The 72,089-nt window shown below is 35.5% G+C and overlaps 1 protein-coding gene and 1 long non-coding RNA gene across 4 annotated transcripts; one reads left to right on the top strand and one right to left on the bottom strand.

Moving 5' to 3' along the window:
- Positions 1-47,587: 47,587 nt before the first annotated feature.
- LOC132273621 (uncharacterized) lies at positions 47,588-50,039 on the top strand. 2 transcript variants are annotated; one of them, XR_009470190.1, is made up of 3 exons: positions 47,588-47,960; positions 48,072-48,267; positions 49,706-50,039. It is a non-coding gene; the product is annotated as an uncharacterized LOC132273621 (long non-coding RNA). The 2 variants fall into 2 exon arrangements; XR_009470191.1 differs by having other exon boundaries at positions 47,601-47,960; positions 48,170-48,267.
- Positions 50,040-53,313: 3,274 nt separating this feature from the next.
- On the bottom strand, positions 53,314-70,883 carry LOC132273620 (putative DEAD-box ATP-dependent RNA helicase 29). Of its 2 annotated transcripts, none has more exons than XM_059774601.1 (12): positions 70,738-70,883; positions 70,245-70,630; positions 68,428-69,589; positions 68,235-68,292; positions 62,396-62,500; positions 61,564-61,615; positions 57,856-57,932; positions 57,563-57,615; positions 56,744-56,825; positions 56,605-56,661; positions 55,333-55,471; positions 53,314-53,821 (listed from the first exon to the last, which is right to left on the bottom strand). In XM_059774601.1, exons 2-12 carry the CDS (start codon positions 70,618-70,620, stop codon positions 53,601-53,603), a joined length of 2,382 nt encoding a protein of 793 aa, XP_059630584.1. In that variant the 5' UTR covers positions 70,621-70,630; positions 70,738-70,883; the 3' UTR covers positions 53,314-53,600. The 2 variants fall into 2 exon arrangements, with proteins under 2 accessions (XP_059630584.1, XP_059630585.1); XM_059774602.1 differs by having other exon boundaries at positions 57,856-57,929.
- Positions 70,884-72,089: the final 1,206 nt, after the last annotated feature.

The raw sequence follows: 72,089 nt of genomic DNA, 5'->3' as shown, positions 1-72,089 counted from the left end.
TTAGTTTGATATATTATGCTATTCATTAGGTTGTCTAGATAATATATACTTAATTAGTCATCCATAATTGTTGATTCAATCAATCACACATATTAGTGTTGCAACATACATTTCCCCTCATTCATTACACATTAAATATCTAGAAAGGTGATGTTTAGTGGTTTCCTCTAAATCCAAGATCCCTCTCTCTTGTTCTCTATCCTTTACTTACTTTAATTACTTTGTGTTGAATTTATTTACATTGTAATTTAATTAACCAATCAAACCACCTTTTGATCACTCGACCTACTAGTCTGACCTTGTTTCCATATCAACATTGCCCCAATCCCTTGGAACGATACCTACTCACCTTAGCTGTATTAGTAGTTAGATGTAGTAGTGGCACTTTATAAATTCAAACTTGGCCATTCTTTAACATATTGCAATTTGGAGTGTCTCGACGATAGCCACACCAAGTTTTGGCACCGTTGCCAAGGATTGAATTGGCAACGCCGTGTTTTGGAAACAATTAGGAATTAGTACTCTTTTGATCATGTCTTTACTTTATTTTATTTTGATTACTTATTGTGTTTGTTCTTGATTGGCTAGGCGCATTGAGAAAGGAAGTGAAACATAGGAGAATTAGAAATCAAGGAGCTAAGCTAAGCATAAAAGGGCAAAATTTTAAAAAAATTGCAAGGCATAGCAAAACTTGAAAACTAAATTGAAGTTGCTTAAGGACCCTTTTGTGAGCTTTTTCTAACTCAATCTCTAGTTAAATCGTCAACCCACGTGGTGGCAAGTTCTTAAATTCTTAGATAGATCGTGAGCCTGCGTGGAGGCAATTTAACTTTTCTTACATATTGTTGAAAGCATGGGAGTATGGGATCATCGTATATGGAGGATTTTTGATTGATTGTTGCAGGGGTAAAGTGTTTGATTCTATTGTTTTGTTAGTATGTTACTTGAAGTTTTGTGTGGTCCTTTCCCTACCCTTCATCTTAGGCATTCTAATGGAAAATCTAGAGGGTAATCTTGGCTATTTAGACCCACATTTCATGGGACATCACCCTCTTAACCAACATCCCCATGGAGTTCAAGCTCTAATTCCTCCAATGATTCTTCGTGATCATTATATTCTTCATGAATACCATGCACCAACTTGCATTATGCTTCCTAATTTTGGGGTCAATCAATATGAAATTAAGCCCGAAACCATTCAAATGTATCCACTTTTCTATGGCTTAGATGATGAACAATCATATAAATATCTTGATGAATTTCTTGAAATATACTCCACCGTGAAGTACATGAATGTCCCGGAAGAAGTTCTTAGACTACTCATTTTCCCCTTCACTCTTAAAAACAAGGCAAAACATTAGTTCAATAATTTGGGGGCAAATTCAATAACTTCTTGGATACAAATGCAAAATGAATTTCTAAAAAAAAATTACCCCGTAAGTTTGACCAATTCAATGAGAACCGCCATTAGAGAATTTTCTCAAGGGGAAGGAGAACTTTTACATGAGGCTTAGGAAAGATTGAATGACTTACTAAGGAAATGCCCACGCCATGGTATTCCAAAGTGGCAAGTGGTTCAATATTTCTATGAAAGCCTATCCGACATCCACAAGGACATTGTTGATACTTCATGTGGGGGTTCATATTTTGGGAAACATAAGGATGATGTTTGGTATCTTTTTGAAAAAATGAGTGAGAATTCTTTGCATCAATATCACACTTCTCGGTTGGGTCATAATTCCAATGAAAAGAAGGAAAATTTAAAAGTATGTCAAATTGAAAGTGATTGTAGTCGACGTTAAAACTCTTTCTCAAAAACTTGATAAATTTTTATTGAGTCAAAAATCGGTTATCAAATCATCTCATTTTCATCACTCCTATCATTTTTGTGAGCCTTGCATGACATGTTCTAGTGTTTTACATTCTACTTCCAATTGTCCCCATGGACATGTGCTTCATGAACGCTATGAACAAGTCAATACCGCATTTGCTTGCCCTTATTCAAATGTTTATGTCCCGAGGTGGGATGAAAACTCAAGTTCTTTTCAAGCTAAAAATTTTCAAAATCGATATGTTCCTCCTTATAAAAGAAATAAAGGTTCTCAAAAATTTGTTTCTTCTCCTTCCTATCATCAAAGAATGAACCAATTTTCACATCCTCAAGTCTATGAATTTCAAAATGGTTTTCATCACTCTCATGCACTTCCTAGTGATTCTATATTTGAGATAAGATTTTGGTGGCCTTGGGTAGTTTGGAAATGAACACCAATTTGTTGCATTCTCATTCTCAATCGATATCGAAGCTTGAATCCCAAATCGGGATGATAGCTAATGTATTGAATACGAGAGAGATTGGTAAGCTACCTAGCCAACCCGAAAGGAACCCAAAAGCCCAATATTTTGTGGAAGCAAATTCTACATCGGGGTGTCTTTCCCAAGAACAAGTGCAAGCCATTACTACCTTGAGAAGTGGTAGGCAAGTTGACAATAGGGTTGAACAACTAAGTGAAGATAGTGAACCACTGCAATCAAAAGTTGACACTCGTCTCGATTCCAATCCTACTCCTACTTCCTTGGAGGAAAATGTTTTAAATAGAAATTTTCAATCTTCTTTATCATCCCCTCAAATTGCAAGGTCTTATGAGCCAAAAGCTCCATTTCCTTATGCTTTAAAAGAAACTTCGCCTTTTGGGAGGCCAGAAGGAAAAATCCATGACATGATGGAGTGTTTAGCATGTAAACATAAATCTACCTCTCTTGGATGCAACTACGCAAATTCCGCCTTATGCAAAAATTTTAAAAGATCTTTGCACACAAAAAAGGAAGAGCAAGGGACAAGGTCTTAAAAAAGTGTTTCTTATGGAGAAAGTGAGCTCTATCATTCAACATAACACTCCACCTAAGTTCAAATATCCCGGTGCTCCAACCATCTCATGTGCGATTGAAAACCATGAAGTTCGTAGAGCTTTTCTTGAATTAGAAGCGAGTGTTAATTTGATTCCTTACTCTGTGTACATCCAACTAGGATTGAATGAATTGAAGCCAACCTTGGTGGTGCTCTAATTAGCCGACAGATCCATCAAAACTCCTAGGGGCATGGTTGAGGAAATTCTCATTAAGGTTGACAAGTTCTATTTCCCGGTTGATTTTGTGGTTCTTAATACCGAACCGGTTGCTAATCCTACCAACCACATTCCAATCATCTTAGGAAGCTCATTCCTTGCCACCGCAAATGCTACCATTAATTGTAGATCCAGGGTTATGGACCTTTCTTTTGGTAACATGATGGTTAAGCTTTATGTTTTCGATGCAAGTCGACATCCCATAGATGAAGACGAGTGTTGTCTCATAGATGTCTTGGATGAGGTTATTGAGGATTCCATTCCTTCCATCATAATGAAAAAACCAACCGAGGATAATCTTTCATCCCTCCTTTCCAAGGACCCTCTTGCATCTTGTCTCCTTGAAATGTATGGTAATTGTGGGTTTGATAATGAAGGATCAATGAGTGAAGTAAATGATTTAATGGAATTCGTTGCAAGTTTAGATTTTTCACCTTGGAAAGCTCTAAAAGAACCTCTTCCTCCACTCTTTTATACTCTACCTATCCCATCTTTACTATCTCCACCCACTCTTGAAAGTAAACTCTTCCTTCCAATCTTAAGTATGCCTTCTTGGGCCCAAAAGAGATTATTCCGGTCATCATTTCTTTAAACCGTGAAGAGGACCAAGAGAATGATATTTTAAATGTGCTTAAAAAAAATAAGGAAGCTATTGGATGGAGTATGGCGGATCTAAAAGGAATTAATCCTTCTATTTATATGGATCGCATACTTATGGAAGAGGATGCAAAACCTTTTAGGGATGCTCAAAGGAGATTGAATCCAAACATAAAAGAGGTGGTCAAAAAGGAAGTTGTTAAACTTTTGGATGCTGGTATAATTTATCCAATCTCTGATAGCAAATGGGTGAGTCCAACTCAAGTAGTTTCTAAGAAATCGGGGATTACGGTGGTTGAAAATTCAAAAGATGAGGCAATTTCTAAGCGTACCGCCAAGTCATGGCGTGTATGCATTGATTACCGCAAATTAAATGTCGTCACTAGAAAAGATCACTTTCTTTTGCCATTCATTGATCAAATTCTAGAGAGATTGGCCGGGCAACAATATTATTGCTTTCTTGATGGCCATTCGGGTTACAATCAAGTAGCCCTGGACCCTTTAGACCAAGAGAAAACCACTTTTACTTGTCCTTTTGGCACATTTGCTTATCGACGGATGCCTTTTAGTTTGTGCAATGCTCCCACAACATTCCAAAGGTGTATGATGTCAATTTTCTTGGATATGGTGGAAGAATATCTAGAGGTCTTTATGGATGATTTTTTCTATCTTCGGGTCTTCATTTGATATATATGCCTAAAAAATCTAAATTTGGTGCTTAAAAGATGTCGTGAAACAAACCTTGTTCGTAGTTGGGAAAAGAGCCATTTCATGGTTCAAAAAGGTATTGTTTTGGGTCATGTCATCTCAAAAAGGGGAAATGAGGTAGATAAGGCGAGAGTTGAGCTCATTTTTGAATTGCCGCCACCTTCTACGGTGAGAGAGGTTCGCTTATTTCTAGGTCATGCCAGCTTCTATCGCCGTTTCATCAAAAACTTTAGCAAAATTGCTAGACCCTTATGCAATCGTCTTGCCAAGGAAACACTATTCGTCTTTGATTAAGCATGCCATGATGTTTTTCATAAACTGCGTAGTTTATTATCATCTGCTCCTATTATGCAACCTCCCAATTGGTCATTACCATTTGAAATCATGTGTGATGCCTCTGATTATGCCATGGGAGCAGTGTTAGGACAAAGGGTAGGCAAACTTCCATGCGCTGTATACTATGCAAGTAAGACCTTCTTGGGAGCTCAATTGAATTACTCCACTACCGAGAAAGAATTACTTGCCGTGGTATATGCTCTTGATAAATTCCAGTCTTATCTCTTAGAGTCAAAAGTCATTGTCTATTCTGATCATGCCGCTTTGAGGCATCTTTTGACTAGGAAGGAAACAAAGCCTCGTTTGATAAGATAGATTTTGCTTCTTCAGGAATTTGATTTTGAAATCAAAGATAAGAAAGGCATCGAAAATGTGGTTGCCGATTATCTTTCAAGGTTAATAGTAGAATCTTCCCCAAGTCCACCAATTCATGATTCATTTTCGATGAACAGCTCTTCCAAATTTTCAATGGAAAAATGCCTTGGTTTGCCAATATTGTAAATTATCTCGCAATTGGCAAACTTCCCACTAATTGGTCGAGGCAAGAAAAAAACTGATTCTTTGCCAACATCCAGAAATATTATTGGGAAGATCCCATTTTGTTTCGATATTGTCCGGATCAAATTGTGAGTAGATGTATTCTAGAGAGTGAGGTTCCTAGTGTCCTCGCATTTTGTCATACCCTTGCATGTGGCGGGCATTTTAGTGCAAAGAAGACTGTCTTAAAGGTTCTGTAAAGTGGGCTATTTTGGTCTACCATTCATAGAGATGCATATAATTTTTGCAAGGAGTGTGAAAGATGTCAAAAAATGGGATCAATGTCAAGAAAAGATATGATGCCCTTGACAAATATTCTTGTTGTAGAGGTTTTTGATATTTGGGGCATTAATTTTATAGGTCCATTTCCTATGTCTTATGGCATTCAATATATTCTGCTTGCTATTGATTATGCTTCCAAGTGGGTGGAAGGTTGTGCTACCAAAACAAATGACCATTCCGTGGTTATTCAATTTATTAAATCTAACATCTTCACTCGTTTTGGTATTCCAAGAGCCATGATTAGTAATGGAGGAAAGCATTTTTGTAATCAATTCTTGAAGCACTTATTTCTTAAGTACTTCGTTACTCATAAAGTTGCCACCCCATACCATCCTCAAACAAGTGGGCAAGTAGAAGTGTCAAATTGGGAAATAAAGCAAATTCTTGAGAAAACAGACAACCCGGAAAGATTGGTCACGCAAATTGAATGATGCTTTGTGGGCTTATCGAACGGCATATAATACTCCCATTGGCATGCCTCCTTATAGACTTGTATATGGAAAGCCTTGCCATCTCCCGATTGAGCTAGAACACAAAGCCATGTGGGTGGTTAAAAAGCTCAATCTTGACCTTGACAAAGCCAAAGAGAATCGGATGCTACAATTGAATAAATTGGAAGAGTTAAGACATAATGCATATGATAATGCAAAACTTTACAAAGAAAGAACTAAAGCTTTTCATGACAAACATTTTGTGAAGAAATCTTTTGAACCTGTCAGAAAGCTTAGCTCTTCAACCCTAGGCTAAAACTCTTCCCCGGGAAGTTACGAACCAAATGGGAAGGCCCAAATGAGATCATTTCAGTTGCGCCTCATGGGGCGGTTGAAATACAAAGTTTGAAAAATGGAACTATATTTAAAGTGAATGGACAAAGGTTAAAGCCCTACATTAAAGGGCAAGTTTTTTAAAGACATATGGAGCCGCCCTTTTGGTGGATCCTATTTATAAAGAGATATAGTGATGCACTAAATGTTCTCAAGAGAAGTTTAATTTCCTGCATATTCTTGCATGTTTTCTGTTCGATCGATCTCAAAAGAGGTTCGATCGATCGAACATCATCTCTGCATCCAACCAGCTCTCTGTTTTCTTGTATATTTCAGCTCTCTGTTCCATCGTGCGAACTTCCTTCCAGATCGATCCAATTCTTTCTCGATCGATCCAGTTTCCCTTGAATCGATTGGAGTTCTATACTTAGAAAATTTTTGGATCCCTGCATATTTCATCTCTCTGTGTATCGTTCGAAGCTATCTGCAGCTTTTTAGGTTTTGGATCGATCGAATAATGATCGATCAAAGTTGGATCGATCATTCTTCGATCAATCAGGATGTTTCTTCATTTCATTTTAAATATATATATATATATATATATATATATATATATATATATATATATATATATATTTCAACACTTCAAAATAGCATTCCGTCTTGCTAGAGACGTTAAACTTAGCACCCACATGACACATTGTGTCTTTTATCTATTATATAGTCCATATTCTTTATCTTTCTTGTCTTTTGTTTCATTGTACAAACTTTCATAAAAAGAAAAATATAAAAACTTTTCATCATTGTGCCCTTATGTGTAGTCATGCATATTTTATGATTTATCTTGGGCTTGATCTCATATCTCTCTTTCATCTTGTGCTATATTGCCTTAGATTACATGCCTTGGTTATTCTTATCCCATTTGATATTTGATGTGAGTTTGCAAGTGTGGTTCTTCACGTAGGTTGTTGATTCCAAGTTTGGGGGAGACGTCTTTCGAATTGGTTCACTACCGAGCTTCATGCTTTTGCCACCACGGTATACTCTTTCCATCTTTTCCATTGTTCTTATTACACATTGAGGATAATGTGCGATTTAAGTTCGGGGGTAAGGTGACTTTGTTGCATTCTACTTAAAGTTGAGTTTTAAATGCATGATTGAGATTGGAGATCTATGTTAGCGATGATTTTGATCTTTTGAGAACTATATTATTTAAAATTTAAAAATTGCTTGACTTGAGAGTCCAATACTCCTTATATACCTTGTGGATACCATTCAGGAGTAAATTTTTTAAAAGATTGATATCTTACTTACATTTGTGGTCCATATCATCCTGATTTTGTGATTATTTTAAGATTTACTCTAGGATTCTACACTAACACAGGCGCACACTAGCATTCCTTTATGGGGTATATGTTTTGTTTACTATTGAATTGGTTATATCCCAATTAAGCTAGTAGTGCATTAAAAGCTTTCATTTTGATAAAAGTGGATAACAAACCATTTTCATTGAGTAGCCGGGATTCTAGCCTCATCAAGCACTGAATTTCTCACGCCGAAAGGTAGAGGGCCCAAACTCTAGGTTAATAATTGAACTTACTAAAAAAAAAATTTGAGGACCTCTACCAAAAGGTGAGAAGTGGAAAATGATTAGATGGAGGTTGTTTTGATTTGTAGCCTAGTGGATTTGAGCTTATAAGTCCTTAACGGTGTCTAAACACCTAATACCCTAAAACCATTCGGTTTGGGAGTCATTAACCTAACGCTCGACCTCATGGATCGCTAGAAAGCTTAATAGATCAACACATTGCACCATGCTTCCATCTTTGATCCTTAGGATAGCTAAAAAAAAAAATCGAGTGAAAAGAATAAGCGCACCTAGATCAAATAAGCTTTAATAAAAGGTCCACTCTTTGTTTTGATGATCGGTACTAGATTTGTGTGCTAGTTTGAGGGAAAGGATGTAATGTGATGAACGCTGAAAAGTGCGCATTTAAACCCCTTAAGCTTAGATATTTTAGGACCTATATCTATCTTACTTTCCCGTTTTAGACTAATTTTGTGTCATTGCCCTTTTTAGGTGCTTATCCCCAAAATAGGCTAATGCAGCCAAATAAGAGCTTAAAAGAAGCTAACTCAAGCTGGATGGAAGAAAGAAGCAAAGTGTAAGCAGATTGAAGCAAAGTGTGGAAATTTAGCAAGTTCGATCGATCTCAAGAATACTTCGATCGATCGAAAGTTCATCGATCTAGACTCTCTAAGATGGATACAAGCTCTTTTGTCCTTATCCAAAGATCTCATAAAGTTCGATCGATCGAACAATTCTCAGATCGATCGAAAAGATTCCATCTTATCCTGTTGTACCACCCTACCTACCCCTTTTGTCTTTTTCCTCAAAATATCTCAGATCTGCCCTTATCCAAAAAAGTGCCGCCATGGGAGGATCGATCCAGCCAAAGTTTGATAGATCTCAACCATGTTCGATCGATCTCAACCATGTTCGATCGATCACAAAATAGGTTCGATCGATTGAACCCTCTCAAATCCGAAAAATATATATTTCCAGCTCATTAAAAGTTGTCTCATTGTGCAATCATTGGAGAAGCCCTTATGTACAAGCCTAGACCATTGGGTGTGACATTTGAGCTACCTATATAAGGATTATGAGCCACTTTTATGAGGAGAAGAGATACACAAGACACAATACACAATATTAGAGATTGTCTTAGAGATGAAGAAAAGAGAAGAGGAGCTAGAGACACATTCTTGAGAGGTTTTCCATCTTCCTTAAGAAGAAGAGCACTTCTACAATGGAGATGGCCCTTGAGGGTTGGAGGACACCATTTATAAGTGGCTAGACATCTTCTTGGGGCTAGAGTTAGCCCTAAGCATGCTTTCTTTACCTTGATTTATGTATTTTTTAGGAGATTTGTGTTGTAATACATGTTTTGACATATTTATATACATAGATCTTGTTTATTCAACGATTTGTGTGGTTTAATTCTTCCAATTGATCATTTCATTCTATCCATATGTCTATGTATGCTAGGACAGATGTTCATGTGTTTATCCCTATCTCTTGTGTTGTTGATGCATATATATGTGTGTTGATACTATAGATCTAGAGATTGTCAAGATATATTGCTTAATAGAATGCTCTTGTGGTTTATTTGATGGTTCATACTCATTTCTTGATGGATTGTGCCTCTCCCTTAGTCTAATTAGTTTAATTTCCATGTCATTACCTTAGATGTAGTGTAGCTACCTTAGTTATTAAATGGGAGGACAATCCATGCTTGTTGTTTGATATTCCATACTTATAAATACAAGTAGTATATTTCTCTAATTATGTGATGTATTTGGATTGTGAGCTTAAAGAAAGATTAATGACTTAGTGTGATGTATTGTACTATTCATTGTGTTGTTTAGAAAATATATACTTAATTGGTCATCCATGCTTGTTAAAACAACCACACACACTCACTATTGTTGCAACATATGTTTTTTTCCCTTATTAATTATGAATTGAGTGTATAGAAAGGTGATGCTTAGTGGTGATCTCTAAGTCCCATCTCTCTTGTTTTCTCTATCCTTTAATGTCTTATTTTATATTGATCTTGTTTAATCTTAATTGTAGTTTAATCAACCAAATAACCTACCTTTGATCACTCGACCTACTAACCCTAAGCATTGTTTCCATTAATAGTAGCCCTCCAATCCCTTGGGACGATCCCTACTCACCCTTGCTATATTTATATTTAATGGTAGAAATGGAATTTATAAATGTAAAACTTGGCTACATTGCACATTCATTATCTTTTGCACATCTTTAAGCGTTGGTGCTGCGACACACCAAGTTTTTGGCGCCGTTGCCGGGGATTTAATTGGCAACGCCGTGTTTTGGAAATAATTAGGAATTAGTACTCTTTTGATCGTGTTTTTACTTTATTTTTATATTTGGTTACTTATTGTGTTTGTTCTTATTTGGCTAGGTAAAATTAAGCAAGGAAGTTAAGCAAAGGAGAATTCAAAGCAAGGAACTAAGCTAAGCACAAAAAGGACTAAGAATATGAAAAATACAAAACATAGCAAAGCTTGGACGTTGAAAATGAATTGAAGTTACTTAAGGACCCTTTGTGAGATCTTTCTAACTCAAGCTCTAGTTAAATCGTCGGCCCGCGTGGAGGCTTGTTTTTCATTTCTTAGATAAATCGTGAGCCCGCGTGGAGGCAATTTACTTTTCTTTGCATGTTGTTTAAGCATGGGAGCATGGGATCATTGAATGTGGAGATTTGTTGATTGAATTGTTGCGGGGGCGAAGTGATTGTTACTTGCTTATTATTTACTTTGCTAGTGTATGCATGATCGTAGGTCATTGAATCCTACTCTTGTCCTTCCTAATTTGCATCTTGAATCGGTTGTTCGTAATCCTAGGGGGAAAGGTAGTTCTCATCACTCCATTTCACCAATAGAGGATTTAAATGATGACCATGTGGAGGACATTGGTCACATAGACCAACAAGGCAACCTTCACCCTAATGTGCATCATGAAAATGTTCAAGTACCATTAGGCATGCCCAGACCATTCCTTCACCCACAACAACAAGGCCAAGTTCCATTGGGAATGCCTCGGCCAATATTTGCTCCACAGCCCCCCATAGTTCAAGTTAATCAAGGTGTTCGTTTAGCACCACCAATTGTGAATCCTCCCATTGCATTAAGAGACCATTATGTGCCAAATGAATACAATGCACCCACTTGCATTCAATTACCTCCATTTAGAGCACATCACTATAAAATTAAACCACAAACTATTCAAATGCTTCCAAACTATCATGGACTTCCTAGTGAAGAACCTTATAAGCATTTGGATGAGTTTCTTGAAGTGTGTTCCATTGTGAAATACACAGACATGCCGGAGGAAGTTTTAAGACTTAAACTTTTTCCTTTCACCGTTAAAGACAAGGCAAAATATTGGTTTAACAATCTTAGGCCTTTTTCGATAACTTTTTGGGCGGAAATGCAACAAGAGTTGTTGAAAAAGTACTATCCGGTTTCTAAGACCAATGCCATGAGGACTTCAATTAGAGAATTTTTTCAAGGGGATGGGGAAATGTAATACCCCGTAATTTTAAAGAGTGTATTTAAATTAATTTTGTGTTAGGTTAATTTTCTTTTAATGTGTAGATTTAATCACCTTGTAATTATATATGTTAGATTAGTTAATTAATTTTATTTATTTGTGCATGTAATATTGATTATGTTCTATATAGTATAATGATTAGTTTTGAAATTTTTATTGGTTATGTTTTAGATTAATTATTATTATTTAATTAAAGTATTTAATTTGTATATAATAATAATATAATAATTATTATTATAAAGGTTTATTAATAATAATAATAGTTATAATAATAATAATAGTATTAAACCAATGTCATGATGAAATTAGAGATTATGATAGGATTTCATCAATGTTTATGGGTGGAATTGAAGCCATATGGTTGGGAAGGTGGTTAGTAAATGTAAAAATAAGATATTTGTAATATTTATATTATATAATTTGTATATAAATTAGCTAGCCTACCTTAGAAGGAAGGAAAGGGAGTTAAACACAAATTATAAATTCTAGTGAGCCATTGTAAGAGTGTGGAAAGGAAGAGAGAGACAGAAAGGAGCTTGGACCGGTGTAGGGAATTTACCCGACTACGCGCAACCGGCGGATTTATTTTAAATCCATAAGGCAAGTTATTATCTATTTTTCCCCTTTGAATCCATAAATTAATTGTTTAAATTATTTAGATTATGATGGAGCATTGAGAGCATGCTTAGATTTTAATAAATGATTTTTTTTAGTTTATTAAATTAATGAATTTTTAATTATTTAGGATGGTAGATAATTAGTTATTATCCTACGAAGTTAAAAATAGCTAAAATATTTCCTTAAGGTGTTAGGGATTTTTTTTAGAATTTTTAGGAATTTTTCGGGCATTTTCTGTAATTTCCGGCGAGCCTCCGGCGAGGTTTCCGGCCACCAACAGTGAAGAAGATGACCGGAGTGATCCGGTGTGATGCGGCGCATGGTAGGTTAGTGCGCGCGTGCATCCTGGCCATTAGTAGAGTTTGATTGATCCGGTGCATCGCAGTCCATGTTACCGCGGTACACCCGGATCCGTGAGCGTTGGATGGAGGGAAGGTAGGTGGATCAATCCAGTGTAGCGCGCCCACATAGAAACGGTACAACCGACCAACCAGCACACGCCGCGTCATCAGGATGCATTAGTGCGCGCGTGGCAGCGCGTGCGCGAGCGTGGGAGGTTCTAGACGCGCGTGAAGGCGCGTGTAAGCACGTGCGCGTGTGGGAATAGTGGAGGCGCGTGTGGGAAGCTCTGGGAGGCGCGTGGGGGCGCGTGAGGGACCCCTACAGCTACTGGAAAAGTCCAGAATACCCCTAGGGACTGTTTTGTAAATTCTAGAACCTTAAACTTGGATTTTTAGGTACTGTGTTGGTATTTACGGGTTTAACGGGCCACGAAATTATTATTTTAATACCCATTAATTATTCTTATGGCCAATTAATCTCTTCTAAGCATCTATTGGCTCGTTTACGGTACGGATATTAATGTGATTTATTTAATGACATTGTTAAATATAAATAGTGTTAATATCTTACTAAATTGTATCAAACATTACTGTTAAATTAAATAATGCCATGTTTTAGTCATATAAATTATCCAATATATATTATGGGATATTTATACTGTTAATCATATATCAACCATGATTATTATGCTGTGTGCATTTCAGGAAATAAATGGACTGTTTAAATTATGTCGCATTTATATTATATGGATGTGTTGCCATATAGAACCATGTGAGCTGGCTAATAAGTTTAGACTCATTTATACCTTATGCATTCGTTGCGATAGACAGATGTGTGGCTGTCGGGGTATGTGGTTTAATATTATTGGCATGTGTTGCCTAATTGACACACTCGGTATATTTATTAATATTGTTGGCATGTGTTGCCTAATTTATATGCTCAGTATATTCATCAGTACTTTGCGAGGTGTTATCACTATGTAGTTCGTTATAGTCTGTGTTGTCAGTACCGTGCACCATGTATAATAGCTGATTTCCTGGGTAGGGAAAGGCGACACTTAACCACCTAGTGTGAGTCTAACTGATCACCGTCTATTCTGGTTGAGGTCATGTTATACATGGGATAGTTCCCTTAGGATGTATACAGATATAGTACTCAACCGATTCATAATGATTAATTTATTTGATTCTCTGATTTGGGTCATAGTAGAGAGAACTTGCTTGTGGGGTTGACCCACCATTGTTGTTATTTCAGGATACGGTCAGTACCCGTTCCAAGGTTGAGGTTAGCAGTGTGGGACCACCATCCGAACTCATCTACTCTTACAATCCAGTTCAGGGTAGAAGTTTTATGTATTACTTCAGTTTCAGTTTTTATTTACTTTTGACGTTGAACTCTCAGGGTTATATTTAGGGATCCTTGACATAGGATTTCCAAGTTGTAATGAAGTACGGTATTAAATAAAGGATGGATGGATGTTGTATTATTTAGTGTTCCTTTCCTGTCTAAATTCTTTTATTATCATCATTTTGTATTCCATGCTTGTATATTGCCAATTGTTTTTGATATCCCTCGTTTTTCGTGTATAAGCCTGATCAACTTATGCGTGGAAAATGTGGGGGTGTTACAGGAAATGTTTCATGAGGCATGGGAAAGATTTAATGATTTGCTTAGAAAATGCCCTCATCATGACATACCTAAGTGGCAACTAGTCCAATATTTCTTTGAAAGGTTACCGGATAATCACAAGGGTATGGTTAATGCATCCATGGGTGATTCTTATCTTGATAAGCATGAAAATGATGTGTGGCAATTGAATGAAAGTATGAGTGATTATTCCATGCATAGGTCCTTATCTTCCAAAAATGGTAGAAACCCAGGTGGAAGGAAAAATGTCGACTTGTATCAAGTTGACAACTCCAATGACATAGCCGCCGAAATGAAATCCTTATCTCAAAGGTTTGATCAATTCTTGATCAACCAAAATTCGGCAAATCAAGTATCTTCCTCCCCTACTCATATTCATCATCGTGCATCAATGAATCTTGCATGACTTGTTCAAGTGTCTTGCATTCTACTTCCAATTGTCCCCATGGACATATGCAAAGTGAGCCCCATGAGTAAATCAATGCTACATTTATTAATCAAGGGAATAATCCCTATGGCACTCATTACAATTCAAGTTGGAGGAACCATCCAAATTTTTCTTGGAAAAGCCAAGGGGAAGGCTCAAACCCTCCCCAAGGTGGTTTTCAAGGGAAGTATGTTCCGCCACTAATGCAAGGCCAGGTTCCTAAGGTTTTAAATCATCATCATTTCAATCACATGGCAATCAATTTTCTAATTCTCATTTTCCTAATCAACCATCATATTCCCAAGGAAATTCTAGGAGTCCCGCCTTTGAAGAGAAAGTTTTGACTGCTCTATACACTCTAGAGGTGAACACTCAACTGCTTTATTCTCATTCTCAATCCATTGCTAAGCTAGAAACCCAAGTAGGGCAAATAGCTAGTACCTTAAATGCTAGAGAGAAGGGGAAAATGCCTTTAAATGCCCCACCAAAGCAACAATGTGTTGTGGAGACCCATTCCTCATCGGAAGGGCACACAATTGAGCATGTCAATGCGGTGACAACTTGAAGAAGTGGGAAGATTGTGGACAACAAAGTAGGTGTGTCCAATGAAGAGAGTGAACCAGTGAAACCAAAAGTTGACACTCATCCCGTTTCTTATCATATTCCTCCTTCATTGCATATGCATGATCATTCAAATGAGAAAGTGATCTGAACAGTGAGTCCAAAATTGATTTGAAAGATGAATTAAACAAGGCTTTGAAAAAGGATTTTAAAAATTCTTGTGTCGATGATGTTTCAAAGAAAAGTTTGAAAAAAGTTTTTGAACCAAGAGCTCTATTTCCGGATGCCTTGAAAGAATCCATTTATCTTGATAAATAAAAGACCAAGACCAATGAAATTATTGAAATGTTTAGGCAAGTGAAGATTAATCTTCCACTTTTGGATGCAATTAAGCAAATTCTGGCTTATGCCAAGTTCTTAAAAGATCTTTGCACCCAAAAGAGGAAGAACAAGAGCCAAGCACCTAGGAAAGTGGTCTTGACCGAGCAAGTGAGCTCAATCTTGCAACATAACACCCTTCCAAAGTTTAAGGACCTCGGTTCGCCTACTACTTCTTGCATCATTGGTGACCATGTCATTAATCGGGCTCTTCTAGACTTAGGGGCAAGTGTTAATCTTCTTCCATACTTGGTATATGTCAAATTAGGCTTAGGAGACTTGAAACCGATGTCGGTGGTTTTACAACTTGCCAACCGATCCATCAAAAAGCCTAGGGGTATCATTGAGGACGTCTTGATTAAAATTGATAAATTCTTCTTCCCGGTCGATTTCGTTGTCATTGACACAGAACCGGTTCCAAATCCCAAGAGCCAAATTCCCGTTATCCTTGGCCGTCCTTTCTTGGCAACCTCAAATGCCAACATCAATTGTAGGACGGGGGTAATGAAAATTTCATTTGGGTATATGAAAGTGAAGTTGAATATCTTCAATCCGACCCCAAATTCATTTGACAAGCATGAAGAAGTAAATGTTGTAGAAAAATGTCTAAACAATGAATATGAAAGAATAGAGTCTTTGCTTAAAACCAAAACTTTAAAAAGTTCATCTTCAACCTTGAATTCAAAAAATGATGTTTTAAAATCTTGCTTTGAAAGAGCATGGAAGCCCAAAGATCACATTGACAAAGGACCAACAAATTCCTTTGAACCTAATCCAACAAGTTCTTTAGGGAATCGTTTGTTGGATGGAATTCAAAGTACTTATCACCCTGATAAGGAGAGGATGCATTACAAGATGTTTGATCCGGGCTAAAAGAGACCAACATCTTGCTAGAAACGTTAAAGACTAGTAAATGCTTCGTAGGGTTTACAACCCTATTCCTCCCTCTTTTCTGTTTTATCTTTCATTTCTTGCATCGTCTAGATATGTTTTGGAATTCATACACATGGCTAAGAATTTTGATTGAGTATGCATGCACTTTCGTTCTGAAAATAGGCATTTTGTCCCTGTTCAATCGATTGAACACCCATCCCTACATCTAATCATTGCTCTGCTCCATTGATCTGAAATTTCCTGCATAAATCAGCCTTCTGTGTATCGTTCAAGAATTCCTTTGGATCGATCTGAAAGTTCCAAGATCGATCCAACTTTTTCTTGGATCGATCTTCACTCCACACTTAGAAAATTTTTTGAGATCCATGAAAAAAGGCCTCTATGTGCATCGTTCAAACTTCTCTGCAAGTTTTCACCTGTTCGATCGATCGAACCATCCTCTCGATCGATCTCAGCTTGATCGATCTCTACCCTTTGTTTACCTTAACTTTGACTTTAACTGCAAGTTTATTTTTATTTGTATTTTTATTTTTATTTTTATTTTTATTTTATTTTTGTTTTTAGTGTTTATTTTATTTTATTTTATTTTATATTCAAAAACTCCAAAAAGATTTCCATTCTATTTTTCACTTTTATTTTCAATTACTTATTTTATTTTTAAATTTTCAAAAATCCAAAAAATAATTTTCTTTTGTTTTATTTCCAAAAATTCAAAAATAATAGTTTTAATTGTAATTTTAATTTTTAATTTCCAAAAATTTAAAATATTTCAAAAAAAAAAAAAAATTCAAGATGAAATCGATCTTGACATTTTTCAGATCGATCTATGTTCGATCGATCAAAAATTTTCCCTGATCGATCGAACTGGTCAAGAAATGTTTTTAAAAACAAAACCCTAGGGTCATTAGATTAATTCAAAGATCGATCTAAAGACCTTCTCATCCCTCGCTGCTGCAAACCATCTCTCTCCCATCTCCGACGAGCCCTCCGGCGACCATCCCGACCTTGAATCTCTCTCCCTCATCTCGGATCTCGTCCATTTCGCGATTTCCACCTCTCTCTCTCTCATGTTTGGTAAGTTCCGAGTTTTTCCCCTTGATTTTGAGTTTCAATCTACCTATTTGTGATGTTACATGCTAGATCGAAGGTTGCCATGTTTGATTCCTTCCATTTTTGACGTTTTGAAGCTTTTGTATATATATGTATGTATATATATATAGTTTTGTATATATTTCATTTTTGAATCAATTTTTGAGGGTCACGGGCCAAACAAGTGACCCATATTGTGTTGTTGATGTGTGAGAGGGCCCCACAAGTTTGCTTGGGTGCCCCCGTGCCTTCCACATCACAGATCTGTGACTTGTCGAATTTCCCGTCCCAGTTCAATCGATCAAAGTTTTCTCAGATCGATCATTCAAAGATTGATCGAACTTATCTCAGATCGATCTTATAGAGATCGATCTCACATTTTTATGATCGATCGAACTTCACAGATTTGTATCCCATACTTCACACACTTTCTTTTGTGATTCCATGCTAAACCATACGTGCCCAATGCCTGTGTTTTCCACATTGGATGCATTCCATACTTATATTGTTTAGCATATTTCACTTATTGTCACTGTTTATTTAGCCCCATCATCACTTGCGTAGATTCATGTCTTGTGTTGTCTATCTTATTTGACATACATGTTTCTATATATTGTGCTTCAATTCTTAATGCCAATACTAACTTATATTACAAGTGTTTTTCTTTCTATTTTGCAGGCATGGCTAGGATCAAGACTGTTGCCCGTGGACATTATCATCACCGAGTGAGGCCCATATTAGAGGGGCCAGGTGAGCCCTCTCATGTTCAGGAGCAGCCCGAGCATCAGGCAGGACCATCTCAAGTCCCGGATCCTGAGCAGCCTGAGCAGCTAGAGGATTATACAAAGGCTGATCCAGCTCAGTCCCTATCAGACAGCAGACTACATTCTTCTACTTCTGCATCTTCATCATCTCATGATGAGGCTGAGCATACATTATCACCTTCTTCATCTCCGCCTTATGCACAGCCAGACCAGGCCTCAGACAGGCCTTTGCCAAGATACTCACACTTTACAGTGGCGCATGAGTCAGTTTTTGACATTTCTTTCTTCTCCCGGTATATCCTGACCCAGGCAGCCTACGAGGACATTGACCACAGGGGCATTTCAGCCATTCTAGCCCATATCATATACCCAGTTTACCCGAGGCTTGTTCGGATGTTCTTCCAGAACCTCCGACCTGCCCCGAGTAATCTGGCGGAGCTGCGCACTACTGTGGATGGCCATCCTATCCGCATTACAGTGGAGACTCTAGCCCGATCCTTCCGATGCCCGCATGCCTGCCCTCCTGAGCTTGAGCTCAATTATCCCATTTTGGAGAGGAGGCCTTCTTATACATTTATGGCCGAGGCACTTACAGGCCATTACAATGAGGGTGACACATTTGCTACTCGCACCTATCTACTCAATGACCTGTGGTTCTTTGATTCGGTCCTGTATCGAAATGTGTTCATGGCCGGCCAAAAGATCCAGAGGTGCGGCGATTATTTGATAGCCCTGTATGCCTTTTACACAGGGTGCTGGGTTTCTATTCCAGCCCTCTACTGGACTGTGATAATGAAGCTCTATGCCGACTATATCAGTAAGCCCAAGCCCAAGAGGGCTAAGTATCTTCCATTTGGCCATCCGATCACTCAAATCCTCCGTGATCAGCACTATCCATTTCATCCCGATGAGTGCTCAGAGACAGGAGCTTGCCATTTTGGCAAGAAGGACTGGAATAAGAGCTACAATACTCTTATTAAGAGTCTTCTAGAGGACGCAGTGATAGCAGCAAAGGAGGCAGAGGAGGAGGAGATGGTAACAGCAGCAGCAGCAGTCGCACCAGCAGTGGACGATTCAGCAGTCGATCCGGCTGCAGTCCATATGGATATAGACTTGGAGCAGTATCCTGCAGAAGGTCTACAGCATCACTCTCCAACAGGGTCACCAGTTTATTCTCCGGAGCACGCTTAGGATGTACCACAGTTTCCTGATCCAGTCATACCTGAGGCTCCAGTACAGACACCCGGCTTTGGAGAGCATCTCCAGGCTTTGGAGGATACCGTAGTCTCTATCCACGCAGACACTATCTCCATCCAAGTTGACATTTCTTCCCTATGTAATGATGTCATGACTGCGCTGCGAGACATATCCCGGGATATCCGTAGAGCGCGCCCTGCCCGTCCTACCTCCTCAGCATGATCTTTACATCTCTCTATTACCTGATTTACATATTTGTGATATTTGCTATTTTTACTACTATTGTGATATTTTTATGGCCAGTCTGTTGGCCAGACATTCTGATGTACATTATTTTTACATTATTTTTATCTTTTGCTATACATGCTATATTTTGCTATCTTCCAAATGTCATACCTTGTATTGATATATCTGTATTTGATTGACTCCATCAAGTGCATCCCAATAACTTTAGTGAGAGAGAGTGCTACCCAAATTTTCAGGACCACCCTTTTTCCTCTCTCTCTTTACTTTAATTTCTTATCCCATTTACACTTGCATGTCCACTGTGCACTGTTATTATTCCCCTTTGTTATCTAATAAGCTTTTATCCAGTGCCATCTTTTCAGGACCACAGTTAATCCCAAGTTTGGGGGGATTATACCACCCACTTTGGATACTTATGTCCCGGCCATTCTTTGCTATAGCTACACTGGTATACTCTTTCCTTTGTTCTCTTTGCACATTGAGGACATTTTGCTATTTAAGTTTGGGGGTAATGGTGTAAATTGTAGTATTTGCTTTCAATTTAAAATTTTAAGCATGACTTGTGTATTTGAGGGATTGTCTATGATTGGTCCATAATTAGCGATGATTTTGATCTTTTGAGGACTATATTGCCTAAAATTTAAAAATTGCTTAACTTGAGAGTCCAATACTCCTTGTATGCCTTGTGGATGCCATTTAGGAGTAAATTTTTGGAAAAGATTGATATCATGCTTGCACTTGTGGTCCATATCATCCTGATTTTGTGATTGTTTTGAAATTCACTCTAGGATTCTACACTAGCACAGGCTCACACTAGCATTCATTTGTGGGGTATATGCTTTGTTGATTATTAAATTGGTTATATCCCAATTGGGCTAACAGTGCATTGAAAGCTTTCATTCTTGACAAGGTGGATAACAAACCCTTTTCATTGAGTAGCTGGGATTCTAGCCTCATCAAGCACTGAATTTCTCGCGCCGAAAGGTGGAGGGCCTAAACTCTAGGTTAATAATTGAACTTGTTTAAAAAATATAAAAATAAAAATAAAAAAAAAAAAGAAAAAATTGCAAAAGTAATAAATAAATAAAAAAAAAAAAGTGAGGACTTCTCCCAAAAGGTGAGAAGTGGGAAATGAATAAATGGAGGTTGTTTTGATTTGTAGCCTAGTTGATTTGAGCTTGTAAGTCCTTAGGGGTGTTTGAACACCTAATGCCCTAAAGCCATCCGGTTTGGGAGTTATTGACCTAACGCTCGACCTTATGGATCTCTAGAAAGCTTAATAGATCAACACATTACACCATACTTCTATCTTTGATCCTTAGGATTAGGGGAAAAAAAAGAAAAAAAATCGAATGAAAAGAATAAGCGCACCTAGATGAATAAAGCTTTAATAAAAGGTCCACTCTTTGTCTTGATGATCAGTACTAGATTTGTGTGCTAGTTTGAGGGTAAAGATGTGGTCATTTCTTTAGTTGGCTTAGATAACAATACATTTGATGCCGGTACACTCAAAAAGAATTCTAGTGTTGGTTTGATTTACATGATCATCTTCTTGATGTGTGGAGGACCATACTTGCTTGTTTGATGTTGAAATTTTGGGAGATTGCTTGGCAATGGTTGAAAAAATGCATACTTGAGGTAGTTTTCTCCCAATGCTTGTTCGCAATATTGGTGCCTCTTTTGTGAGAATGAGCTTAATGTTTGTGGGTATCATTTCTGGAATCCCTTACGAGACTTCACTCGTCCACTAGGGGTAACCTAGGGGTTTAAAAGGTTTGTTGCATATGCTAAATGCAATCGTGTTCCCTACGAAAGTGACGTTATCCATTTATTGCTTTCTAGATTCATAAAAGTATAGTTATTTATTTCATTCATTTACATTGTAGTTCATTGCTATGGACTAGTAATATTTAAGTTTGGGGGTGTGATGAGCGCTGAAAAGTGCGCATTTAAACCCCTTAAGCTTAGGTTTCTAGGACCTTTATCTATCTTACATTCCCGTTTTAGACTAATTTCGTGTTATTGCCCTTTTTAGGTGCTTATCCCCAAAATAGGCTAATTCAGCCAAATAAGAGCTTAAAAGAAGCTAACTCAAGCTGGATAAAAGAAATGAGCAAAGTGGAAGCAAATTGAAGCAAAGTGTGGAAATTCAACAGGTTCAATCGATCTCAAGAATACGTCGATCGATCGAAAGTTCATCGAATGAGACTCTCCAAGATGGATCCAAGCTCTTTTGTCCTTATCCAAAGATCCCACAAAGTTTGATCAATCCAACAATTCTCAAATTGATCGAAAAGATTCCATCTTATCTTGTTGTACCACCCTACCTACCCCTCTTGTCTCTTTCCCAAAATATCTCAGATCTGTCCTTATCCAAAAAGACGCCGCCATGGGAGGATCAATCCAGCCAAAGTTTGATAGATCTCAGCCATGTTCGATTGATCACAGAACAGGTTCGATCGATCGAACCCTCTCAAATCCAAAAAAAATATATTTCCAGCTCATTAAAAGTTGTCTCATTGTGCAATCATTGGAAGAGCCCTTGTATACGAGCCTAGACCATTGGGTGTGACATTTGAGCTACCTATATAAGGATTATGAGCCACTTTTATGAGGAGAAGAGATACACAAGACACAATACACAATATTAGAGATTGTCTTAAAGAGGAAAAAAAGAGAAGAGGAGCTAAAGACACATTCTTGAGAGGTTTTCTATCTTCCTTAAGAAGAAGAGCACTTCTACCATGGAGATAGCCCTTGAGGGTTGGAGGACACCATTCATGAGTGGCTAGACATCTTCTTGGGGCTAGAGTTAGCCCTAAGCATGCTTTCTTTACCTTGATTTATGTATTTTTTAGAGGATTTGTGTTGTAATATATGTTTTGACATATTTATATACATAGATCTTGTTTATTCAATGATTTGTGTGGTTTAATTCCTCCAATTGATCATTTCATTCTATCCATATGTCTATGTATGCTAGGATAGATGTTCATGTGTTTAAATCTATCTCTTGTGTTGTTAATGTATGTCTATGTGTGTTGATGTTATAGATCTAGAGATTGTCAAGACATAGTGTTTAATAGAATGCTCTTGTGGTTTATTTTATGGTTCATTCTCATTTCTTGATGGATTGTGCCTCTTCCTTAGTCTAATTAGTTTAATTTCCATGTCATTAGCATAGATGTAGTGTAGTTACCTTAGTTATTAAATAGGAGGACAATTCATGCTTGTTGTTTAATGTTCCATACTTATGAATGCAAGTAGTATATTTCTTTAATTATGTGATGTGTTTGGATTGTGAGCTTAAAGAATGATAAATGACTTAGTTTGATGTATTGTGCTATTCATTGTGTTGTTTAGACAATATATACTTAATTGGTCATCCATACTTGTTAAAACAACCACACACACTCACTATTGTTGCAACATATGTTTTCCCCCTCATTAATTGTGAATTGAGTGTATAGAAAGGTGATGTTTAGTGGTGATCTCTAAGTCATATCTCTCTTATTTTCTCTGTCCTTTAATTACTTATTTTATATTGATCTTGTTTAATCTTAACTGTAGTTTAATCAACCAAACAACCTACCTTTGATCACTCGACCTACTAACCCTAAGCATTGTTTCCATTACTAGTCGCCTTCCAATCCCTTGGGACGATTCATACTCACCCTTGCTATAGTTTTAGTTAATGGTAGTAGTGGCATTTATAAATGTAAAACTTGGCTACATTGCACATTCACTATCTTTTGCACATCTTTAAGTGTTGGTGCGGCGACACACCATGATCATTTCTTTAGTTGGCTTAGATAGCAACATATTTGATGCCAGTCCATTTAAAAAGGATTGTAGTGTTATTTTGATTTGCATGATCATTTTCTTGATGTGTGGAGGACTATACTTGCTTGCTTGATGTTGAGATTTTGGAAGAGTGCTTGGAAATGGTTGAAAAATTGCATACTTGAGGTAATTTTCTCCCAATGCTTGTTTACAATATTGGTGCCTCTTTTGAGAGAATGAGCTTAATGTTTGTGGGTATCATTTCTGGAAACCCTCACGAGACTTCACTCGTCCACTAGGGATAACCTAGGGGTTTAAAAGCCTTGTTGCATATGCTAAATGCAATCGTGTTCCTTACGATGGCGTTATCCATTTATTGTTTTCTATATTATAATTGTATAGTTGTTTATTTCATTCATTTACTTTGTAGTTCATTGCTAGGGACTAGCAATATTTAAGTTTGGGGGTGTGATGAGCACTGAAAAGTACATATTTAAACCCCTTAAGCTCGAGTATTCTAAGACCTTTATCTATCTTATTTTTCCGTTTTAGACTAATTTCATGTTATTGCCTTTTCTAGGCGCTTAACCCCAAAATAAGTCAATTCAGCCAAATTAAAACATAAAAGAAGCAATCTCAAGCTAAATGGAAGAAAGGAGCAAAAAAGAGCAAAGTGGTGGAAAACAGCAAGTTTTGATCAATCATACCTATCTTCGATCGATCTCACAGTGATCGATCTAGCCTCACCAAGATGGATCAGACTCCTTGTCCTTATCCTCGAGAGTTTCCATCTTCGATCAATCCAACTTTCTTTTCAATCGATCGAACTTCTTTGATCTTATCCCCACCAACCACTTTTGTCTTTTTCCCAAAAATATCTCAGACTTGTCCTATTCCAAAAAGGCGCCGCCAAGGTTTGATCGATCAGGCCATACTTTGATCGATATGGTCATTCTTCGATCGATCTCATCAGAATTCGATCGATCGAATCTCCTCAAGTTCGAAATAACACAGAGTCCAGCTCATTAAAAGATGGCTCATGGTGCAATCATTGAAGGGGCCCTAGTGCACGAGACCTGACCATTGGGTATGACATTAGAGCTACCTATATAAGGATTTTGAGCCATTTTTACACCATATATCATCATACAACAATAGGAGAGGAAAGAGCTTATAAATTAGAGAGATACACACACCATTTGGGAGTTCTTCTATTCATCTAGGGTTTCCATCAAGGAGAAGAAGATCAATCCTACCATGCTACATCAATGAGTGGCTAAACATCTTCTTGGGGCTTGAGTTAGCCCTAAGCATGTCTTCTAGATCTTGATGTTTTGTATTTTAAGGAGATTTATGTTGTAATTCTTGTCTTAACATTTGATTTATATATGAATCTTGTTTCTACAATGATTTATGTTGATTAATATTTCCAATTGATCATTTCATTCTATTCATATGTCTATGTATGCTATAATAGATGTTCATGTATTTATCTCTTGGTTTTGTGACATTGATGCATGCCTATGTGTGTTAATGCTATGAATCTAGAGATTGTCAAGGCATTGTGCTTTAATGGAATACTTTTGTGGCTTGTTTGATGGTTCATACTCATTTCTTGTTGGATTGTGCCTCTACCGTAGTTTAATTAGTTTAATTTTCTTGTCCCTAGTTTAGTTGTAGTGTAGTTGCCTTATTTTCCTAGATAGGAGAACAATCCACACTTGTTGTTTGATGTTCCATGCTTATGAATGCAAGTAGTATAATTCTCTAACTTGTTAAAGTGTTTGATTATGAGCTTAAAGAAAAGAATAATGGCAGTTTGATATATTGTGATATTCATTAGGTTATCTAGACAATATATACTTAATTAGTCATCCATGATTGTTGATTCAATCAATCACACATATTAGTGTTGCAACTTACATTTCCCCTTATTCATTACACATTAAGTATCTAGAAAGGTGATGTTTAATGGTGACCTCTAAATCCCAAGATCCCTCTCTCTTGTTCTCTATCCTTTAATTACTTTAATTGTTTTATATTGAATTTATTTACATTGTAGTTTTATTAACTAATCAAACCACCTTTTGATCACTCAACCTACTAGTCTGACCATGTTTCCATATCAACATTGCCCCCAATCCTTTGGGATGATCCCTACTCACCCTAGCTATATTAGTAGTTAGAGGTAGTAGTGGCACTTTATAAATTCAAACTTGGCCACTCTTTAACATATTGCAATTTGGAGTGTTTTTACGACAGCCACACCAAAAAGCACTTTTCACATCCATTTGAAACAATTTGAATTTAAAGTGACATGCAAGAGCAAAAAAAAGTTGAATAGACTCAAGTCTAGCAATAGGTGCAAAAGTCTCATCAAAATCAATTCCTTCAACTTGAGTGTATCCTTGTGCAACCAATCTAACTTTATTCATTATCATAAGACCATGTTTATCAAGTTTATTTTTAAAGATCCATTTGGTCCCTATGATATTAACATCACTAGGTCGAGGCACTAATTCCCAAACATCATTTTTTACAAATTGAAGCAATTATTCTTGCATAGCCATAAGCCAATCAGAACTTTGAAAAGCTTCATCAACATTCTTAGGTTCAATCTGAGCCATGTGACATCAGTGTCCTATGTCATCTACAATGCATGAGTGTCCTAAATGATCACGAACTGTAATTCTAGTACCATGCTAATCCCATGGACCTATCACTTTGTCAACTGGATGACTTGATCAAACTCTAGAACTGCTAGATGTGGTAATATCTAAGGATGGTGCAGGAATTCTTGTAGGTTCATCAATGGTGACCTCTAATTCCTCATTATCATCTTCTTTAACCTCTTCACCTTCTCCATCTAAATTCTCAACTCTTTCTTCCTCATGAATTGTAGGTTCTTTCCTTTCTCCTGCAATTTCAAAATTAGTTTCTTCATCATCAAGTTGAGAAGAGGTTATCTTAGATTTTATATCATCAAATACCACATTTATAGACTCCATGACCACTTTGGTTCTAAGATTAAATCCCCTATAAGTCTGACTTGTTTGTGAATAACCCAAAAACACATCCTCATCACTTCTAGCGTCAAATTTTCCCAAGTGTTCCCTATCCTAAGGATATAACATTTACTTCCAAAGACTCTAAAGTATTTAACAGTGGGTTTTCTATTATACCACAATTCATATGAAGTCTTGTTAGTTTCAAGCCTAAGATAAACTCTATTTAGGATGTGACAAGCAGTACGTGCTGATTCAGCCCAAAAGTGACTTGTAATTTTATTCTCATGAAGCATAGTACGTGCCATACCTGCAATTATCCTTTTTTTCCTTTCCACTACACCATTCTGTTATGGTGTTTTAGGTGCTAAAAATTCATGTTTAATGTCATTCTTATCACAATATTTAATAAACTCCTTAGGTTCGAATTCACCTCCATTATCGCTCCTAATCCGATTAATTCGATATCCCTTCTCATTTTGAATAAGTTGGCAAATAGACCTGAAATTCACAAAAGTACTAGATTTTTCTCTCAAATATACAACAAAAGTAAATCTAGAAAAATCATCGACCATAACAAGCATATATCTTTTTCCTCCAATACTATCGGTGTTATGTGACCTATCAAATCCATGTGAATCAATTCTAAAGGTCGAGAAGTGACTTTATGAATAATTCTTTTATGTGACACTCTAGTTTATTTTCCTAATTGACATGGACCACATATTTCATTTTTAGGCATCTTCAATTTAGGCAAACCTCAAACAAGATCATTGTTAGACAAATTCACTAAATCATTAAAATTCACATATCCAAGTCTTTTATGCCATAAAACTACCTCATCAGTAATTGCAAAAAAGCACATTAGTGAAGGATCTGAAAATACAACATAACAATTATCAGAAGTTCTAGTTCCTTTCAAAATGCATTCACCTCTTCATTAGTTACAAAACACCCTTGTTGAGTAAAATTAACTTGAAACTCCTCATCACAGATTTGACTAATACTCAACAGATTAGCAGCTAAACCTTTAACATATAGAACATTCTTTAACTCCCCAATTCCTGGAAATTTGATTTTACCTTTACCACTTACAGTAGAAGCATTACCATCACCATCACCAAAAGTAACAGTACCAACTGAGCATTCCTTAAAAGTGGTAAACAATGTTCTATCCCCAGTCATATGCCTAGAGCAACCACTATCAAAGTACCAACCACATGGACCAAGTGCTCTAAGTGCTATGTGCATGGCAAGGCATTTAAAATTCTCTTTCTTTACCCAAACAATTTTAGATTCATTATGCAATGATTTCCCTACTGTTCTAAGCAAAGTGTCACAAGGCTCAACAGCCCTAATCCTCTTCTTCCTCAAATTTGAACTCTCTAAATTTTTCAATTTCTTTCCTAGTTCAATTTTTCTTTTCTGACACTTATACTTGATATGCCCATTTTCACCACAAAAATGACATATTGAAATAAGTTTAAGAGAATTAGAAATAACACAAGGTTTGGTTTCAACTTTCACAAAAACATCTTTAGATTTTTGAAAATACAAATCCTTTGAAGTTGATGCCAAATCTTTGTTACTCATAAAATTCTCAACCACTCCTTTCAACTTATCAATTTTTCAAGTGTCAATATCAACTTTCTGAAAAAACTGTTTTGATTTAACAAATTCACTACTCAAATTATCAATTTTCAATTCCAGGGATTTATTAAACAAATTTACATTCTTAAGTTCCTTTTCTAGAAAATCAATCTTATGAAGAAGATTCAAATTTTTATGGACAATTTCTTCCAAATTTTTATTAGAGACATAAACTTCTAACTTATAAATTTCTCTATCAAGTTCTGCAAGATTCAATTTCTCTAATAAATTTTCAAAATCCTTTTTAAACTTGGATCACTCAATTTGCATGCTTGTGACAGAATCAAAAACATGAATTAAAGGCAACACCTCAACAAAAGATGAATTTTTAGACATGATGCAAAAATCAACAGTAAATCAATAAATCCTGCTCTGATACCAAACTGTGAAAATAAAGTTACGCGGGGTATGGAAACAGATAGTTGATTTTAGTTATGATTAACACCTTTAATGACTTAGATCTAATTATTAGGTTAACTTGCTCAATTTATGATTGATTAAATTATATGATCAATTTAAGCATCCACAATCACAAATATAAATACTGTAAAGTAAAGCAAGTAAAAGTTTAAAGAGATTGCACCAAGATTTTTAGCGAGGAAACCCCAGTTGATAAAATACGTTAACTATTTACCTGGGAAAAACCTCATGGACTATTTAGTCCAAAGTAAACCGATTCACTATGTTTGAAACAAAGTGATGAGTGCTAAAAAGTGCGTATTTAAACCCCTTAAGCTTAAGCATTCTAGTACCTTTATCTATCTTACTTTACCGTTTTAGATTGATTTCGTATTATTTCCATTTTCAGGCACTTATCCCGAAAATAAGGTAACTTAGCTAAATAAGAGCTTAAATGAAACAATTCTGGGATAAATCAAAGAAAGAAGCCAAGTGGAAGCAAAAGGAAGATAAAGGTGGAAATTAACATCTTCCATCGATCGATCTTAGATCAAAGTTCGATCGATCCAACATAATCAATCTCAGCACTTCAAGATGGATCAGAGCCATGATGACATTTTCAGAGATCTCAAAAGTTTGATCGATCCAACATCATTCTTCGATCGATCGAACTGCTTTGTCCTTATCCAAATGATTGATCTTATCTAGTTGTACCACCCTACCAACCACTTTTGTCCTTTTCCCAAAAATATCTCAGATTTGTCTTTATCCAAAAAGTGCTACCAATAAAGATCGATCTAGCCTAAGTTCGATGGATCTCAGCCATGTTCGATTAATCCAAGTCCAAGGTTCGATCGATCGAACTTCCTCCAGTGCGAAAAAGTTAAATTTCTAACTCATTGAAAGTTGTCCTTTATCCAATCATTAGGGAATATGGTATACACGACCCCAGCTCATTTTGGGTGTCATTTGACCTACCTATATAAGGATAAGGATTGGTTTTTACAAAGGGAGAGAGCCAACATAATATCATATCATCTCTTGGAGAGCAAGCTTAGAGTAGGAGGAGGCTAGAGACATAATTGGAGACTCTTCATCAACCAAGGAGCAAATCTCTACCATGGAGTTAGCCCTTGAGGGTTGTAGAAGCACTACCATGAGTGGCTAGACATCCTCTTGGGGCTAGAGTTAGCCCCAAGCATGTTTTCTACATCTTGATTTTGTGTATTATTGAGGGATTAGTGTTGTAATACATGTTTTGGCACTTTTATATATATATATATATCTTGTTTATTCAATGATTTATGTGGTTCAATGCTTCCAATTGATCATTTCATTCTATCCATATGTCTATGTATACTAGAATAGATGTTCATGTGTTTGTCTCTATTTCTTGTGTTATTGATGCATGTCTATGTGTATTAATGCTATAGATCTAAAGATTGTCAAAACATTGTGCTTAAAAGAATGCTCTTGTGATTTTCTAGATGGTCCATGCTTATTTCTTGATGGATTATGCCTCTCCCTTAGCTTAATTAGTTTAATTTCATGTCATTAGCTTAATTGTAGTGAGTGGTAGCATAGTTGTTAGATAGGAGGACAATCCATGCTTGCTGTTTGATGTTCCATACTTTTGAATGCAAGTAGCATATATCTCTAACCTTAAGGTATATTTGGCTTGTGAGCTTAATGAAAGGATTAATGACTTGCTAGATATGTTGTGCTTTTCACATGCTATTTAGACAATATATACTTAATTGCTAGATATATTGTGTTTTTAACATGTTGATTAGACAATGTATGCTTAATTGGTCACCCTTGTTAATTGAATCAACCAAACACACACACACATTAATATTGCAACACACATCACCCTCATTAGTCACTTGGTAAGGGTGTAGAAAAGCATTGCTTGGTGGTGACCTCTAAACCCCAAGATTTCTCTCTCTCTTACTTACTCTTATTTGCATTCAATTATTTATTTTAATTTGCTCTCTAGTTTAATCAACCAACCAACCATTTGTTTAATCACTCGACCTACTAACCCTAATAGTGATTACACAACCAAGTACGACTCCAATCCCTTGGGATGATCCCTACTCACCCTAACTAAATTCTTAGTGAAGGTAGTAGTGGCTTCTATAAATGTAAAACTTAGCCCTCGCCTTAATGCACACTCTTTAAGCTTGTGGTAGGACTGCGACCAATCCAACCACCAAGTTTTTGGCGCCGTTGCCGGGGATTAGGCAACGTTGTATTTGTGGAATCAATTAGGAATTAGTACTCTTTTGATCGTATCTGTACTTTGTTTTTATTTTTCTTTTGATTACTAATTGTGTTTGTTTATCTTTGACAAGGAGCATTGAGCTAGGAGGCAAGCAAAGGAGCCATCAAGCAAAGGAGCTAAGCAAGCAAGGAAAAGTGCTAAAAATTTAAAAAAATTGCTAAGATAAGCCTTAAATTTGGAGTTGAAGTGCTAAAGGACCTTTGTGAGACTTTCTTACTCAATCCCTTAGTTAAATCGTCGACCTGCGTGGAAGCTAGTTTTTAAATTCTTAGATAAATCATGAGCCCGCGTGGAGGCAACTTAGTTTTCTTGCATATTGTTTAAGCATGGGAGTGTGGGAACATTGTATGTGGAGGAAGTTTGTTGATTGTTGATTTGTTGCGAAGCAGGAGTGTTTGCTTATTTTGTTGTGATTTGTGTGTCGCTTGTAGTCGGGAATAGACCTCGTCATATCATACATTCTAGGCATTCACATGAAAATCTAGAGGGTAATCTTGGCTACTTAGGCCCACGCTTCATGCAAAACTTACCTCTTAATCAACATGACCCCGGAGTTCAAGCTTCAATTCCTCTAATGGTCCTTCGTGATCATTATAATCTTCATGCATACGCTGCACCTACTTGCATTGTGTTGCTTAATTTTGAGGCTAATCAATATGAAATCAAGCCCGAGACCATTCAAATGTGTCCACTCTTTTATGGATTGGATGAAGAGGAACCATATAGGCATCTTAATGAATTTCTTGAACTATGTTCTACCGTGAGGTACATGGGTGTCCTGGAGGAAGTTCTTAAATTACTTCTCTTCCCCTTCACGCTTAAAAATAAAACAAAGCATTGGTTCAAAACTTTAGGGGTAAATTCAATAACATCTTGGGCACAAATGCAAAATGAGTTTTTAAAAAAAAATTACCCCGTAAGTTTGACCAATGTAATGTGTGCTTCAATTAGAGAATTTTCTCAAAGGGAAGGAGAGATGTTGCATGAGGCCTGGGATAGATTGAATGACTTGCTAAGAAAGTGTCCGCATCATGGTATTCCAAAATGGCAAGTTGTCCAATACTTCTATGAAAGCCTATCCGACATGCAAAAGGACATAGTTGATACCTCGTGTGGAGGTTCGTATTTTGGAAAACATGAAGATGACATTTGGCACCTTTTTGAAAAAATGAGTGAAAATTCTTTGCACAAATATTACACTTCTCGGCTTGATCGTGGTTTTAATAAAAAGGAGAAAAGTATAACAGTGTGTCAAATTGAAAGTTCAAGGGAAATTGTAGCCGAGGTTAAAACTCTTTCTAAAAAACTTGATCAATTCTTGTTGAATCAAAAACTGGCTATCAATTCATCTCCTTTTCATCATACAACTCATCTTTGTGAACCTTGCATGACATGTTCAAGTGTTTTGCACACTACTTTCAATTGTCCCCATGGACATGTTGTTAATGAACACTTTGAACAAGTTAATGCTACATTTGCTCACCCTTATTCAAATGCATATGTTCCATTGTGGAATGAAAGCCCTTATCAAGCTAAAAATCTTCAAAGAAAATACATTCCACCTCATAAAAGAAATGGAGGTCCTTAAGGGTTTGTTTCTTCTTCTTCTTTCCATCATCAAAGAATGAATGACCTCTCACATCCTCAAATGTATGATTCCCAAGTTGGCTTTCATTATCCTCAAGCACTTTCTAGTAATTCTACATTTGAAGATAAGGTTTTGATGGCCTTGGGTAGCTTAGAGAAGGATACCAACTTGTTGCATTCCCACTCTCGCTCCATATCAAAGCTTGAATCCCAAATTGGGACCATAGCTAATGCCTTTAATGAAAGAGAAATTGGGAAATTACCTAGTCAAGCCGAGAGGAATCCAAAAGCCTAATTTTGGGTGGAAGTAAACCCTATATCGGGGTGTTCTTCCCAAGCTCAAGCGCAAGCCATCACCACCTTGAGAAGTGGTAAGCAAGTGGACAATATGAACTACCAAAGGAAGATAGTGAATCGGTGCAACCTAAAGTTGTCACCCATCCAATTCCCAATTCCATTCCTACTCCTTTGAATGAAAATGTTCCTAACCAAAATTCTCAATCTTCTCCATCATCCTCTCAAATTACAAAGTCTTGTGAGCCAAAAGCTCCATTCCCTTATGCTTTAAAAGAAACTTCGCCTTATGGGAGGCAAGAAGGGAAAACACATGACATGATGGAAGTTTTTAAGCAAGTCAACATCAACCTTCCTCTTTTGGATGCCATTAAGCAAATTCCACCTTATGCAAAATTCTTGAAAGATCTTTGCACACAAAAGAGGAAGAGCAAGGGACCAAGCCCTAAAAAAGTGTTCCTCACGGAGCAAGTAAGCTCCATTCTTCAACAAAACACTCCACTTAAGTTCAAAGATCATGGTGCTCCGACTATTTCTTGTGTAATTGGGAGCCATGAAATTCATAGAGCTCTTCTTGACTTAGGTGCAAGTGTTAATTTGATTCCTTACTCCGAATATGTCCAATTAGGGTTGAATGAATTGAAACCAACATCGGTGGTCCTTCAAATGGCCGATAGATCCGTCAAAACACCTAGGGGCATGGTTAAGGACATTCTTGTCAAGGTGGATAAATTCTACTTTCCGGTTGATTTCGTAGTTCTTAATACCGAACCGGTTGCTAATCCCTCCAACCACATCCCAATCATCTTGGGAAGACCATTCCTTGCCACCGCAAATGCAATAATTAATTGTAGATCCGGGATTATGGACCTCTCTTTTGGCAATATAACGATCAAACTTGATGTTTTCCATGCAAGTCGACATCCTATAGATGAAGATGAGTGTTGCCTTGTAGATGTGTTAGATGAGGTTGTTCAGGAATAGATTCCAATGATGGTAATGAAACAACCAATTGAGGATAGTCTTTCATCTCTTTTATCTGATGATCCTCTTGCTTCTTGTCTTCTTGAAATGTATGGAAGTTGTGGATTTGATGATGAAAAATCAATGAATGAAGTAAGCAATCTCATGGAATCTGTTGCAAGCTTAGATTTTCCATCTTGGAAAACTCCAATAGAATATCTTCCTCCACTCTCTAGCACTCCACCGGTCTCATCTTTAGTCTCTCCACCAATTCTTGAGCTTAAAAATCTACCTTCCAATCTCAAGTATGCATTCTTAGGACCAAAAGAGCTCTTCTGGTTATCATTTCTTCAAGTCTTGAAAAAGACCAAGAAGATGCTCTTTTAAGTGTGCTTAAAGAAAATAAGGAAGCCATAGGATAGAGTGTGGTGGATCTTAAGGGAATTGACCCTTCAATTTGTATGCATCGCATACTTATGGAAGATGATGCAAAACCCTTTAGGGATGCCCAAAGGAGACTTAATCCAACCATGAAGGAGGTAGTTAAGAAGGAAGTTGTCAAACTTTTAGATGCCGGAATCATTTACCCAATCTCCAATAGCAAATGGGTGAGTCCAACTCAAGTAGTTTCCAAAAAATTGGGGATTACGGTGGTTGAGAATGCAAAGGGTGAGGAAATCTCTAAGCGTACCGCCAATTCATGGCATGTATGCATTAATTACCACAAATTGAATGCTGCCACTAGAAATGATCACTTCCCCTTGCCAATCATTGATCAAATTCTAGAGAGATTGGCCGAGCAACAATATTATTACTTCCTTGATGGCTATTTGGGGTACAATCAAGTAGCCCTCGACCCACTAGACCAAGAGAAAACCACCTTTACATGTCCATTCGGCACATTTGCTTATAAACGGATGCCTTTTGGTTTGTGCAATGCACCCGCCACATTCCAAAGATGTATGATGTCAATTTTCTCGGATATGGTGGAAGAGTATCTAGAGGTTTTCATGGATGATTTTTCTGTTTTTGGGTTTTCATTTAATACATGCCTCAAAAATTTAGATCTAGTGCTTAAGAGATGTCGTGAAACCAACCTTGTACTTAGCCGGGAAAAGAGCCATTTCATGGTTCAAGAGGGTATTGTTTTGGATCACGTTATCTCAAGGAGATGTAGATAAAGCGAAGGTCGAGCTTATTTCTGAATTGCCTCCACCTTCGACGGTGAGAGAGGTTCACTCCTTTCTAAGTCATGTTGGCTTTTACCGCTGTTTTATCAAAGATTTTAGTAAAATTGCTCAACCCTTGTGTAACCTTCTAGCCAAGGAAACTCCTTTTGTCTTTGACCAAGCATGCCTAGACGCTTTTTATAAATTGCATGAATTATTATCATCTGCTCCTATCATGCAACCTCCCAATTGGTCATTGCCATTTGAAATCATGTATGATGCTTCTGATTATGCCATGGGGGCAGTTTTGGGACAAAGAATGGGTAAACTTCGTTGTGCCATCTACTATACAAGTAAAACTTTCTCAGGAGCTCAATTGAATTACTCCACTACCAAGAAAGAATTACTTGCCGTAATGTATGCTCTTGATAAATTTCGTTCCTATCTCTTAGGATCCAAGGTTGTTGTTTATTTTTATCATGCCACCTTGAGACATCTATTGACAAAAAGGGAAACAAAACCTAGGTTAATTAGATTGTGAAATCAAGGACAAGAAAGGCACCAAAAATGTGGTTGCCGATCATCTTTCTAGGTTTTCGATAAAGCCTTTCCCTAGTCTACCAATTTGTGACTCTTTTCCGGATGAACAACTGTTTCAAATTTCCAATGGCAAAATGTCTTGGTTTGCCGACATTGTGAATTATTTGGCAATAGGCAAGCTACCAACTTCTTGGTCGAAGAACGAAAAGAATCGTTTCTTTGGCAACATCCGGAATTACTATTGGGAAGACCCTGTCTTATACCGATATTGTCCGGATCAAATTGTGAGGAGATGTATTCCGGAGAGTGAAATTCCAAGTGTCCTAGTGTTTTGTCACACTCTTGCATGTGGTGGGCATTTTAATGCAAAGAAGACCGCCTTGAAGGTTCTTCAAAGTGGGCTCTTTTGGCCCACTATTCATAGAGATGCCTACAATTTTTGCAAATCATGTGAGAGATGTCAAAAGATAGGGACAATGTCTAGAAGAGATATGATGCCCTTGACCAATATACTTGTTGTTGAGATCTTTGATATATGGGGCATTGATTTTATGGGTCCATTCCCTATGTCCTATGGTTTTCAATACATTCTTCTTGCCGTTGATTATGTCTCCAAGTGGATGGAAGTATGTGCTACCAAAACAAATGACCACTCCGTGGTCATTCAATTCATTAAATCCAATATCTTTGCTCATTTTGGTATGCCAAGGGCTATAATAAGTGATGGAGGAAAACATTTTTGCAATCAATTCTTGAGGCACTTATTTCTTAAGTACTCCGTCACTCATAAGGTAGCCACTCCCTACCATCCTCAAACAAGTGGGCAAGTTGAAGTGTCTAACTGGGAAATTAAACATATTCTTGAGAAAATGGTTAACACCACCTGGAAGGATTGGTCAAGGAAGCTAAATGATGCTTTGTGGGCTTATCGGACGGCATACAAGACTCCCATTGGCATGTCTCCTAATAGGCTTGTATATGGAAAGCCTTGCTATCTTCCAGTTGAGCTAGAGCATAAAGCCTTATGGGCAGTTAAAAAGCTCAATTTTGACCTTGATAAAGCCAGAGAGAATAGGCTACTTCAATTGAGTGAGTTAGAAGAATTGAGACACAATGCTTATGATAATGCAAAACTCTACAAAGAAAGAACCAAAGTATTTCATGATAAGTATATTGTGTAAAAGTCTTTGGAACCCGGTCAAAAAACCTGGCTTTTCAACTCTAGACTGAAACTCTTTCCTGGGAAATTGAGAACCAAATGAGAGGGTCCTTATGAAATCATCTCTGTTGCACCTCATGGGGCAGTTGAAATCAAAAATTTGAAACATTTTTAAGGTTAATGGACAGAGGTTGAAACCTTACATCGAGGGTCAAGTCTTTCAAATACATTTGGAAGCTGCACATCTAGTTGACCCGGTGTATGAACACATAGAAGATTGCATTGATAAGGGATCAAAAGTTTCGTTTGAACTTAATCCAATAAGTTCTTTAAAAAACCATTTGTTGGGTGGAGTTCAAAGCATCTATCACCCCAACAAGGAGGGGATGCATTACAAGATCTTTGATCCGGGCTAAAAGAGCCCAACGTCTTGCTAGAGACGTTAAAGACTAGCAATAACATTTCGTAGGGTGTCAAAACCCTATTCCTCCCTCATTTCTATCTTAAATTTCATTTCTTGCGAAGTCTAGATACTTGTTTTTGGTTCATATGCATTGATAGGAACTGTGATTAGGATTGCATAAAATTTTGTGTTGTGATTGAGTATTTTGCATAAGTTCGATCGATCTCAAATAAGAGTTCGATCGATTAAACTTCCACCTGCATCCAACACTTAGAAAAAATTTCTACCTGTATCCACCTGCATCCAAATCACCTCTGTCCCATCGTTCGAACTTATTCTTAGATCGATCAAAAGACCTTCGATCGATCCAACTTCAAAGTTTGATCGATCTCACGATCCAACACTTAGAAAAATTTTGAGCCTGCATCAACCTATATATTTCACCTCTCTGTCTCATCGATCGAAACATTTCAAGATCGATCGGAAGTTCTTCGATCGATCCAACTCCGATGTTCGATCGATCTTTAAGTTCCAACACTTAGCCAATTTTTGAACCAAAAACCTGTATATTTTTGCCCTCTATCTGATCGATTGAACATTTTGTTCAGATCGATCTCAGTTCTCCATTTCATTGTTTGACTTTGTTTTGACTTTTTCAATTTTTAAAATCCAAAAATATTTTTATTTTATTCTATTTTATTTTATTTTATTTCTCAAAAATACAAAAAGATTTTGTTTTATTTTATTTATTGTTTAATAAAAATAAAATAAAAAATAAAAAACACTTTGTGAAACGATCATTCAAAGTTCGATCGATCTGTGATTCTAGTTCGATCGATCGAACTAAAGAGTGACAGTTTTTAAATAGAACCAAGGATAAGATCTCATTCTCCCTTATTTCCAAACCCTAGTTCCTACGCCGCTGTAACCTCACCCATTTCCTCCATCTCCTGTGAGATCTCCGGAGTGAACTAGGTGTCGATCTCTCCCTCTTCTCGGATCTTCTTCCTCTTCACATTCCATCTCTCCTCTCTTTGATTCAAGGTAACATCCGAGACCCTATTATTGCTTTCACACCTCAATTTGTTAAGAGTATACTTTAATTGTTTGATCCGTTCCAATATTCATGATGATTGTTGGCCATAGATGAAGTTTTAAGCTTTTCATATATATATGTCTATATTCGTCTTTATACCGTGTCCATTGTAATGAGTTACTTTGATTTTTGGGAGTGTGAGCCATTTTAGGTGATTGGGATTGATGTTTGTTGTGTTGATGGGCCCAAGAACATGTTCATGTGGGTCCCGTGCTTCCACAGTCACAGATCTGTGACTTCTCATTTTTCACATAACACAGTTCGATCGATCAAACTTGTGTCTCAGATAGATCAAAGTTGTGAGATCGATCTCACTTATTTTCGATTGATCCAACCTTTGTGATCGATCTCACATACACACTTCATTCATCTTATATTCACTTCATGCTATCATATTTATGCCCAATGCCTGCGATATTCCACATTGGATGCATTTCATACTTACATTGCTTAGCATGCTTCACATCCTATCACTTGCATAGATTCATGTCATATATGTTTTGTCTATCTTATTTGACATACATGTTTCTATTGTGCTTTCAATTATTTATTCTAGCGCTAACTCCCATTGCAAGATTTCATTTTTGTAGACCATGACTAAAAATGACAGTTCTTCTACTTCAGCCACACCTGAGGCTCATGATCAGATATGTCGCTTAGAAGAGCAACTTCAGAGTTTGGAGGATATGATGGTTGCCCTTAGAGCTGACATTGTTACCCTTCGTCCGAATATGCTGGCTGCCATTAGAGCTGACATTGCTCGCCTCCGTACGAAGATCTTGACTGCCATTGATGACTTAGCTAGGGAGTTCCGCGGAGTTCGCTCTACTCGTCCTGCCCCCTCTGCTTGAGACTCCTAGTCTCTTTATCTTTTTATGCTCTCTATCTATGTTGTGTGTCTACTACACTTGTGATACTATTATTTTTGGAGCCAGGTCTGTCGGCTTTGACACTGGATGTATTGCATTTTATTGTTGTTTTTATTTATGATGGATGTCATATGATTTTATTGATACATCTGTCCTTTTAACTCCATTAGGTGCATCACAGTGACTTTAGTAAGAGAGTGCTATCCGATTTTCAGGACCACCCTTATACCTCTCTCATCTCTTTATCTGTTTATCCCATTTACACTTACATGTCCACCGTGCACTAATTATCCCATTTTATTATTTGATGAATTTATCCAAGTGCCAATTTTCAGGACCACAGTCCATCCCAAGTTTGGGGGGCGCCATGCCACCCACTTCGGATACTTCTGTACCGATCATTCTATGCCTTAGTTGCACTGGTATACTCTTTCCTTTGTTCTCTTGCATATTGAGGACATTGTGTCATTTAAGTTTGGGGGGAATGGTGCTTTGCAATGTTAGCTTTAAATTTCAATATTTTGAGCATAACTTATGTAATTGAGAGATATTTCTATGATTGGTCCATATCTAGTGATGATTTTGATCTTTTGAAAACTATATTGCTTAAAATTTAAAAATTGCTTGACTTGAGAGTCCAATACTCCTTGTATGCCTTGTGGAAGCCATTTAGGAGTAAATTTTTCGAAATATTGATATCTTGCTTGCACTTATGGTCCACATCATCTTGATTTTGTGATTGTTTTGAGATTCACTCTAGGATTCTACAGTAGCACAGGCGCACACTAACATCATTTGTGGGGTACATGCTTTGTTGATTATTGAATTGGTTATATCCCAATTGAGCTAGTAGTGCATTGAAAGCTTTCATTCTTAATACAGGTGGATAACAACCCCTTTTCACTGAGTAACTGGGATTTTAACCTCATCAAGCACTGTACTTCTCGCGCCGAAAGGTGGAGGGCCCAAACTCTAGGTTAATAATTGAAATTGTTCAAAAAAAAAAAAAAAAGTGAGGACTTCTCCCAAAATGTGAGAAGTTGGAAATGATTAGATAGTTGTTGTCTTGATTTGTAGCCTAGTTGATTTGAGCTCGTAAGTCCGTAGGGGTATTTGAATGCCTAATGCCCTAAAGCCATCTGGTTTGGAAGTCGTTGACCTTACGCTCGACCTTATGAATCACTAGAAAGCTTAATAGATTAACACATTGCACCATGCTTCCATCTTTGATCCTACAAAAAATAAATAAATAAATAAAAAATAAAAAATAAAATAAATCGAGTGAAAAGAATAAGCGCACCTAGAACAATAAAGTTTTAATAAAATGTTAACTTTTTGTCTTAATAATCGGTACTAGATTTGTGTGCTAGTTTGAGGGTAAGGATGTGATTAATTCTTTAGTTAGCTAAGATAGCAACACATTTGATGCCGATCCACTCAAAATGATTCTAGAGTTGTTTTGATTTGCATGATCATTTTCTTGATGTGTGGAGGACTATACTCGCTTGCTTGATGTTGAGATTTTGGGAGATTGCTAGAAAATGTTTGAAACATTGCATACTTAAGGTAGTTTTCTCCCAATGCTTGTTTGCAATATTGGTACCTCTTTTAAAAGAATGAGCTTAATGTTTGTGGGTACATTTCTGGAAACCCTCACAAGACTTCACTCGTCCACTAGGGGTAACCTAGGGGTTTAAAAGGCTTGTTGCATGTCCTAAATGTAATCGTGTTCCCTACGAAAGTGGCGTTATCCATTTATTATTTTCTAGATTCATACTTATATAGTTGTTCATTTCATTTCTTTACTTTTTAGTTCATTACTAGGGACTAGCAATATTTAAGTTTAGGGGTGTGATGAATGCTAAAAAGTGCGTATTTAAACCCCTTAAGCTTAGGTATTCTAGTACCTTTATCTATCTTACTTTACCGTTTTAGATTGATTTCGTATTATTTCAATTTTCAGACACTTATCCCGAAAATAAGCTAACTCAGCCAAATAAAAGCTTAATTGAAGCAATTCTGGGATAAATCAAAGAAAGGAGCTAAGTGGAAGCAAAAGGAAGAAAAAGGTGGAAATCAACATCTTCGATCGATCGATCTCAGATCAAAGTTTGATCGATCCAACATGATCGATCTTAGCACTTCAAGATGGATCAGAGCCATGATGACATTTTCAGAGATCTTAAAAGTTCGATCAATCCAACATCATTCTTCGATCGATTAAACTGCTTTGTCCTTATCCAAATGATTGATATTATCTAATTGTACCACCCTACCAACCACTTTTGTCCTTTTCCCAAAAATATCTTCAAAATATCTCAGATTTTTCTTTATCCAAAAAGTGCCACCAATGAAGATCGATCCAGCCTAAGTTCGATGGATCTCAGCCATGTTCGATTGATCCAAGTCCAAGGTTCGATCGATCGAACTTCCTCCAGTGCGAAAAAGTTAAATTTCCAGCTCATTGAAAGTTGTCCTTTATCCAATCATTAGGGAATATGGTGTGCACGACCCCAGCTCATTTTGGGTGTCATTTAACCTACCTATATAAGGATAAGGATTGCTTTTTACAAGGGGAAAGAGCTAACATAATATCATATCATCTCTTGGAGAGCAAGCTTAGAGGAGGAAGAGGCTAGAGACACCATCAGAGGCTCTTCATCAACCAAGGATCAAATCTCTACCATGGAGTTAGCCCTTGAGGGTTGGAAAAGCACTACCATGAGTGGCTAGACATCCTCTTGGGGCTAAAGTTAGCCCCAAGCATGCTTTCTACATCTTGATTTTGTGTATTATTGAAGGATTAGTAATGTAATACATGTTTTGACACTTTTATATATATAAATCATGTTTATTCAATGATTTATGTGGTTTAATGCTTCCAATTGATCATTTCATTCTATCCATATGTCTATGTATGCTAGAATAGATGTTCATGTGTTTGTCTCTATTTCTTGTGTTATTGATACATGACTATATGTATTAATGCTATAGATCTAGAGATTGTCAAAACATTGTGCTTAAAATAATGCTCTTGTGATTTTCTAGATGATCCATGCTCATATCTTGATGGATTGTGCCTCTCCCTTAGCTTAATTAGTTTAATTTCATGTCATTAGCTTAATTGTAGTATAGTGGTAGCATAGTTGTTAGATGGGAGGACAATCCATACTTGTTGTTTGATGTTCCATACTTTTGAATGCAAGTAGCATATATCTCTAACCTTGAGGTGTATTTGGCTTGTGAGCTTAATGAAAGGATTAATGACTTGCTAGATATGTTGTGCTTTTCACATTCTATTTAGACAATATATACTTAATTGCTAGATATATTGTGTTTTTCACATGTTGATTAGATAATGTATGCTTAATTGGTCACCCTTGCTAATTGAATCAACCAAACACACACACACATCAATATTGCAACACACATCACCCTCATTAGTCACTTGGTAAGGGTGTATAAAAGCATTGCTTGGTGGTGACCTCTAAACCCCAAGATTTCTCTCTCTCTTACTTACTCTTATTTACATTCAATTATTTAGTTTAATTTGCTCTCTAGTTTAATCAACCAACCAATCATTTGTTTGATCACTCAACCTACTAACCCTAATAGCGATTACACAACCAAGTACGACTCCAATCCCTTGGGATGATCCCTACTCACCCTAACTATATTCTTAGTGGATGTAATAGTGGCTTCTATAAATGTAAAACTTGGCCCTCGCCTTAATGCACAGTCTTTAAGCTTGTGGTAGGACGGCGACCAATCTAACCACGACAAAGTACACCGAGCTTTGACTTTGGCTCACACCCTATCATTCTACCAAAGACCAATTGCTGACAATCCTCTGGCTTTACAACTCTCCGTCCAACAGCAACTTGACCTCAGGCTTATGTTTGATATTTGTAGAAAAGTAGTAGGTAGATCAGACAACACTCCTCGAATACTCCAACCCTTGCAAAGTGTGATCATTTTTACTTCTGCTCTTCAAGATCTGAACTCGATGCAGAAGAATTAAATCTTGTTCTTCATACGGAATTTCTGAATCTTCAATATAGCTCCAATTCCGATGAGATAGAGAACAACACCACTAAATCACTCATGAATATATGTGTATGATGTCATAAATAAATTCAGAATAATTAGGTTTGATTTTCTGAATTTTCTCTCTCTAAAAGGCTTTCTGAAAATATAGAATTGATTTTCCCTAAAGTCATAAATAAACCTAGAAGACTAACATTTATATAGAGTTTATAAAGTCCTAATCCCTCTAAAAATATGAAAAATTTCACGCATAGAACTTGGAAAGAAGTTGGGATCAAAAACGAAACATTCAGGAAGAAGGAAACTGAAGTTAGAATGCTACCAGTAGACCATGAACCAGTTCAGAGGGGCTAAACCAGTTCAAGAAGGCCAGAAAGTTTTCGACCTTGCCAACTTTGGTTCTTGAACCGGTTCAATCCCCTTAAACCGGTTCAAGATGGATAGTGTTGAAATTCTGCAGAAATTGAACCAGTTCAGCCCTATTGAACCAGTTCAAGATGGCCAGAATGTATAATCTATTTCCGAACCTTCCAAAACCCTTCCTAAATGTTCTCACTACCTCTCAAAACTTCTTTGAGCATTGTTCTCATCATCTCAGAATATTGTATATCATGAACAGTTGAACTTCTTCAAATCCGCATCCGATCTTCAATCTTCAAAATTTTGAACCGAAAAATTACAAGTCAATCGGACTTGTTTTGATAACGAAATTACCAAATATAAGTATATATTTCACATATATATATAGATATATATAAACCATCAAATTACAAACACTAAAGATAAAATTAGGATTTCTTAGATTAAATTTGGAACCTTGAGATAGTAAGCCTTGCGGCTCTCCTCATCGGAAGCGAAAGGACTAACGTCGAGAACATCATAGTAATCTATTTCTTTCACCATTTTTCTCAATAAAAAACCAACTCTGAATTCTCTTATGGTTTGATAAAGAGATTAAGAAATGAAAAAGGGTGAGGTCTGACAAAGATAGTGGGCATGAGAGCCACTTGCCTTTCCAGTTCTCCAAAGGCCGGCCTTGAGATTCCCAAAATTTTGAGAGGCACGAATTTTCAAATGCGAGGCTATTTATACATAAAGTTTCACATGAGCAAAAAATTTATATTGGTGCGAAATTTACATTAAAATTAGACGATAAACACATAAAATATTTTAAGGTTGAAAACACATAAAGCAATAATCGGTCTTGGGGGTTTATGAAGAGCACAATACAATTTACATTAAAAAATTTAAAAATATTCAACACAACTTAGTCACAAAAATCAAAATTTAACTTCATCAAAGTAAATATGACCCGCCTTACATTTTGAGATATGAAATTATAAACTAAAGTACTCCAATCACTACCTTGGATGAGTTAAAAATTTGACAGTTGATTGCATTCATGAGTTAAAAATTTAGTTGTTTAAACTAGGCTTAACTATCATACATGTATGTGAGCTCAAAACTAATATAATAATAAAATAAATCAGTTTCTTGTTTAAAACTTAAATATAAAAAATTCTTTTTTCTTTTGAAGGGAAGGGATACAAACAAATTATTTTTACCATATAAATTATTGTATTATATATATAAATTGATATTATAAGTACGTGTTTATTTTCATAATTTTTTTTTTGAAAGTTATTTATTATCATAAATTTACATCATATATGATTGTGTATTGTCTTTAAATTATGGAAATTATGGCCTAAAATGGATGTCTTTTAATTAATTACAATGCTAGTTATGTTCGATTATGGAAAGTAGTGATATTTCAAACATATACTACTATATTACATTATGGTACTAAATTTAAGGCCTTTCCAAATTGGAGGCCCTAGGCGACCGCCTTGGTCGCCTTGGCCCCAGGACCGCCCTGTAGTTCTCTAATAGCTAATTGTTACAAGGGGAGAGTTCTCACACATCAGATTCGGATTGAAAGTGAAATAAATATAAATCGATTGGGTGATCGCTGTAACTAATAGCTTAAGCTTTTGGGTCGGATTGTGAAGCACCCACTCGTTATCGTTGGTATCAAAATCAAACCCATTCCTTTATCTGGTGCCATGCAAATCGGCCGGAAAGGCCCCTAGTGTGCCTAGGTAGGCAAGGTGACCCCCGACTGCATGTGTTGCGAATTCGAATGAGAAAGAATGTTATAGGGCAGACTCGTCTAGCATCGAATCCAAATGAAAAGTGAGACATAAATTTTAGTCAAGGTGAAATTGGCAATAGAATGCAGTGGAGGTGGCGATGAAGCATAGGAAGCTAACCCATAGACGAAACAAAAAAACATACTACATGAAAACATCCTAAAGGTTAACCCCCACGACATCCATGACTTCCTACAAGATACATTCTGCAAGATGATTTGGACAACAATGGCAATGTCCTTTCACTCTATAGAAAATTTCAATACACAACCATAATTTGAAATACTAATGATTAATTATTAAAAAAAAAAGTTTATAAAAACATACTATTAAAAGTAACAATGAGGAGTGTTACGAGTTTGGGTAGGAGAGAATGTTATAAGAAAAAATTTGTCTTACATCGAATTCAAATGAAAGATGAAATGAGTATAAATGAATTTAGTATTAGTCCGCTAAACTTTGAGGTGGGAACGCGGAGCACCAGCCCTTATATTACATTAATAAACAAATGGTTTGTAAAAGCTTGTCACTTTGTGGTGTCGCGGTGACAATATGATATGACTTTGTTTTGGTCACTGCACTTGCCTTTTAGTAATTTGTACTTTGTAGGGTTGTAGCACTTTAGATGGGATGGGCTTTGAGATGGGTGTGGGCATTTTTTGTAGATTGGATTTTTCTATATGGACTTAATTCATAGTCGGGCTTGGTATTGGGCTTCTTTCTAGCTCACTTGAACCGGACACAACTTGGACCTTACTCTGAATACATAATAGTGATAGCATTTCAGTAAATTGGTTAAAAGAGATATCCAATCGTTGTAATTTTTATTTTTATTTTTTAAAATTACACAAACCTTTTTTTGTTGAATGTCTAACTAATGGAGACCTTTTTTTTAGTTTCAAAAAGAATACTGACCTCACCTGAATAATAGTGACCATACCTCTCCGGTCATAAAATTCGTTAGTTTATCTCATACTTGAAATTTACGCAAAATTCAATTTTGCCCTTAGAAAAATTGAGAGACATTTTTATCCATGTATTGTAATGACAAATTACAATAAAATTACAATGAGTATAATCCTAAACTGACAACTTTAATATGGAAGGTTAGTGTTATTTTTAATAGCATAAAAAATATTCCTGTTATTTAGATATTAAATACAAAGAGATAAGTATAATTTATCAATTTTTTTTCTTTATATACACACATCTTGGATGATATCGACTTTAGTATCAAGCTCAGTAATAATGTTTAGTGGCACAATAAAGTTGATCATTTCGAATATAATCTATACCAATATTCACACTATCATGAAGACCCTGCTTATTGTCTCTCATTCTTTTTACATTTTGACAAGGAATTATGAAGCAAATATGCTAAATGGCAAGTGAGGCTATAGTGTTGTTAAAGACAAACTTAAAATTTTAACATGGTTTTAAAAATAAATAAAAAGAAGAAGAAGAAAGAAAAACTTTTAGTACTTTTCTTCCGTTTAAAACATGCAAAGATAAAATATAAAATGATATGATATTCCCCTATGTAAACTCTATAAAAATCCAATTAAATGGTCTTTCTTCAATTTTCTCTCTTTCTTATCCATGGTGCTCTTTCCAAACACTCCTTTAATGATGACTTCGTCCGACTTACTTTAGGGATTTCATGGAAAGTTTGGACTTTGATCTTGAGTGCTACCACTCGTTTATAAAATCGGGAGAAATTTTTACGTGATCCTGGATCATGTAAATCTCGTCTAATCACAACTCAACATGCAAGTAAATGTGTCAACTTTATTCAGATTTTTGCTTGTGTGTCATATTGTGATTATCAGGTGTAATTTCGGACCATATAATAGTTTATCATCAGGCCACTTATTAAAAGGGATGACAATCATTCATACCGGAAAAGGTCCAAGGATTTCTTTCACTCTACTTCAACATGATTGTACTGCTTCATAATGGTTTCCACAAAACCACCTTTGTTCTAGTTCTCACCATCTCCCACCAGAAAACCCTGTCTCCAAGCTCAATATTTTCGTACTTAGAAATCTCTACCTTCAAATTAATTTCTTGAGTAATCCACAAAGGGACTTCAGAAAATAAACTCTCTTCTATGTACATACATTATTGATTTGTATGTAGAAACTCTTCCAAGAAGACTTTGGCAACACAATAGGAATGCTTTATTTCAGTTACTTCTAGAAAAATTTATATTTTCTGCAATGTATTTTTATTCATAATGTTATTTTCAAAGCACTGCTAAGCATGAATTGTTTCTTTTCCTTTTCCTTCACTAAATTTATAAACCGTAAAAGGCACTAAGAAATATTAGTGTGAATCATGCACAAAGACAGTTATATCCCTACCCAATCACGAAATGTCATTAGAAGAATTTGTCAAATCACCTTTCAAGTTATCAAAAAAAAATTACAAAGGCTACATCTTAAAAACTTGTCCAATTGGCACACTCCAATTGGATGGGGGCATGATGAAGCATATCCAATTGGATGGAGGCATGATCAAGCATATCCGAACTATCTAATAATCTTTGCTCAGAGCAACCCCAGTGCTCTCTCATTTTAGACTCTCAAACTCAAATTATCAGAGGTGGTGAAAAAAAAACTCTCTAATGGACTCTCTTTTGGACTCTCAAATTTTGACATTTTCAAATTTCCTCTCGAATGTAACAGCTGTCAAATTTTTTTTTTTTTTTTTTTGGCAACTCTCTCATTTCTCTGTACAACGCAGTTTCATCTCTCTCCCTCAATCCTATCCGCCTCTCCTCTACCCTTCGTTGCATTCAATCTGTCCCTTTAGTTGCCCTGTCCTCTTTCTCTCCCTCTCATCTGCAACGAACCAACAATTATCGACGACGACCGGCACTTAAAGGTGACGAACACCGACCGGGTAAATTCTCTCTTCTCAAATCTATATTTTCTCTTCCCCTCTCATCTTCATATGTGTGTGTATATATATATATATATATATATATATATCACTCTCTCTCTCTCTTCTCAGATCGGTAATTTTGTTGCCAATTTTTTCTCTGCAATTAAATGGAGGAATTGGGTCTGTAATGAAGATTTTTGATTCATTTTGTTGACAATTTTGTGAAGCTAAAGTTGGATATGGTGATTCTGAGTGTGGAGTTCCGTTATCTCCTTCGAAGATCTTGATAAGGGGAGGAACTGTTGTGAATGCTCATCATCAAGAGGTAGCTGATGTGCTTCCCCTCTTTCACTTTTTCTTTCTCTCTCTAAATCCGTATTTTGAAAAACTCAATTCCGCCTAGGATCATAATCTACCTCTCCAAATGCATCAGTATGTTCTAATAAGAACACAAAAAATTTGATTCTTTTGATTTATATGCACTACATGAACCGGCATGAGCGATCCTATCATGTTAGAATACTTGGATGCTTCTTTTCTGAAATTAATTCGACAACAAGGGTTTTCTCATGATGAGTTTGCACCCTTATCTGTCAAATTGAGTACGTGATATTATCAAACCTCAATCACTGAATGAGGACATGAGCTCAAAAAAGACCTAGCAATTTTCTTATTCGAATCATAATGGTCATAGAATCATAATGCATTCACTAACAACTGCAAAGAAACCATAATTGAATCAGTGAGGCTATGCTATTTGTTCTTTTCTTCAATCTATAGATACTAGAAAATGTGGAGAAACCATAATTGCTTGATTGACAACTGCAGAGTAATCAAATGGCACCATCCACATTAACAATGTTCTTTTAAAAACTGAGTTCTCATAGTATCAATTTTTAGGGAACAACTCTTTGTTGTTCTGGATGTGGTTGTTCAAACTTTTAATTTTCTGTGCTTTGGTTGAGGGTTGATAATTTGCCCTGTTGGATTTGGTTGTGTTGGTTTAAAGGTTTATTTGATTTGGTTGTTCGCACTTCCAATTTGGCTTGGTTGTGTAAGATTTTCATATGATTTCATAGACAATAACAGCTAGGTTATCTTTTGGTTTTGTCAGAATGGAAAGTAACTGAGTTTAATTTTCTTTACCTTTGTAGAAAGGTCAAAGATTTGTGCATTTTTTGTGGAAAAAGAAAGGAAGGTAACTAAATTTAGTTTTCTTTCTAAAAAATAGTATTTAATTTAGGCAAATATAATGGAAAGGTCCATCTTACTTTAATAATTTTCAAAATGGTTAAATAATTTGGTGGTGTTAATTGTTTTGATGGTGTTAATTGCCTTAAAATAATCTGATTGATTAAATTGGAATTTTCTAAGCACATAGCAAAGTAAGGGATTGATTTTTAGTTCATGGCAATTCTAAGCACATAGCCATAGATGTTATAACTGGGGATCTTGAAACTGGGGATGACAACAAAGAATTGGTTAGTGTCCTCTTTGAATGCCTGTATTAAATTGAATAAGATTAAATTATATTGATTAAATACACTATTGCTCTTAATTTTGTTGCCATTACTTAAGTCATACACAATCCACTCATTATGCATTCACAATTTAACATTTACAATTTTACATTATGTCTTGTTTTCTTTGTATTTGGACAGATTATTGGGTTTTATTCTTGAACTTAAATTGTGTATCTGATTTTCTGACATTTCTTTTTTCTTAATTAAAAAAGAAAAATTGAATCTTTTTATATTGCACAGTTGTTAGGACAGTTTGGAAGATGGTTGGTCTCCGGTCTCCAACTACTGATGGTTGGTCTCCGATCTCCAGTTGCTGATGGTTGGTTTAAATTGAATATTGATGTTGTTCTTCTCACCGGTGTTAGAAGTGTCTCTGCTTTGTCTACAACACGGTGTAAACTTCCAATTTAAATGGACTTCTAAAGCTCACACAATACAGTGGAACATAAGTTAAGTCAATGGGCTCCTGTGATTCTGATATTGATGAATGGCCTTCATGGCTTGTAAATTTGTAATTGCAATTAACTCTGATTGTATGGCTTCTGTTTTTGAATAATAATTTTATTAGTATTGATTTGTGGTAGAAAAAAATAATAATAAAAAAGAAATTCTGTGAAGATTTTTCTGTCTTCTTTTCAACTAGATCTAATCTTATGTCCCATTAAAATTTTCTTGTAGTCCATGCAGGACTTTTGTGAAGAATAGATAATTGTTGGTTTGGTAGTTGGAAATAGTAGTTGAAAAAGAATAGTAGTTGAAAAAGAATAGTTGGAAATGGTAATTGAAAAAAAAAATGGTGATTGTGTCAAAAAAATAGCATTTTGGATGAAATGCACGCAGAATTGCTAAAATATAGTATTTTGACACTATAGCTCCTATCCAAATATAGATTTGGCAGCTTAAAATAGCATTTTGCATTGGAGATGGTCTTAGATACTACAATAAATTGGTCAAACATATCCTGTATTTACAGACCAAATTATAAACTATAAACTACTAGGAAAACGTAAATATTTGCTTTATTGAATTGATTTGTGAGAGTAGCATGTCCATTGTTTCTGCAAGAACTAATAGAATTGCACTTTAATTTACACATCCAATAATAACATTTTGATTTACACTACGACTAGCCACAAAAGAAAATAAGAATAACCATAAAATATCACGATTGCTCAATTAAATCTAACTATTAAAATCAAAATATTTAAAACAACAATAATTTATAAAATGCAATTAAAAAACAACTATATAATATGTTTATTTTTAAAATAATATGTAAAATGTGTATATAAAGGCAATTTAGTCAAACAACTTAAATGTGTCTATTTGCGCTAAATTGAATCAAATTGAAACTTTTCTGCACAACTACTTTTTTGGAAGAGGTACATATACACAGGAGCGGAGCCAAAATTGCAAAGTAGAGAGGGCTAAAAATAAATAAACCCATAATTGCTTAGTGTGTCATCCATGCTTTAAATACATAATTATCATGTATCAGTTATTCAATTAAATCTAATAATCTATAACCTTCTAACACATTTACACTTTCAAACTCTAACGTATTTTCACAGTTAAGAACCCATTGAAGTCTGTTTCATATAAGTATTAAAACAAACAACTAAAAGAATGCCCGATATATATGTTCCTTATCAATAAATTCACATTAAAAAATAAGACCTATGTGCTTCGCCCATGACTAATTATTAATCTATTATATAATAAATTACCCAATTTAACAATAAATTATCAAATCATCAACAAAGCCCCCCACCCCTTTTTTACAAAAATAAAATTCAATATTTCACTGGATTAACAATAATGTCTTCTTCCATAGACTAACAATGTGTTTGATTTACTGGGTTAGGCCATATTATTTTTTATTATGGTTTATTTTGTAATTGAACATGTCCATGGTTCGTAGACTTACTCATATTTAAGGTTTGACCTTTGTAAAGGGCTGATAGGAAGAGGAAGAGTAGTACATGAACTTATAGGAACAATAGTACTATTTTTTTTTTTTTTTTCAATTGGACCTAGGCTATAGTCCAGGTTAGCCCATTACTAGTTCCTCCCTTGCATATACATGTGAATCCACTCTCACACTCATAACACTTCTCTTCTTGTTTTCCTTCAACTTCTTTGAAGAGAAGTTGATCTTGAATAGCTTTTCAGTATCGATCATGTTCTTCTTCCAATTGTACATGCCTTCAATATTTTGCTGTAAGTATTATTATTGTTATTTTATTATTAATTTCCTCCAATATTTCAATAATATAAAAAATTCTTACCGTTCAAACTAATGTTACAAATAATATTTTTAGTCTGAAAACCAAGTAGGTGATTGCAAAGAAACAAACCAATTCCTCTAGTTTGTTGTCAACGTTCATTTTATTAATATGCTTCTTTTTGCACAAGAATCAAGTATGAATGTCACACCACTATCAGGGACAGATCTAGGAATTCATATGACGGGGCAAATTTATATAGTAGGGCTTTTTTATAATTTCAGTGGGGGCAATTTCAAAATTTTATACGTATAAATGTAAAAAAAAAGTATAAATTTAGTAATATAAAATGTAATAATAAAAAATTCAGTGGGGGCTCATGCCCTCACTGAGCCCTTCATAAATCTGTGTCTGACCACTATCATGCAGACCTTGCTCATTCATACTCATTTTTTTTACATTTTGACAAATACGTTTGTCTAATTATAATCTAAGTGTTATTATGAATGAAACAAATATGCTAAATGATAAGTGAGGGTATAAAATTTTAAGTTGGTTAAAGAAAATAAATAAAAAACAATTAGTACTTTTCTTCAAATTTTAACATGCAAGAATGAAATATAAAATTATCTAATATTCCTCTTTGTAAACTTTTTTTCTTCCTTATCCCTGGTGCTCTTTCCAAACACTCATTTAACGACTTCGTTCGACTTTTCTTCCTTATCCCTGGTGCTCTTGCCAGACATTCATTTAACGACTTTGTTCGACTTTTCTTCGTTATCCGTTGTTCACCTTTTTTTCCTTATCCCTGGTGCTCTTTCCAAACACTCATTTAACGACTTTGTTCGACTTTTCTTCCTTATCCCTTGTTCAACTTTTCTTCCTTATCCCTGGTGCTCTTTCCAAACACTCATTTAACGACTTTGTTCGACTTTTCTTCCTTATCCCTTGTTCAACTTTTCTTCCTTATCCCTGGTGCTCTTTCCAAGCACTCATTTAACGACTTCGTTCAACTTATTTTAGGGATTTCATGGAGGGCTTTGGACTTTGATCTTGAATGCCGCCACCTCCGTTGTCTCACCAGAGAAATTTTAACATGGTCTGAGACCATGTAATCTCGCTAATTACAACTTCATGCACAAGTAAATGTATCAATTTTATTCAAAATTTTGTTTGCATGTCATATTGTGATTGATTAAGACCATATAATCCCTGACCATGTAATAATTTCTCATCTAACCAATTATGGAAAAAGATGGCAACCATTCATACCGGAAAAGATCCCCTGATTTCTTCCATTTTACTTCAACCTGATCATATACCCCCTCGTAATGGTTTCCACAAAACCAACATTGCTCTAGTTCCCAACATCTTCCTCCAGCCAGTCCTTTGTCTCCAAGCATAAATTGCATTCTTTTCCCTTTCCTTCACTAACTTCATAAAACAAATCGTAAGAAGCATGTGCATAGACAATGATATCCCCACCCAATCACGAAACTTGTCCTAGTGGCACACTCCCATTGGATGGGGCATGATGACACAGTATCCCATCTATCTGATAATCTTTGCTTAGATACAATAAATAGGTCAACACATCCTGTATTTACAGACCAAATCAAACACTACCAGAAAAACATAAATCATTTTCTTCATTGAATTGCCTTAAGCAAGAACTAAAGAGTAGCACTTTAATTTACACATCCAATAAAAACATTGTGGTTCGGATTAAGTTACACACTTACAATGCGACTAGCAAGAAAAAGAAAATAAAAATAGAAAATAATAATACCATGATTTACGTACTTCATTGTAAAGCAGAAAACTTGCTCAAAAATGGATAAAAGAACATGAGTACATCAATCAAGAAGAAAACTGCAATTAGTAGTCGGAATGACACTCTTCTCTGATCCTTACTTTGTCTTCCCTCTTTTACCATTTTTACCATTTTTACCAAATTTCTTCCCCTTCTTAGATTTGCTCTTCAAATAAGAAACTCTGTTAGCCTTTTGCTCCCTTCCTTTCCGTACTTGTTCAAGATCTTTAATTTCTGAACGCACATGAGCATTAGGCACCGAGCGATTCCTATTGCCACCTCTGAACCTTCTGTTATCTCCTTGTAATCCATGAGCTCCTGCCAAAAGAACATGATAATGTAAGGCACAATGTGCTATGCTTTTGCAATTGACTTGAAAGGGCTCTACTCATTTTAAACGCAATAAACAACTTGAAGTAGCCAAGGATCTTGAGAATCGCACATATTCTACTAAAAAAGGATGCACGCTAATATTCTCACAACTCCACATTTTTCTGACTGGTTTTAAGCCCTAATCCTGTTAAATACCCAATGCTATGCATGGAAGAGCAGGGCTGCTTTGGCATTAAGTTTGTAGCAAATCATATAGTCAAATAATCTTCTCGGATAAAAGAGAGAAAAAAGTACAACATTATCTAAAGATGATTAACTCACGAAAAATAAGCAGCATTACTAAGCATAGGAATCCCTTTTGCCCCAACTTAAAAACCATAGGTTCAAAAAATGAGACGTGCAATTTATTTTTTATTTTTATAAAAAAAAGAAGAAAAAAAGTCACATTTTATCACGCAACTAGACCAAATTCGAGTAACTCTATTTGGTAATTTGGCTTAGTTACATTTCTTAATGTGACACAAGTACCTGGTGACAAAAGCCATGTAACACCATAACACATTTAGGATTGAAAAGCGTTAACAAGTATGAAATGAAAATCTGATTATTTTTCAAAGTTCCCAGTATTTTTTTTTTTTTTTTTTTTTTTTTGTAAGTGCAAAGTTCCCATTTTTTTAAGATAGGCATTATAAAGATTATCGGCTAATGGGCACATAACACTCATTTGCTCACAGATTCTTTGACTTAAGTTCCCCAAATTAACATACCTTTTGACATTGATCCCTTTTTAAAAAAATAATTAAGGATCAGTTCCATTTTCAACAATTTTTATCAAGTGAACATAAAAGTTCAAAAATCTATCTTACACACACACACAGTATCATTGTCCACTCTATCTGTAAATTTATTCCCAACACTATTTAAGCGATGCATTCCTTAGCACAAACCAGAGGAATTACCAGCTGTCTGAGATATAGTGTGTAGGTATTTTCTATTAGTGGTTAGTGGCCAGCTTGAGCTCACTGTGTTAGCCTTCATCGTGCAAAGGGGGCTTTGAGTTGTCTATGTATTGAAGGCCTAAAAGGCAATAATAGAGAAGTGAGCTTATGAACATGATTGCTTCCGATGATCCGGTAGAAGTCCCAACCAAGGCCCATCTAAAGAAGACTGCTTTCTTCCAAGGCAGGAACTGGATTTGGCAAAACCAGTCAATCGTTATTCATTGATAGATTCTGGCAAATGGCAAGGACATTTGGAAAGGAGAGGAAGGAGGAAGAAGGCTGAGATATCTACTGAGAACAAAGTTTCAAGTGCCGAAAAGGTTTTAACTAGGAAAAAAAAGTGTATTTAATTGATATCTTGGAAAAGCATACCAATAAGACAAAACATTTGATAACAATTAACAAGAGAGGAAAATATGATAATATTTCAATGACATTCAGTGAATCATTAGAGTAACATTCAACCGAAGTCCAACAAAAGCCTAAAACAATTACCTGCTATGCTTGTGGCTTCTTTAGCACTGCCTTCATTATTATTTCCTCTAAAAGATATTTTATTATGGGAACGTTCTTTCCACCTCTTGTATATCCCAGTCTTGTTAGTTTTCATCTTTGCACCACTCTCCGTCTTTATCTACACATCATGAAAAGATAAAGTAAATAATCCTGGAGAACCTCCACAAAAGTACAAAAGCAGAATCAACTTTTATTGTGGTAATAATGCAACCACCAATTCACCCACATCTAATACACCATTCATAATCAAAGCAAGAAAAGAGGAGGCAAAGACATTAAAGAAATAGGATAATATACTATGGTAGAAAGTCATCTCAAAAGTCTAATTGCTTGACATAAAGATCTATTAGGACAGGACTAATTTATCAAGCCCTGCTGCTACTCTTCTGTATATCTGAGTATCAAAATGTTTATATATTTTAGGTTCTAATCAACAGTCTATTACAACAAAAAACCTAAAACAATTTGTGTTCTGTTTCAACTGCGACTCACCAAAAAACATTAAGAGCTCCTCAATAAAAGAATAAAAAGTAAAAAGAGTTATCCATCATCTTTACTTTCCGGGAGATCAAAAATTGAAATAATAAAATCCAGTGGTTAGAAATTACAGGTAAATCTAAACAAGCAAGCTCCAAGACTTCTTGTCAATAGACAGAAGTTTGAAGCTGGGTCAACTCAGGTCCAAATAAGCACCTTGGAAGGTTTTCTTCCAGTACTAAAGCAAAATGCATAAACTCACAAAGATTACAAAATGATAGAGCACTTAAATGGTTGTTTGTTCCCCTATGCTACATTGTCATTTAAAAAACAATGTAATATCTAATCTCGCCATGCTTTTCTTCACAAGAAGTAAAATATGGGCCACAGGAAAGAACAGCATACATGTAAATATCTAAAATAAATGGGATTTGTTGCTCAAATCAAACATGAAGTGATAACTTAAAGCAGCAACTTGATAACAAATGCGATGTTGGGTTATGAATGGAAGAAGGAAAGGCTACAATCCAATAATTTTAGGATATGAAATTCATCCACCAGTTTCCATAAAATGAATCATGTGCGCACTGTTTTGTATGTCAACCTTAAAGAAAATCAACCACTATAAACAGAAAAAGTACACCTAAAGTGCAAATATATATTATATGACAATGTACTTTTTATCTATGTTTGTTTCCTCTATATGCCACATGATTTAAAAGAAGCATAAATCTTCATATATATGCTGAACTGCAGAAGTTCACAATAATGTACCTTTCCACTAGCTGTCACACGATCCCCATTGTTTAATTTGATGTACTTCTTACCCCTCTGCCAGGCAAACAAATACAGTGCGTAAAAGAATATAGTGTAAAATAACAGTAAGAATTGAACATATGATAATTAGAAGTACCTTATCCCAATGAAATGTAGATTTTTGTTTCTGCAAACCCTCACTATTATCAGCAACTAGATCCAGAACAGCAGCATCCAACCTATTTAATTAATCAACCATGATACGTCACTCAATTCATATGAGTCCTACTGTAAGGTAAAAGACAAACAAAAATGTATATTACATATCAACAAAAATCTTTTAACCCCCACGGTACCTGTTCTCTCCAGAAAAATTAAATATAAAAAAACATGATTCTATAAACTCAGCCATCAAACTACCGATCAAAAATTCTCATGACCTACACCACTTGCCATTTTCTGGAACTTATGCAAATGGTCAGAAGGAAAACCTTTTAGGCAATATTAGTATACCAAAAAGTGATTTCACACTGAAAATTAATCATTTTTACTTTTGTTAGGCATGTCCTACTTTCTCTTCAGATAACACTCAGCCTCTAAACACTAAAGCTCATTAAATTCAAACAAATTACTGAGTCCAGAAGTTTTATCCCAATAAATTTCATACTCTTTACAGCATTTTTCTTTGAATGATTCAGCTCAAATCAAAGAAAATAATGTTGCATTCAGTTCTTTATTGATGCCATTCAAGGTTTAGATAAATTACAATATATCATAAAATCAATTAAAAAATATTAATGAAATCTTGCTTATTAATAATCAGTTCTTTGGGAGAACTCCCCTCTTGAGCGCCTTTTATGAAATCTTACTTTATAATTTTTTTTTTTTTTTTTTTTTTTTTTAAAAAAAAAAAAAAAGAACAATATCAACAAGCCAGCAAAAAGAGTGATATGCACAAATATAGATAAAATTTCACCTGTTTGACTCAAAGCCTTGGTTAGCTCTTACCGAGAGTCCTGCCTCCAAATGCTGAAAATTAAAATTATTATGCAAGTCATATAATCATTGCTATATTTTTGAAATACAAAACAAATTTACACCATGTATAAGAACACGATACCATGTGAGAAAAGTACTTACTGAGTTACTTACCCAAAAGAAAACAAGTACTCACTCAGTTAAGCCAATAGCAACTTAAATTCACAATGAAAAAATTACATGATAGAGTAAATAGCGAAACTAACGTCTAAACCAAGATTAATGACCTACTTGATTTGTTGGCACTGCATTTATAAAGTACTCCTCGTCCTTGAAGCTCTTGTTCTTTCTTTTAGAACCACAAACTGCTAGAATTGGTGGAATAATATCAATTAATTATCATAAGATAGTATAAAATAGTTATTATATCTTTTGTTTTACTAGAAAGCCAAATGTAAAATAAAAATGAAAATGAAAACACACTTCAACAGGTTTCCTTGTTTCTTTTCCATGGTTCTTTCCTTTGTATCCTTCATCTCTCATAGTAATTAAGTATAAAAAATTAAAACGACAATGATACATCAGCTAACATTCTCTTTCCTCAAATAAAAAATACTTTTTTGATAGTTAAAATGTAAGTTTCAGCTATTATTTAAATTTATTTAAAAGATACTTGCAGAAGAATCAAGCAACAATAACGAGAAAGCTTACTGACTCAAGATTTCTGTACCCTTGATACATCTTTAGACCACATAGTAAGATAACAACAGAACAACTCCATGCAGACACATAAATGACAATACAAAATGGACAAAAGCCCCATTGAAGGTGGCCTTCTAAGATGGACGGCAATCTTGGGTAGGATTCTGACAATTGACAGCTTAAGGACAAGACAGTAAATCATTTTCAATTAGTGCTGCATGTGTAAGAGGGACCGAGGAGTCAATGAACGATCTTCTTCCCTTGCATTGTTCAGTGGCTAGAGAGGGGTGGGATTTGCCTCTCGCCATATTCAGGGTGAAATGGGTCATGCCGTTTTCACGAGGAGTATACTTGAAGCTTGGAGAGGGTGAATAATGGGGAAGCAAGCTCGAGATGCTTACAGTTAGAGAGTTTCCCCCTTTGTTTATGGACAAGTTTATGGAGAAAGAGGAATAGGAGATCTGTCAAAGGGGAGGAAAATGCTTAGAGTTAGAGAGGTTCCCCCTTTGTTTATGGACAAGTTTATGGAGAAAGAGGAATAGGAGATCTGTCAAAGGGGAGGAAAATCCTATTTGGGCGTTTAAATTCTTTATACTTGGTTCATTACATTTTAAAAGTTCATGAGCGATATTGTAAATTGGTGGAGGATCTCATGATTTTGGTTGATAGCTTCAGGGGATAGGGTTTCCTTTAGTCTCATGCTGTTGTATGAGGGATGCGCGCCCCCTTTGCGCGCCTTTATATAAATACTTATCAAAAAAAAAAATTACAAAATGAAACTTTGAAATAATTTTGTACCAAGTTGATGAGACTTGAAGTATCTTCGTACTTAACTAGGGAAAAAAAAGTATCTTCATACTTGAATCAGGTGGGTGAGAAGGTAGAAATTGAGTAACATACTACATAAATTAGCTCTTTTACCAAGTTCTTCTGCAAGTTACTGTAAATTAACAAATTAAGCCAACCCTTGTAACTTCTGATGAAAAGACAACTTCTCAAGCAACAAACAGCAAAGGTTGTAAACAGAATTAGCAACAAGTTCGACATTTTATTTGGGCATAAACCACTCCGTTTCTCGCCCATGGGCACGAGCAGCTACTGTCCAAGAAATATACATTGTTTTGCATGGACTCCAAATTTAGAAAGAATTGAACAGTTTAGGAATCGATCTCCAAACACTTGCAAATCCACAGAGAGGAGAATCCCTATCCAACCTCTTAAAACTGAAGCTCTGATTTTGTATCCTATGTTAAATGAACTCGAGTACCTGTTTTGAGCTGGACCTGCTGGTATATGTTTACGCATCGGGATGTCTCAAACTCAACGATTAAATATCCATCTTTTAAACATTATTTCTCTATTATTTAATGAAAAAAAACGTGTTTTATATAATATAGATTACAGAGTATGCAACATGAGAATTTCACTCATGTTGAAGAAATAATTTAAAGGAATATTCTAAGAGAGTTTATATGTTTATCAAGTGCATAACCTGTCAGATGCATTGAGCACAGACCCAAATCCATGTCAAAATGTCATGTGTCTGACACTGATACTTCACCCATTTAGAAGAGTCCCAATAACAAATATTCTCTTTGGAAGCTTAAACTAACACTTCGGGCCTAAGGTCACTCAAAAGGACTTTAGTCCAATGGAAAGCGTCCATGACTCCATGGTAGTTGCTTGAGTCATTACTTTCTTAGTTGTTCAGTTTTTGCATGTTAGGAATGTTTTGGATTGGAAAATTTTGGTTTTGAATTAGTAATCCTTTGGCTATAAATTTGATCAGTTAAGTTCAAAATTTAGAAAGTACTCCTTCGGGAAACTTCTCATAGGAAATTCTATTCCTCATACTTCCTATTTTTAAATAGTTTCCTTTTTTATTGAGTTCATAATTTGATTTCAAGTAGAATATTTTCTTGGGTATGTTATGACTAAATTAATCCAGCTAATCCAAAATTTCAATTCTTATTTGGTAACAATATTGTTTGCCTTGGTTTTAGGTCTTTTACCTGCCAGGAAGTTTGCTGAAATTTATATAAATAGGACTTACTAATAAGAGTAGAGTAAATTATATTGAATTTTAAGAGTTCTATGGGTTAATATTTGAGATTGTTTGCCTCGTCACACTACTGAAATATTCTCCTTTAACTACCTGACTTCATTTTTGTCCATAAAATCCAACAAGCTACTTTCAGGAAAATCAACACCTTATAGCCATCAAACCACATTTGCTAAAACACAGTCCATCTATGAACCACCATAAAATCACTTAGACCTTCACAAATCCCAAAATTCTAAGCAATGTTAACCCTTAGAGCAACAAATAAGTAATTGCAAAACTTATATTTTTATTTTTATTCCCAAGTGTTGACTTACCTAAAGAAACGAAGAAAGAATATCTGAACAACAAATTTCAATACTTCCTCCACATTGATCTGATTCAGCTGAATTTTTACATGGCAACCATGCACACCGTGTATAGGGATGATAATTACATAAAACCTTTTTTTCTCTGTAAGAGGAATAGAGTAAATGTTGATAACCTCTCTGAGAAAAGTTCTTCGTAAATTCAACAGCCCTTCTCATTATGTGTAAATGGGGTGACTCTTCTGACTCATTTTTAACACTGGATAACGTTACATATGCCTGCGGTAAAATTGGAAGGAAACTGATACCTTTCTATCTTATGTTAATTTCAGAGGAGAGAAGAATCAGATCATTGTGGCCTCACATGAAACCATAAAGATGACATTACTCGGTTACGGAAGACTTCAAAGGGATTAATATTTCCAACTCATAATTCTCTCAAGGACATCAAGTAGATGATGATGCTTTCCAGCAGTGCTCTCCATTTCTTTCTTTAGACAGTGATTCTCATTCTTTCAGTACTACAATATACTCCCTCCGTCCCAAAATAAGTGTCTCATTTGAAAAGTCAATGTACTATTTTTCTAATATTACCAATTTAACCTCTTCTTGCATTAAAAAGTAAACCATCACATCACTGTGGACCCACTAGGGGTAAAATTGGTAATTCATTCACCACTAATAAAATTAAAAAAAAACATTCTCTTAAAAAGTCAGATTCCCGAAAAGGGACACTTTTATTGGGACAGGGGGCGTTATATATTGCAATGCGGATCATTCTTCAATAACCTTTACAGAGTGAAATGTTATCTAACACTGTGATAATAATACTACAATTGGCAGATTGCAAGACATTCAGAAGAAGAGGGAGGGGAAAGGATCAAACTGGGCTAAGAGAAGATAAATAATGACTGGAAAAGGACAAACCTTTTTTCCCCTTGTCCTTTGAAGATGTAAATTCAGATTCAGATTCTGCTTCCTGCAACCAGCGCCAAAAGATTAATCACTCCATACAAAGAAGGGACATATAGTGAGCTAACAGATAAAATTCAAAGAAAACCTATTTATTACACCATTTTTATCAATCAGCATCAAACATGTTTACAAGGACCAAGCCCCAAAAACTACTGTATCTCATTTTACCAACCAAAATATTTAGGGGCCTAGGATTTACCATATAGCTTCCTAGGGAAAAGACTAATACTTGGGATCATCTAATTTTTTAGGCTACACCTGGACATTGAAAATTCAAGCTAACCACGCCAAGCCTGGCACAATGATGCTTGACTAAAACAACATATTGAAATCTTTCATATACATAGAGATAGTTCTGTGTTCTTTCTCAGGCAAATGAGGGATTAAAACAAACGTTTTCATTTTGAAAACCTAAGTAAACCCTAGTTCACAAATATACTACAAAAGAATTGAGACGACGAAAACTCATTGTGGAAAGGGCAGAAATCTTTTACTACAACATGATATCGTTTATCCTAAAAACAGCAAAAAAAAACATTATTTTCTAACATTTCCAATGAAACAACCTTAAGTTTCATTGCACAAACTCAAACATGATGGACTTCCAGGAACTTGCTCTGAAATATAGTTTGTGAGTTAAAATAAACGATAAATCTGCAGCATAAGAATGACAATATGACACCAGATATGGTGGTTTTCGTGAATATATGTAAAGTAGAAATAAATAATATATCGTGCATGCATTTCCAAGTTCCAAATTGAAGAATTTGAGCAAGGGCTTTACCTTTGCCACATAGTCACTAGAGCGTTGCTGATGTACCAAATTAATGACATTCTCATGTATGGCCCTTTTCTTCTTCATAACATCAACCCATTGACTAGAAGAACCCTAAAAATAAATATTTGGCGTCAATGTAAAGTGAACATAATAGATTACCAAATAGATAAAGTATTCCCTCTAAAATTAAATGTAGACATTGATATTTCTCATATCATTATTAAAGTACTGAAAAGAAAATGTTCATAATAGCAGACATCCGCAAAAGATATACATGAAGAGGACCTCAGTTAGCTAAATAGGATATCCTACACATACTCTGTAAAAGGAAAAAAAGAAGGGTAGAGAGAGAGGCATCGTAAGGCACCCTGCTGAACAATACAGTAATATTATTTGGAAAAGAAACAGGCAACTATCAATCTAACCTTTATCAGTATATAATTGTATACATCAGAAATTTAATTTTTATATGTGTGTGTGTGTGCGCGTGTGTGTAAATATAAATGTCTATAGGTCACTGAATATACAAATGTTTATAAGCTTGTGAAATCTTACGGTTCATAAGGGGCATCTAATAGGCTTATGAAATCTAACTCTTCATATCTGGATATGTATATGTACATAAAAAATAACGTGGTAATTATACTTGCATATATATATTGACTGATCATAGAGATATATGTGTGATTATATTTATATAAACACCGTGTTATAATTTTTTTTTTTTCCCTGGTATGGATGTTGTTTTTCAGTATATGGTAATAGTGAATACATGAGTATATATATACTATATATAGGTACACTGTTAATGGTGAATTCATAAACTTAACAATCCAAACTCCAAAATTTAGTGCAAAACCACCTTTACGAATCTGTATTTGGGTAGTCCCAAGGATTAATGATGTATAGAAGCAGACTATGAACCGTTAGAAGAAAAACCAGATTGAACCCATGGTCGAGATGCATTTGGAAGTAATTTTTATACCACTAGAATCTTCACATCTCGTGGGGTAATCCCCTAAATCATATTGTTTCAATATCAATAGATAGGTGATATTGAGGCCCGACGTTGATTCATAATGAATAGAAAACTGGTTTTAACCATGATCGAATCAGCCAATTCGGTTCAAAAAGTCGAGCAATCCATTAGGATTTTTGAAGTAATTATGTTGAGTTTGTCTCACTTGGTAAATTAAAAAATGTAAAATTTTAAAATTTGGTGCCGTTCTGAGATCATTTTATTGATGAAAATGAAATCAATGAGGAGAAAATATGAGGTAAATCACTACTACACTGGAGAAGGGAGGAGCGTACGCCCAAACAGGTCCAATGTGTGTAGGTGCCTCCCAATCCGGTTTGACCTGTTTTGAACCAATTTGACTGGACTTTGATTAATTGATTAAATTAGAAATAAATATAATAAAATCATAGTAAATAAAGAAAAATAAAGCTAAATTGATGAGAATTCATAATAATTATAATAAAATAGATTAATAGATGTTGATTATGCAGCTAAAATTGTTATCTGCTGGGGTTTTGTGAAGAATAAGGAAGCCTTGTGGGTTCAGTGGATGCATGCTAGATACTTACAGCAGGGTAATTTCTGGATGGTTCAACCTAAGGTGCAGGATTCTAACATTTGGAAACAAATTTTAGATACAAGAGAGTTTCTTCAGGAAAATGCAGCTTTCAAAATTGGAAATGGTAATCAGTTTAATATGTTGTTTGATCCATGGTGTACAGGGTTATCTTTAGTCCATAGATTTGGGGCTGCTCTATTTAGGAATTATGATAAGAGGGCCAAGGTTGATACTTTAATTGTGAATGGACAGTGGTCCTTCCCCCCTTTCTTTCCTGTTGCTGCGGCAAATTTCATAAGTAATATTGTGATGACTCCTGGGCAAGATGTTATTGAATGGTCTCATGGCAGTTTTAGCTTGAAAAATGTGTGGCGAGTTTGTCGAGCTAGAGGGCAGATTGTTACTTGGAAGGATTTGTGTTGGAAATTCTGCAGGCCAAGGGTTGCTGTCTTGACTGTCATTATACTGCATAATAAGAATTTGACTTGGTTCAATTTGAAAAAAAGAGGTTTCTCTGGTCCGGCTATCTGTCACAACTGTGTTAAGGAGGAAGATTCTAACGATCATCTGTTTTGCAAGTGTTCTTATGCTATGGAAGTATGGCAGCATGTTTCAGATAGGTTGCATATACCAGTTGTGAGGTTTCAAGGTTTTAATCAGTTCGTGGAGTGGCTGTTATTACAGGTTCAAACAGCATGTCTTAAGTCTAAAATCCTTAAAGGCATATTGTGTGTTTTCATTTGGAAGATTTGGTTGGAGAGAAATACATCATTGCATGGTGGAACAAAGGAACAAGCTTCAGTTGCTGCAAATAATGTTATTTGGGAAGTTTTGCAATTTTTCTCAGTGGGAATTACTGACTTAATGATGCTTTTTGATGTGGTGTAGTTTGGCTCTGTTTCTGGGCTGATAATGGGGCTGTTTCAAATTTGCTTCAGCTCAGTTTGTGAGCTTCTGACAGAAGAGTGGCCTTCTCAAAGAGCAGTAATTTTTTATAGAAGCCTCTTCCCTTTTTTATTTTTGGTGTTCTGTTTTATTCCAATTTTAATTGGAAGTTTTTTTTTGTGGATTTAACTCCACTTCTTTGCTATGTAATGGAGATACGTCTCCTTGTAATTGTATTTTTGAAACTTATATATATATATATATATAAAATAAAAAAATAAAAAAAAACCCATGCAGGAAAAAAAAAATTATAATAAAATAGTACGAGTTAAAAAGCTAATTTTTAGTGAGATTAATTATATGGACTAATTAATAAATTACTTGAAGCCTTAAATTATTTGATAATAATGTAAACTTAATCATTAATTATGAATATATATATAAATTAGTGTAAATAATGAACTTAATTAACAAGACTAGTAAATTATAATGTGATTAAAATAGATAAAAATAATATGGACCATGGAAGCAGTAAATAGACGAAATATAGGAATTATTGGGAGAGTTACTTCAGTTCCTAGTGATTCATGGGCATGTATGTTATGTACAAAACCCATTGTACCGAGTAATCCACTGTTAGCGGGGGTTAGGGTAAGAGTTGGAGACTTGGACGTGTTGTGAACTTGTGAGCAACTTCACTCGAGGGTGAGCTATGTGTCTCGTGTAAATCTGAATGAACTCTCTGAGAACTGTTTCTAGCTGAGAGAGCCTTAACTGAGAAATAGCTATCTGCAGTCCTTGTACATCTGTGGATAAACTGTGTGAACCTTTTGACAATATGTTACATGGATTCTTCAAAAGCAGGTGAAGTACCTGTGTCGGACACACAATACTCGGACATGGATTCTTCAAGAGTTGTGTATGATTCTCTTTGTGTGGTTTTGAGAGTACCCACAACCGTTGTGACACATTAGTCATGAATGAGTATTAGTAAGTAATGAATAAGTAAACAAGCAAATTAAGTGAATTAACATAAAGAAACTAATGTTCCAGAACAACAATCAAGTAATATTATGTTAATTGTTAAATATGATAATTGGATAAAGCTTACAGAATGATTATATTTGACAATTAATAAGACCCAAACTTCTATAGTTACTCAAAGCTTATGTCATTATTAGCAGAGATACAATTATGTGTTGATGAATGGTAGGGTTGTTTGTTGCTCTAAGCTATTAAGTCACTCCATCTATTCTGGGTTTCTAATATTTAATGCAGCTGGGGAGTTGGATGGTGGAAGGATAACTTCTTCTGATTTAGCCTTAGTAATTGGTAGTCATTCCTTTTTTTTTTTTTAGTATTGAGAGAACTTGCAGTCTTGTAGTGAGGATTGCTATGTAAAGATTAACGGAGCTTCATACATATCTATAGATAATACTTGGATTCTTATGATGATTCTCATAAAGTTATCAGTTGATGAAGCATATTGTCCAATATAGCAACGCATGTGATTTTGCGATTATGTATCCATGTTCAGCACCAAGTATGGGTTTTGGATAAGTGTTCTAATATTTGACAGTGTGAGAATTCCCATACGACACTGTGATGTGGAATGAAATAATAGCAAGATATTGGCAAATGGCAAGATAGACAACCCATCTCAGCTGAACCAGTCTTAGATCATGAGACATAACACACGACATCACGTGAAATGTCAAAACTTCATGCTCTACAAGTTGTTATACTCAAAAAGGCCATGTGAGTTTTTCTTTCCATTTTTCAACTTGATTAAGTACAAACTTGGATATAAAAAATCTTTTTTTTTTTTTTTTAATAAGTAACTTGGATATAAAAAATCTTAGTGAAACATGTGTGCTTCTTGCAGATTTAGGTGATTGAATTTTTTATTTTTTTTCAGAGGGGGTAAAGTAGGTGATTCATGTATGATAAATTACATTTATTTTTACTTTTTCTAATCTTTCATTATTTTTCAGGAAAATAAATAAATAAAGATACACATTTTCAATTAATCTTTATCAATTTATTTAGATATATAACATGTCTTAACTTTTACTAACAACATTCGAATACTACAATTTTTTTATTTGCAATCTCTTTTACAATGCTTCCATTTTTTTAGATTTTTGCAACCTATTTACCTTACTTTGTATTATCAATATCTATGCCTTTTAAACTATACCTTACTTTTAAACTATCGTTTATGTAATAATGTGTAGACTAGTGCAATGTGGATTGTGGCCTGTACTGATCTTTCAGCAAAATTATTGGTTTTAGATGCGTATTTGGTTTATTTTATGCATCCATTTTGTTTTTTATAGAATGTAGTGTATCCATATTAACCATTATATTTAAAATTTTCACAAGTTTAAATTTTTTGGCCTTGGATGTAATTTATAGCCCAATATCAATCTGATACTCGGTGAGGTGAGCCCTCTTCCTGCCCGAGTTAGAAACCAATACCATAACTTCAAATGTTTAAACCACCATTAGGCAGCAAACAATAGCCATGGAATCTAGTTTCTTCAACATGGAAAGAACTGTCCCAGTTGAAAGAATTTTTTCATGAATGTGAAATTTTGAAAACAAGATATAGGAGATTCAAGATGTGAAATTATGTCCTTTTGGGAGTGAAAATATGGATTTTCTTCAATTTGAACATGAATTCGAAGCAGGCACTCGTGCAATTTCAGGTGCGAGGAAGGATTATTAAGAAAAAATCAAGATTCTAATCCCCATAGACAGTTCTATAAAAATTTAATATTTTGGGGAGTCCTCAGTCCAGTTCTTTGATGTTTTACCCTTTGAAAAGCTTGTCTCCTATATTCACCTAATAAAGTCCCATTCACCATACCTTAAAAAAGTATCAACTTCTTTGGTATTGTTATCTTCATATAAAATGGACCTGAACTTTAAACAGAGAGGAGAGTTCTCCACAAATATAATGACTGTATGGTCAAATAGTTCTAAAAACAAATGTAGAAGAAAGAATATATGAAAGAGAAGTGAACAATTTTTTAAGATAACATCGCATAGCAAATTATTTTCACATTCATAAAATAAAAGGATCAATCTTGTCTACTTATTTTAAACAGTTTCTCATGGACAAAATGTCAAAATCACAACAAAATATGAAAGGGATTAGTCATGAGAAGGATGCCCTAACGAGTAATGAGAGAAAAGAAAATCCAGTTTTATGATAAAAGCAAAATAAACATACAAAATTGACAATTATCAAACTACCTGCATTTAGATCAATCAAGTAAACGATTACAAGAAACTGCATATTATGCCTTCTAGAGACCCAAAACCATATATCTCATACACATGAACGGTGCAAAGATATTAGAGCAGAAAATTACATGTAAATGCTTTGATTTAGCAGCTTCACCTTCAGCTTCCAAAATAGTCTGCTTGGGCCTAATACATACATATTATTTATTAAATGATTCAAAAATTGTGTCTGTTTAAAAAGAAAAAAATAAAGAAAGCAAACAAAAAGTAACTGATACTTTTAAAGACCTCAACCTCAAGGGGAAAAATATTTTAAAATACCTGAAAGCTTTCAAACGTTCAGAAAAAGCCATTGCTGTTAACTCATTGCCACCCAGCACATTTTTGAAAATAGGATGCAACCCTTCCCGGGGTAAAACTTTTGCTCTTCTAATAGACTCCCTAGCAGGCAATGGTTTTGTCTTTGAATACAAGCGAAATGCATTTGTACAGGTTTTCTGCAAAAAAGTCAGATCTGTTGATGAATCAATGATCTCCCGAACTCTGTCTGAAACAAGATCTATGACTGTTTGAGGGAAACGTCCATAGACAGTTTCTCCATTTGCAATTGCTTGATCAATTTTGGACATTACTCCATCTATATCTTGTAGAACCTCCTCCTCAGTGGGAGCGGCCCTGATCGGTTTAGAGAGAAAGAGATGAAGATCTAAAAGGTAAGGCATATCTTCAGGTGTGACAAAAGAAAATGCAGAACCAGTCCGCCCTGCCCTTGCAGCCCGCCCTACTCGATGGACAAACATTTTTGGTTTGGGAGGAAAGTCCCAGTTGATAACATTATCAAGCAATGGGATGTCAATGCCCCTAGCTGCAATATCCGTGACAATCAGCATCATAGTCTTTCTTGCCCTGAATCTTGATACATGGATCTTGCGAGCATCTTGATCCATATCACCGTAGCATACAGAAGGCTCAATACCCTCCTCTCTGAACAGAGTATTAAGAAACTCCACGTGATGTTTTGTGGAAACAAATATCAATGTTTGCTCATCGGATTTAATTTGTTCCCTTGTCAAATATAACAATGCCGCATATTTTTCTTCCTGCCGTACGGTGAAAAAGGCAAGCTTCAAATCAGGGCTAATCCTAGTATCCAAATCTAGTCGAACGAGCTGAGGCTCTCGCAGACCAGCCTTGGCAAACTCGGCAAGGGCACTTGGTAAAGTTGCACTAAAAAGCAAAGTCTGGCGGTTCTCGCTCAACTGGCTAAGAATTTTATGCAATTGTTCCGCAAAACCCATGCCAAAGAGAGAGTCAGCTTCATCAAACACGACATACTCCACAGTACGTAATGACATATCATCAACCTCAGACAAATGGTGCATGAGCCTACCAGGAGTCGCAATAATGATATCAGGATTCTGTGCCAATTCTTCAAATTGGCTTTCCATGCTATCACCACCAACAAGCAAACTAATACGAAGATCTGTATTGAAGACAAAGTATCTTTAAATATTTAAGAAAGAAATATATATATATATATATATATATATATATATCAGTTCACAATAAAAAAACCAGCAAGAAAATTTCCATTCCTTTGCCACAAATTAATATGTCATGAAAAACAGTTCATATCAGCTTCGGAAAATAGCAAAATTGGATAATTACTAAATTGGAGATGCACAAGCAAGTCTTTTAGGCAAATCTGCTGAACACACTATATTAAAATGTAGGAAAATATAATTTTCACTTTTAAAAATTTTCATAATTTATCCAATCAACAAAGCAAGGTACATATAAACCCCTTAACCAAATTTGAGCACCACTTTCTAGAACCCCCAAACACATTAAACACTAAAACACACCATTCAAATTTTTATTGACATTTGTTCTCCTCAGTTTTCTCAGTAACCAAACAATGGGCAGTAAAGTAGAAGAAATCCTGGGAAAAAACAAAATTCAACGGCTCTTGTCATTGGGCCAATTACATTGCAGTTCTAATATTTAATAACCAATTCAAATCAAACACTAAACCTATTAAATCATAATATTTGCTTTTAACTTTCCATTTACAATCAATTACAGTTCATACGAAAATATATAAACACACACATATATATGGGATTAATATTACTGACCTGTGAATCGACCGAGCTCTTTTGTGAATTTCAAGGTCTGAAGCGCCAAGTCTCTAGTGGGAGATAAAATGAGAGCCCTAACGCCACTTTGAGGGACGTGCTGCTTCAGCTTCTCGAGCATGGGCACGAGGAAAGCCGCGGTCTTGCCGGACCCAGTTCGGGCCATGGCGACGACGTCGTGGCCGGCGAGTATGAGTGGCATCGTCTTCCGCTGTATCGGAGTGGGCACTCTGTAACCCTTTCGTTTAACACCTCTGAACACACTAGGGCTCAGACCCAAAGACTCGAACCCTCCTGATTTCGCTTTCTTCTTCTGCTTCTCGACCCGTTTTTGCTCTGCTTTGGAACTCACCAGACGAGTGCTCGCTCTCGCCATTGAAAACTATCTGAAGAATTTGTAATAAAAAAAAACGAGTTATATGTATATATATGTGTGTGTGTGTGTGTGTATAGCGATCAGATTGAGTAAACAAACTACGGTTTGGGTTCTTACATGTTAATTCTTGGAGCTCGGATATATATAGAGAGAGATGGAGATTGAGAGAGAGAGATTGTTCTCGCCTCTCACCAGTCGGAAGAGACGAGAGAAGTTTTAATGAAACCCCTTCCGAGAGTGAAGAAGGGTTTTGTGTTTTGGGCTGTGGGTTTTTGTCTTTTTGAAAGAAAGGTCCGTCAAGCTTTAAGCAGGCCTGTGACTTAAATGAAGCCCAATATTATAACTGTTTAATTTATTTTAAATATATATATATATTTGAATGAAAATTTATTTTAAAATAAATTAACAAATATTAAAATATAATTTTAGCTGATAATATTTTCGTTTATTACCCGGACAGAGATATGGGTCTACAACGACATGACATGCACTAAGTCACACAATTCTTTTTAATAAGTGTCGCTCTCATGCTCTGACTCTTGTGTTTCGAACGTGCTACCACTCTCGTGCTCCGCGCGCTCTTTCTCAAATTCTCACTACTTATAACTTAATTATGCCATTCTCATACTCCGCTCTCGAATTTACTCTCGCTCCCGCTTTATGTGACTTAGGACATGGGAACACAACCAACGTTAATTATATTGTTTTATGTATATAGTCTTAAAGCAATTTTATTTGTCATTAATTGAAAATTTACAAATCATAATAATTAATGAATTATAAAAATAATTATGGGCATGCCTCAATAGCCCAGTGGGTTAGTGCTGAATTTTGGAGTGAGATATTTTAAAAAATTGGTAGTTATTTAAATAAAAAAATAAAAAATTGGAGTTAGATATTTAAAAATAAATAAAAAATTACCAACAACTATGGGGACAAAAATATGTAATGAGATATTTTAAAAAATTGATAGTTATGTAATTATTCTACCATCTTTTAAACTCAAAAATATCAAAGGGGGTAAATTATATACAGCGGGGTATTTTAAAAAAAATCAATGGAGGATTTTAATTTTTAACAAAAACTATGAATAGTAAGACAAAAAAAAAAAAGGTTGCTAAAATTCCGAAAGAAGCTATTAGCATTTCCAATAATTACTTGTTTCTCAAAAGACTTTCAAATTAAATCTTTTTTGAATTCTTCAAGAGCTTTTAAATTTTATTTCACTATAAAACTCATTTTAATGCCTCTCGAAGCTCTAAAATTTTACCTAATGTAGTACTCTGTTTTGGTTGGTGTGGGCTTCATTAAATTTTAAGCATTTGATATGCTATAATTAAATTTTTTTTATTTTTTTTTCCCTGTTTATGTGGATTTTAAGTAGAAGATGAGTATTTTTTTAGTTTGGACTGGGCAAAAGAATTGAACCCACTATGCTTGAAATCAATTTATAAACTTTGATAATTATG

Source organism: Cornus florida, unplaced genomic scaffold, assembly GCF_030987335.1.
Source record: "Cornus florida cultivar Cherokee Brave unplaced genomic scaffold, ASM3098733v1 CherokeeBrave_3.0.0_Hap2_Chr09, whole genome shotgun sequence".
NCBI lineage: Eukaryota > Viridiplantae > Streptophyta > Magnoliopsida > Cornales > Cornaceae > Cornus > Cornus florida.
The sequence above is the reverse complement of the archived record's forward strand: the minus strand, read 5'-3'. Positions and strand labels throughout refer to the sequence as shown.

Bases quoted from the DNA above. Each gene is read 5' to 3' on its own strand.
- LOC132273620 (XM_059774601.1), bottom strand. From the start codon at position 70,620: ATGGCGAGAGCGAGCACTCGTCTGGTGAGTTCCAAAGCAGAGCAAAAA. The intron at 62,501-68,234 runs GTAATTTTCTGC...ATTTATTTTTAG, and splicing joins CTAAATCAAAGCATTTACAT to GGTTCTTCTAGTCAATGGGT. The intron at 56,662-56,743 runs GTACTTCTAATT...TTTGCCTGGCAG, and splicing joins CTACATTTCATTGGGATAAG to AGGGGTAAGAAGTACATCAA.